The following is a 72,089-nucleotide window of genomic DNA, read 5'->3' as shown; positions in this document are numbered from 1 at the left end:
TTTCGGAGACGATGTCCGGATAAGATGTTAGAACTTCCTGCTCCACTCTGTGGAAACATCCTATTAAACTTTTAAAGGAGAGCAGGGTTGCTAAACCTTCTCACCCCTTTCACACTCCACTAATTACCAATGCTCTTAATTTGTTTTGTTAAATCCCATTGCTATATATTTTTAATGCCGCCATTGTAAAGCCTAGTTAGGATGCGTGATGTTTTAAGTTGTGTCTAAATACATTTTTGAAAAAACAATGTTATCAAAATGATATTAACCAATCCACAATGTATACAGCATTGAACTAGCTTATTACCACATCAGGACCAGTGTGCTATTATTATTATTATTTGTTTTTTTTAGCAGACGCCTTTATCCAAGCCGACCTACAGAGACTAGGATGTGTGAACTATGCATCAGCTGCAGAGTCACTTACAGTTACATCTCACCCGAAAGACGGAGCACAAGGAGGTTAAGTGGCTTGCTCAGGGTCACACAATGAATCAGTGGCTGAGGTGGGATTTGAACCATGGACCTCTTGGTTACAAGCCCGTTTCTTTAACCACAGGACCACACATCCTCAGGACCACTATACCATGTTGGTTTACAATCCGTTGTGTTACCATTGGTATAAAGTTTTTATAAGGCTGTAGGAAGCATCGTCATTTCATTCTGCTTTACTACACTTTGCGATACAGGGAAAGTGGAATCCTTGTTCCTAGTGAAGTTAGGTTTTCATTTCTGAGTGGTTTTAGTGAGAGTCATGCTTGGCAGAGGTAGGTGGATTGTGACTAGTCAGTATCACCCTTGGAGCAGAATGCTCTGTCAGCACCTTGTAAATCACACCTGGAAGTAAAAATAAAACATTTGTCCCCCGAGAGCCTGTAAAAGAACTAAACTGTCATCAAAGGCTGTTCATAGCAGGAGAGGTGAAACATGCAATCAGCATGGATTTAAACTACTTACAGTACAAGCATTTCATATCATATGTAACATGCAGGTCTTATCAACAAAGGTGTTGAATGATAGTATAGGAAAGATACATATTGGAATCAGGCTACATTATTATGTTTTTGGGCTAAGAGTTGTAGGCCAGTCACGGACCTGCAGGTCAATTACAAAAATGTACAGGTTATAAGTGTAGTGTTTTGGAACACAAATAGTAACAATTTAGCACAAGGGCAGCTCCCATGGTGTGAGACATTGATGGAATCTATCATAGTACCATGAAACCAATAGTATGAGCATAGCAATACCATGATACCATAATACACAGTGTAATGTTTGTTTCAAACCCTTTAGATTTCCATTGCTGGTAATGCTGTTGTTTGCTTGGATCACTTTAGTGGAGTTGTATTCAACTACATTCTCTGTCTGGCCAGATAAGGCAATGTCCAAACCTTGGGGGCCATAGGATGCTCATGAAATGTGTTTAAGCAGTCATGAAAATCTGACTATCCAATCACACTTTACATAACAGAATGTTGCAACACTACACTTGCACCAATCACCTAATGCCTCTCAGAAATAACCACTTACAATGATACAATGTCTGGTCGCCATTTAATAATAAAAATAGAAAGCAAATATATTTTTCATGATATTTTCCTGAAAATATTCAAACAACCTCTTGCAAACAAATAATTAACAAAGCCCACTGTAATGCTATTAAAACAGCAAGCTTTTAATCCGAGTTTTATTTAAACTATGGGATTCAAATGATGAGTTAAATTCATGGGAAATGCATGGAAATCTAATTAACCTTTGTATTGCCTGAAATTGACACTCTCTCACACAGTCTTTGTTTTTGGAAAATGACTGTGCATCAAGAATTCAAGCTAATAAAAGCATGTCTATTATGAATCACTTTATTTATCTTGCATAAGCATCTTAAGCGCCAGATTTTAAAATGTAGCACTGTGTCTAAATATGTATCAACACGTTCTAACTCCAGTGTGTTTAAATGTAAATGAAAAGTTTCTAACTTAAATGCAGTAAGTCATGTGAATATAAACTATTGATTTATTGATATGAGCGTAGCTTATATACTTGAGTTGTAAACAAGGAAGGAAAAGGATTATTACCAGATACAGTGCAGTGATCACTTGTTCTTGTATTATGGTGTAAGAAAAACACACACTACTAACGTGTAAAGGTATTAAAAATAAGGTCTAGTTTATTGTAATAATAGAATACAAACAGAGCAGCGAGCTCTGGTCTCAGTAGGATGTACCTGAACCCCAGGTGCTGGGTTATACATAAAAGAGTTTCATCCCTCAAACACAAGACATACACAAGACATGCGTAGCATTTGAAGTACAAACAATGTCCGTATATGGTTGTTAATAAGTAGTTTAATTCATTTCTACATGTGTAGCTCTCAGAAATATGTTATTATTAAGCAGATAATATGCAGATAAGAAGCAGATAATATGCCGTGAGAATGGAAGACAGGATGACATGACTCCAGTTGATTTCGTCCTTGCACGATACGTTTTCGCTGATGTTCTGGGTTTCTGTGAGATTCTCTGGAATTCTGTCAAAACTGCACTTACCCACAAGAATAAGAAAAGACAGACATTGATGCAAAAAATCCCCCACTCTAATGTGTTTTATGTAAACCCTTTATTACAGTATAAAATAATCTTACAGTCCCTCCTGAAAACTTCAAAAACTTAACAAAGAAGTTTTCCACATAAATTCACCCACGGACAGTGTTATATTCCTGCTTTAGGTTGTCTGTAAATACCATTTCTTACCCATGTTGCCAAAAAAAAAAAAAAAAACCTTTGTTAGGGTTACACAAATGCCCTGTAGATAGCGGCGGCCTTTCAATGTTACATATCTGCTATTTCAGCTTTTGTAATGAAGGACAGCTGACGCTTGATGGGTCAATGGAAGGCTCTCACAACCGGATTAGGTCCGAGGGCTGCTTTAGTGCAATATATAAATATTATAATGCTATAATTTATTTTCTAAAAGTTTTTTTTTTCTCTCACTCTCTCCGTGTCATTTAAAATTCTGTTGAAAGAAAATAATAATATTTATTATTATTATTATTATTATTATTATTATTATTATTATTTTTATTATTATTATTATTTATTTCTTAGCAGACGCCCTTATCCAGAGCGACTTACAATCGTAAGCAAATACATTTCAAGTGTTGCAATACAAGTAATACAATAAGAGCAAGAAATACAATAACTTTTGTTCAAGTGTGACAAACCACAATTCAATAATACAGCAGATAATAGTGATAGTTACATCAGGATATGATTAAATAGTGATAGTTACATCAGGATATGATTAAATACAAAATACTACAGGTTAAACACTTGGCAGATTACAGTAATCTGAAGTACAGGATTAAATGCAGTAAAATAGGGGGCAGATAAGAGCAAAATAAAGCACATTTAAATGAAGGGTGATAGTGTCCCAGGATACAAACAGAGGAGTTCTACAGGTGCTGTTTGAAGAGGTGAGTCTTAAGGAGGCGCCGGAATGTGGTCAGGGATTGGGCAGTCCTGACATCTGTAGGAAGGTCATTCCACCACTGCGGAGCCAGGGTGGAGAAGGAGCGGGCTCTGGAGGCAGGGGAGCGTAGCGGAGGTAGAGCCAGTCTTCTAGTGCAGGCAGAGCGGAGAGGTCGAGTGGGGGTGTAGGGAGAGATGAGGGTCTGGAGGTAGCTGGGTGCAGTCTGGTCAAGGCATCTGTAGGCTAGTACAAGAGTCTTGAACTGGATGCGAGCGGTGATCGGGAGCCAGTGGAGCGAGCGGAGTAGTGGAGTAGCGTGGGCGAAGCGAGGCAGAGAGAACACCAGGCGGGCAGCAGAGTTCTGGATGAGCTGGAGCGGACGGGTGGCGGACGCAGGGAGGCCAGCCAGAAGGGAGTTGCAGTAGTCTAGGTGGGAGAGTACCAGGGCCTGGACCAGGAGCTGGGTAGCATAGTTGGTGAGGAAGGGTCGGATTCTTCGGATGTTGCTCAGGAAGAATCGGCAAGTGCGTGCCAGAGTGGAGATGTGCTGGGAATAAGAGAGGCAGGGGTCCAGGGTAACTCCGAGGTTCTTAGCTGAGGAAGAGGGAGAGAGTGTGGTAGACTCCAGAGGAACAGAGATAGAGAGATCAGAGGAGGGGGAGGAGGAGGGAAAGAAAAGGAGGTCAGATTTAGAGAGGTTGAGTTTGAGGTGATGCGGTGCATCCAGGAGGAAATAGCAGACAGACAGGTAGAGATACGGGAGGAGATGGTGGAGTCAGAGGTGGGGAAGGAGAGGAAAATCTGAGCATCATCAGCATAGAAATGGTATGAGAAACCATAGGATGCGATGAGGGGGCCCAGGGAGCGGGTGTAGAGAGAGAACAGGAGAGGACCCAAGACTGACCCTTGGGGGACTCCAGTTAAGAGAGGGTGAGGTGTGGAGGTTGCTCCACGCCAGGTTACCTGGTAAGTGCGGTTGGAGAGGTAGGAGGAGAACCAGGCCAGAGCAGTGCCAGAGATCCCCAGGTCAGCAAGAGATGATAGTAGAATAGAGTGATCAACAGTGTCAAAGGCAGCAGAGAGGTCGAGGAGAATTAGGACAGAGGAGAGAGAGGCAGCTCCGGCACACTTAAGTGAGTTGGTGACAGACAGGAGGGCGGTTTCAGTGGAGTGAGCAGAGCGGAATCCAGATTGGAGAGGGTCAAGCAGAGAGTGGTTGGACAGGAAAGCAGAGAGCTGGCGGTGTACAGTCCGCTCGAGGGTTTTGGAGAGGAAGGGTAGGAGGGAGACAGGACGGTAGCTCTGGAGGGAGGTGGGGTCGAGGGTAGGTTTTTTGAGGAGGGGAGTGATAGAGGCTTTTTTGAAGGCAGAGGGAAAGATACCAGAAAGTAGAGAGGTGTTGAGGAGGGAGGAGATGAAGGGGAGTAGAGCAGGAGCAGCAGCTTGAAAGAGGTGAGTGGGGAGGGGGTCCAAGGCACACGTGGTGGGTTTGTGACCCTGGGCAGGGAGGAGAGGTCAGAGTCTGAGAGGGGCAAGAAGGTGGAGAAGGAGGGCGGGTTAGTAGGGGATGTAGTGGGTGTATATGTTTAGATATGTTGGTTTTCATAACCTTGTTAAAGTAAGCATCTCCAAAATACTGGTATTACTGTAACGCAAACCTAAAAAAAAACTAACCAACATTTAACGAGCTACAGTACAAGCTTGTTGTTTCTTATTACGATTGAGGTGTAACTGTGATAAGTTATAAAATATAAAATATTACTATGCCAGAGTAAAACAATAGAGAATAAGCACCATTTATTTACATTTTTAAAAAGTCACCTAGATGTGATGACTGAAACAGAAAATGATACAAAGTGAATCTAAACAAGAAAAAGAAAAGCCTACAATAATATATATATATATACATTGTCTGATATTTCCTAATAATAACAGGCTGAGTTTATGCAATCTATAGTCATTCATGTATTATGCAGCAACCCAAACCTTGCAATTGTAACAATGCAATTATACCACAGCCCTGGGTGAAACGTGCATCCCAGGTCGACCCCATGTTTGTAGCATGGTTCAGTTCAAACGTGCATCCCGGGTCAACCCCATGATTGTAGCATGGTTCAGTTCAAACGTGCATCCCAGTTTAACACCATGTTTGTAGCGTGGTTCAGTTCAAAAGTGCATCCCAGTTCAACACCATGTTTGTAGCGTGGTGCAGTTCAAACGTGCATCCCAGTTCGACACCATGTTTGTAGCATGGTTCAGTTCAAACGTGCATCCCAGTTCGACACCATGTTTGTAGCATGGTTCAGTTCAAACGTGCATCCCAGTCCAACACCATGTTTGTAGCATGGTTCAGTTCAAACGTGCATCCCAGTTCGACACCATGTTTGTAGCATGGTTCAGTTCAAACGTGCATCCCAGTTCGACACCATGTTTGTAGCATGGTTCAGTTCAAACGTGCATCCCAGTCCAACACCATGTTTGTAGCATGGTTCAGTTCAAACGTGCATCCCAGTTCAACACCATGTTTGTAGCATGGTTCAGTTCAAACGTGCATCCCAGTTCGACACCATGTTTGTAGCATGGTTCAGTTCAAACGTGCATCCCAGTTGACACCATGTTTGTAGCATGGTTCAGTTCAAACGTGCATCCCAGTCCAACACCATGTTTGTAGCATGGTTCAGTTCAAACGTGCATCCCAGTTCAACACCATGTTTGTAGCATGGTTCAGTTCAAACGTGCATCCCAGTTCGACACCATATTTGTAGCATGGTTCAGTTCAAACGTGCATCCCAGTTCGACACCATGTTTGTAGCATGGTTCAGTTCAAACGTGCATCCCAGTTCGACACCATGTTTGTAGCATGGTTCAGTTCAAACGCTGCACTTCTGTTTCGTTACAGTTGTCCCATCGCTGCAGTGGTGCCGCCTCCTTCAATCTGAACTCACAACATTTCTCCTTTCTAAATCCTCCCAGATAGAAGGAACACAAACTTCAATATGCAAAGCGTTGTATACATGAAATGATCGATCGGCATCACCTTGCAACCTCGGGAATAATTACACTCACCATCAGCTTGTGTTTACTATGCTGGCTGCGTGTAAATACTCCCTCTGTAACCTGAAGCAGCTACTTGATTATTCCATATACAACTGCACAGTCTCCTACTGCATGCCACAGCATTTTTACATTACCGGGCTATTTGATTTCACTCTGCCCACAGACTGATAGCTAACCAGACGACATCTTTGGTATTGCTTTAAAATGTCATACTAAACACCAAAAACAATAAAGGGATTATGTTTAAGCACTGACAATTTGATATTTCCCTGAAGTCTCACAAGATTTGCTTATGTAGACCATTTCAGTTTGTTCCTGTGCTTGTTTTCTGATCTCTGTTTCCTCACACAGTAGTAGCATTACGTTTGAATATGAAGTGTGAGGGCAAAAGGTTGTCATTTTGAAGTTCAAAGATTGTGATTTGGATGGTGTGATTTTTCTCAGCTATGAGGTTATGGCCACTCAAGGTACATACTCTGTAAAATGTGAGGAAACCTATATGGATGCCGTTATACAAGCAGAGCATGTTGACACTAAAGCACTGAGGTTACTGGGATGAGATAAAGCATTACTTATTCTATGCTGTGTAGATACATGGTTATAAGTACAGACCTACCCTTCTATGGAACACCGTGTTATTTCTGTGGGGTAAACGGTTTGTTGCACTGTTGACCCTTTGGGTAATTGGGACAGGGCAGAACTATGATTTTAAGAAAGACTTGTAATATAAGATGTCTTCTAAGAGCCCTAAAGCCTATTTAGCTGGGTGAACACAACACTTTTGGGGAGGGAAATTATAAGATCATGTAATAGAGAGTATAGAGAAATTGCGAAACTCGTATTTGTTTTAACTGAAATAACACACCATAAATGATGCGGAAATCAATTAAAGTGGTTAGAGCTAATGATATAATTGCATAAAATGTACTTGCTGTGCAATTCTAGTCCCTTTGTACAGTGTTTTTTCCACCTGCAGAGTGAAATTATCCCCACTATTTCACACCTTCGTTCCTTCCATTAACCAATTTGCTGTCTCCCCCTATGACTGCCATTTGCACCCAGTGGCAGTTCTTTGACCCCAAAGACACTGACCCAGAAAGTGAAACATTAACAGACTGCCTACAAGTAAGGCATGCAAACCAAGAGCTTTTATTAACAGTTAACATTAAAAAAAAATGTTGTACACGTTTGGTGAAACATGGTTTTTATTTTAAAAACTACAAAAATCTACTTAGCAAATGTAAAGCATTGTTTCCTTTGCTATATCCACTCTAAATAAATATTGATCAACATTTTTTTTCCAATATGCCCTAAAATGTAATGTTATGCACCTTTACAGTATGTGGATCCATGGGCACTGTAAACAAAAAAAAAAAAGCATAAATAACCAACTTTTTTATATCTTTTATTTTTTCTGGTTAGCTATCGTTGTCCTTGACTCATTATTACAATTTTGTATGTCCGATAGTCTAAAGTGTTGAATTTAGAAATACTAAAAGAAACTTAAATTCAATGTTGGAAAAGACTTCTTGTCGAAACGTTTGTCATAAAAGTTTCTTCTAGTATTTCTAAACTGTGGTATAGTAGACATATACATGATCTGCACACTGAACACGATTAAATGTGACAGCAAAGTTTATGCAAAAATACAGTCATTTATTTTATACAAAAGTACAGACCAAAAGAGTGAAAAAAGAGCAAATGTTTCGGTCAATTCAAGACGTATACACATGATTCTTGTACTGAGGTGCTACAGTACTTTATATGGATAAGACTCCTAAAATGAGTTTCTTCCTTATTTAGAGCGCAGAAGTACAAATGTCTGTGCTCTTCATTTCTGTCTTGTGCGTGTGAGTGGGCCTGCCAATTGCATCCCCCTATTAAACAGATGGTTTGCTAAAAATGAACTGCTTTTCTTCTTCTCTGCTTAGACTGTTCAAACCAACACCATAACCTCTTCATAAAAATGCAACGTATACAATGCAGACGTTATACAAAACTCTTTAATTATACTTTTTTCCTAATAATTCCTGTAAAATGTTGATGACTGCATCATGAAAAACAAGCAAAGCAATCTCCATATTTACATTTGAGTTCTGTGTTCATTTGGCAGGAAGTTTGTGGAGCCCGGTCAACAGGCATTTGTTTGTATTGATGAACTGGTCCTGGCACGATAAGTATGCAAGAAAAATACATTCACAGACAATCTTTGCGCGAAACAATGGTGTTCAACAATAGACCACAATACTTTGCCAGCATGTGATTACAACGCAGTACAAAAAGCTGAAGGTAAATGATGCAGGTGCACATTTTCTGTAAATAGTTTTATTAGTAAACCAAACAGAAAAGTTTACACATTTAAAGGTGGCAGCCTAACTGGAAGTCCAGAAATATCTCAGGTGTGAATAAACTCTGTATCCCAACAAATTACAAAGCCAAGGAAAAAAACACTGTTTTACAAATCAGTTAATACATGACATGTAAAGCCTGTTTGAAGGAAGAGTGGGAGATGTTTCATCCTTTTGGTTTACTCATGTCTGAAAATGACAGCATCACTTCACCACTACGTCCTTCTATGTAGTTATTAAATTAAGTATTGAGTGTCTTTGTCAATATTACAACCCAGTATACGGTTGCCAAACCAGTTCAAGACATGCTTGCTGTAGCTGATCTGTGGAAAGTTCCAGGAACAAAATCTGTAAAGGACTGTTTCATTCCATTTCACCTGCCCCAGCCTCCCACTAAACAGAAGATGCCAAATCACATCATGAGCACAGCTGACACATTATCCCGTCTGCACTTCACAAACACTTGTTAGATGTTAAAAAAAAACACCTCTTTCTGGTGTTTATAACACCTCCAGAGGTGTTTACTCTGTAAATATTATTGTACCATTAAATCCTAAAACAAGGCAACCGTCAACAAGTGGAATTTGTAGAGGCCCCTCAGAGAGAGACGGCTCAGCGCACAGGCCAAAAACCCTGTGAAGCAAGGCCAGAGAACGGCAGCCAAGAACGCGGTTCGAAGTGATAAAGCACTTTATTTTGATGCTTTAAATCTCTTAGCACTCAGGCCTGCTTAATGTAACAGACCCACTGAGACGTTTAGCTTGGGCCTTGAGTCAAAAAAGCCACAGGGAACCACTTACTGAAAGAAGCTTCCCAGGCAGCAGGCATTGGCACTTTAGCCCCCATAGTCTAGTGCTGTGTGGATTAGCAGCTTTGTGGAACTGAGTGTGAGAGAGAGAGATGGGTCAGGAGAATGATGGCCTGCTTTGATACTGTTTCTGAGCCTTGTAAACACATGTTGGCTGTATTACTCCCGAGATGTCTTTTTAAATAAATGTATTTTAACCACAATGGGTCATATTTACAGTAGCAAGGTATTTACACCAAATGAAATGTTATTTTTGGGAAAGTTAAATAAAACCGTTGATACTACAATATGGTGACCAGGAAAATCAGTTTGACCCAAAAGATTGCAAGTTGTTTATGGTGCTTTGTATGTACGAACAGTGATAAAGCTTGCCTGATAGGGTCTCCTTGTACATTGTAGTGCTTAAATTGTTACATTAAACCTCCCATCGTCCTGACAAAATGCAATTGGACTAATTTCTTTCATGTAATTGCTACAGTAAGTACAATCTCCCTAGATATGCTTAAGACAGCTAACGTTTACATCAGTCAACCCAGAATTAGATTTAAATATAATGATATGCATTTAATTGGACTGTACATCTACACATATAAACATTTACAGTGGTATATTTCCATGTTCATTTTGCAATAATTTCCCATGTATAGTCAGGACTTTATTATGCAGTAATGTGTTTTACGAAAGCAATACCACACTCCAGGATGTTTAACCAGGGCTCAATATCTGCACACCTAGGGGTGTTGCTTGGCACGAGGCAAAGCCAGGGCCTGTGGATTTCAGACTATATTTGAACAACCTAGAATGTGTTATTACATTTACAAAATGCCTGCCCCCCCACCTCTACCAATGTGAATTAGTGTTTGAACAGGTTGCAATACTTGTTAGCTAATGGCCCCTTTATTCTTGCCATTTTATATTATACTATTTCACCATGCTTTACCATACTTCTCAGTTCTTTACCATATATGCATATGCTTCATCACCCTTTACCGGTTGTACACTTTGTATTGGTTTTAGCAAATTTACCACATTAAATCATTTATTAGTGCCCTGCTAAAAATTGCTTTAGTACTACTACAGTATACCATAGTACTACTACAGTATACTATAGTACTACTATAGTATAATATAGTACTGCTATAGTATACTATAATACTTTTTTATGGCAGGGTGGCAATATAGTATTGATAGAAACCAGTATATATTTTGGGGAAATATGCCTTTCAACGAACAGAGCTAAAGTTTGTAATTATTTATTTATTTACAGAATTAATTCAATTCAAAACAATCAGAGTACATTGGAATAGGAATACATTATTTAAATATGTAATCAAATAAATACATATAGATTTGTGTTGCCTATCTATTTATTATGCGCCTCTCACAAGTGGGGGAAAAAAGGCCTAGGGCCAGTTTGAAAAATCATTTTCAAATTTGACAGATTTGCAGTCACATCATTGCTTTCCTGATTGGTCAAGCGTTTTACATGTGTCTTCCACTGGCATTTATTACATTTAAATCAACTCCATAAACGAGTTATTAAAATGTTTTGACATAAGGCTATCAGTAAATAAAAAGTCAACTTTAAAAAAAAACATCCAAATGTCATATGTCTGGTTTGCATTATATTATTGGCAAAGGATTTGACACAATTGGTTGTGCGATTGTACAAAGTGGCATGCAATATGACCAAAAAAAAAAATTAAATAATTATATGTGCCCTCCTGATGTAGTAGCAGAGGACCTAAAGTCATTCTACTACTCTGAGCTCTCAGTCTCTGCTTTTGCACAATTGCTACATCTCCATTGTGATGTCATTTTATTATACATTTTTGAATAACAGTTAAATGTTCAGGAGAGAAAAATGATCATCGACGTTATGAGAAATACACACGTGTGCCTGTGACCAGAAAACTTTGAGGACCTTGTAATGAATTAAGCCCATTGAAGTGAATGGAAAGGCAAGCTCTGGACGTGAACCGCTGACCATACGGTTCAAAGACAAACATCTTACCAATCAACTAAAGAACAAGCTCTGTAGTCAAGAGGTAAGTACGTGTCTTATGCTGATGTCAATATTATTAACTCAGCAGCCACTAGGAGGAGATTGTATTATTATTATTTAACAGACAATAAGGCAAATGTTTGCTGTATTTATTTTTATTTCTATTCACAGGGGAACTACATATTCCATGGAAATTGTGAAATCCGTGATAGCCTTGAAAACAAATAAAGCCTTAGTCATCGCACATCAGCTGGGACAAAGTCACTGACCAGGTTAAGGGTACTTTATTAGGCATCTATGAAATAATTTGATTCTGGTTCCAAATGTGAATTCCCTACGAAATACTTTATACACTGAACTGTTTCATTATTGCATAAGTAAAGTATAGTTTACCTAACCTGTCTCCTGACAAGCTACAGTGAATACTGAATGAAATATACAAAGCCTGTACTACAAAGCACAAAGGATAAGCAAGGTCCATTTTTTATTAAGTTACACTGCTTTCAATAATGTAACTCTGTTAAAAATGACCTTCAAAAAACAATTCATTTTAACCCTCGTTTTGACTATGTACCGATGTCTGAAGATCTGACAATCTTCTGTACAATTCCATGCGTTTTCCTCTAAGGGGGTACATTGTATGCATGTAAAGAACACAGTCTGTAGAGAGTCACTCTAAGAAGAATTAAAGCTCTGTAATACAGATTTACATTGAGAGCTGGTATAAGAACCATTTTCTTGTGTTTGCTTCCGTTGCAACCCACTGCAAAACATGACAACTATGATTCACAATGTGATTAGGCTTCCTCCAGGTTGCACTGAACCCTAACTAAAGCATCCGTTGGATTAACACTGGATGTGGGCAATGTACTGTATGTGGTTAACCCAGGAAGTGGAAATGGACTAAACCTTGGTTATCCAGTTGAGCTAATCTCCATCTGTATCCCTGTGTGCTGCGGTCTGTCTATCCCCTCAGCTGTATCGAGCTGCTACTGTCTTCCTTCCATCAGACCTTCTCTTTGGGTGGTAGTACCTCATTCCTGAACTGTGCCTGGGGGATCTTTTTAAGAAGCTAACCTGCAAACCTCATTTCGTCTGTGTGGTATTTGGTGCTGATATTTTTTCCGAGTGTTGCAGTGGGATAGGTTAGTGGTGACACTCTGGTGTATCACCTGTAATTAGAGAACATATTTGAGAGCTACAGGGGGTGCTTTAAACATTTTAAAGTCATCAGGACATGATGACTGAGACATGAAAATAGTTTATAAAGTGAATATAAACAAGGAGAAGAATACTGTGAGCGTGGTGTCGATGACCCATACCAAGTTGATTAAATGGATGATGTAAACTAGGGGTTCTCAACTGGGTGTCCGTGGCCACCGGAGGGAGAAGGTTTCAAGGGGTCCTCCAAAAATAAACCAGAGAATGTGTTATTTTCCCTGCATGCTTATTAGACTCTGAAACATATTACCTTCAGCATATCATAAGCATGCACAGAAATGAACGCGTTCTCAGGTTATGTAACACATTCTCGGGTTACCTATGGTGTAATAGAGCTATTTCAGCGGGAGCATGATAGATTACAAAGCAGAGGAAAAATTGTTGGAAACACACACAATAAATACCAGACATGGATACATTTTTAATTCGACCATCAGCAAAACCCACAGAATGATGATACAGAACTTCATCCATAAGGGCTGAAGAACAGCGAGGAGGTGGTGTTGTGAGTAAAAAACATAAAGCCATTATTAACCCTGCAAAATTAAGGAAATACCAAGACAGCTACTTGAATTTCGGTTTTATTTGTACTGGAAGTAGAGATATACATCAACCCGCAGTGTGTAATTTGTGCACAATTACTGTCCAATGAATGTTTGAAACCCTCCAAATTACAGAGACATTTAATTACCAAGCATGAAATATATATAAAACAAGCAACATTAATTTTTTCAGCGAAAGGCTTAAGAATTGCTTGGTACTAAAGCCGTAATGAAATCCACAACTACCGCAGATAAAAAGCTTGTAGTGTCATTGTACAAATACTGTTGATTTGTCCATCATATCAACATTATGAAGGTCACTCTTGAAATCAGGAATACCTCTGTTAAGAAAAGGGAACAAGACTAAAAGGCAAAAATGCAAAAGAACACAGAAATTGGACTATGGAACAATCATCAAAGGTGCTTTGGACTGTTGATGGATGGACAACGACACCTGTGCCTTCTGCCAGTTTTGTTGTCAATTCAACGCTTGTCTTCTTTCTATTCCTGAAGGATATTATCTTCAAGTATCGCTCATCCTTGTTAGACAGCTTTTTGGGTCTTCCAGTCCTGGGCTTGTCAATTACAGATGATGTTTCTCTGTGCTTGTTGATTATGCTTCGGATACCACACCTTGAAAATCGAGTGATGCGAGCTATTTCACTCAATGTTTTTCCTTCTTTATGCAAGTCAAGGTTGTTATAATAGTAGAAAACACTAGTGGAGGCGTTGAGTAAATTGTTGATGCTCATAATGCATCAGAGTAGAAAATGGGTGAAACACAATAGGAGTCTTATATAGAGAGAGATATGGTGGGCCGTGGAATCTTTATGCCGGGGGGGTGGGAGGGCTCAGAAGCAAAAAGGTTGAGAACCCCTGCTGTAAACTAAGCTATTATTCATGGGTTTACAGTAAAAAGCTACAGCAATATTGTATATAACTAATATTCTGGATCATGTTGTTTCTAATTTTATAACCTAAACATAAATATTGTATTACTCTTTCAGAACATTGCACTGGTGTGTACAGAATGTAAATTTGTCAGTACAAATAGATAGACTCCCTATAAAAGTATTTTTTGTTATATACTGCCTATCTGACTCGTTTTAAGAACTATTCCAGAAATGCTATAGAAATCAATAGAAATATAACTTGCTGGGCCTTCTGTGTTCATATGCTAAGCTGAATGAATCAAAGCAAGTTTATGTTTGATGAACCAAGATGTGTCATTTTCTTACTGACAGTTGTCACCACCAATAAACAGTGTCAGGTTACGTCACAGCTTGCAGTTTGATGACAGCCAGCATTATTTCGGTTGAACCCACCCCTTGTCATGAACGACTGGTATCAACATGTAATCCTGTTATAGAAATTGACAGGGGGGGGGGGGGGGGGGCGATGCAGATTGGCACCATGGAATGAACATGGTTAGCTGTGAGCTGAGCAAGGATGCCACGTTTAAATCCTGACGATATCACATGCATCAAAGCTGTAGGAGTCAGTTCCAACTAAATGCAGCTTTAACTAATAGCATAAGGAATATTGTGCACCCAACTGTACAAAATAGGGCTGTAATTCCTGCTGTGAACATAAGGAAAGGTGGGGAACGAGGAGAGGTCATTCATAGCACACCATTTGCCCCTACTAACCGGATCTACTTTAGTAGCACAGAATCAATTGTTTTATTATTATTATTATTTTTTTTTTTTATATTCTCATTTACAAAAGGGCACTAAATCTAGCTGTAACATGCATATTAAGTAGTGAGCCTAACCCATTTATCCCATTTACAAACAGAGAATGCATTAATTTGCGTGCACACTATTTGGCTAATTGACATACCATAGCGTGCGCACTACATGTATTGTGAGCGATATGTGCACGATAATGTCCAAGACTTACCCATGACCACCGTGATATAAAAAGCCCCAGCAGTCCAGGTGTATCTTTTGGTCAGTGGCTTATTGTGAAAGGTGCAGGTGGCTTACATTGACTGAAAAGGAGCAATCAACAGACTCAGCCCTCCGCAGGGGACAGGTAGAGGCAACGCAAACTAAAAACTGCATACAGAGGAGTTAGAAATTCTAGTAGAGGAGGTTGTTTTAAATTATAATACCTTGTTTGGTCCAGTGTTTTATTTAAGCACTCCATTATTTGTACCAATGTAATGAACTGTAAAATAAAATCTAAGAAATTATAACATTCATTCAAGTTTATTCATGCTTAATATAACCTGTTATTTACAGGTCATTTTCACTGCTCTATATGAAAACTTTAATAATGCTTCTATGATGCCATAATTATCGCTCACTTCAAGGTGCACATTACAATTATCACCATTTAGTAAATATGGTGTGAATGAAGCTCATCTCATTATTCAGAGTGCCTCATTTAAATACATTATCATGCATTCCCATACAAATCACATATTCATTCTGATTACCATAGTGTGGCACAATAAAATCAGTGTGCACCATAATATGCCCATTGTTTTGCACGATAATGAATACAATTGCAATAGGAAATACGGAAATCATGAACGTGCACACTAATTACAATGATGGTGCACCATAATGTTTAGTACTCTTTAATACATGTGTGTTTTAAATGCTACTACTTCACCTGGTAGGCTGTTTCATGCAATTTATAACTTTCTGTGTAAATAAAAGTGCTTCTTACCTGTTCTAAACTTACTATTGCTTATCTTATGTTTTTGTCTTAACTTGGATTAACGTTAACTATACCATTTCGGATTTTATAAACTTCAATTAATAACCCTCTTTGCTTAGATCCTGGCTAGCTTAAATACATGTGCAGTCATGTGAAGCTATCAGTGTCATTTTATTATGGTATTGGTGTGAAGCAGGGGTCTTAATCTTTATTGATTATTAACCCGATCTGCGATTGATTAAATCCACCTGATTGTTATTGATATGAAATTGTATTGAAAGACAATTGCCAGTAATCATTTTTATTGACGTAATGTGACATTTTCTTTTGAGTTGTACTGGTCGTTTGCGGGGTTTTTTTCAGCCAAATGCCATGTCTAAAAGAAAAAGATTAAAACTACATCAAAAACATATATGTTACCGGAAATGACCAGTTGCACTACAACCTAGAATACTGTATTTAAGCTTTCAGGTTTGAGACTAACAAAGGTAACTTACTGAGTGCAATTTTAGTTAGCGGAAGAATATAGCTGTTAATTTTCTCATACCGTTTGAAAGAAATATGTTGAATAAATGTTGCAAGTTGCAGTAATTTTCTCTTCATTCTGAGATATTGTGGAATATTGGGGCTACCTTCCAGCTGCTCTTTTGCCAAGGTCTTTAAAAGTACCCTCTGCCATTTTTCAAGATTTGTGTTTATTGAAACTGCTCTCAGGTAGACAAAATTAATCAAACCATTTTTTTTTTAATCGATCAAAGCCCACAGTTGTTGTGTGATTAATCAATTAATCATTAATCGATTAAAACCCCTAGTATGACTATTCAGCACATGAAAGATGAGGGACAATGTCAGGCACGGTGCTGGTAGATGCTTCCTTCTCAATCCTGACCCTGTACTCAATCCTCACCTGAACACCCACTGCCATTCTGTCCTGTGTCCCTCTCAAGCAGAGACTGACAATTGTGTGGGTGTTTTAAAGATGGGGCAAAGTTTAGACCAACAAACATACTTTGTGACCTGATCCGGATTTCAATCTAAACATACCGTATTACACTTCCCACAGAATCTCACCTGAGTTGTACATACAATTATAAGCAGGTAACAATGTATTTAGCAGATGTCTGATTGCTCCTGTTATTTATTTGAGAGTTCTGTGAAAGCCAGGACTAGTATTTCTAACCATGACTATTTTCTAACATCAAATCTTAAAATTATAGAATCTAAATTTGCTATGTAAACTACTTGTACTACAAATACAGCTAGATCATCATAATAATAATAATAATAATAATAATAATAATAATAATAATAATAATATCTCATTCCAGTGGAGGTAATCACAGTCACAGCATCTGTTTTGTCGTACGGTATTTAAGTGAGCCAAATCTTTTAAAAATGTCAGGTGTTAATTGCACGTGGAATCAGCTACCCACACAGTGCCACATTATTCTGATTGGGCAGCGTTAGGTAAGGTTGCAGGCAGATTAAGCAGTGGGGGTCACATCTAGCACCTTGCCCACCATCGCTCCCCTGGCCTTGCACCGTCATCAGTGTTTGTAACCACTTCAGTCACTACGAAAACAACCAGTAACACAAACAAATACAAGTTGAAAGTGGGATAATAAGAGGCGAGGAGGATGCATAAAGCAGCAGGAGAATGTACTGTCAAAGCAAAGCAATGACTTGGTTTGCTTGTTTTAGTGCAGCAAGCTGTGATCCAAACAAGATGATACCGGACAGCCTGCGGCCACCGGCAACGGTGCTCTGCTAGCGATGAAGAGACGTTGAATCACTTGTGTGGAGAAAGCATATGTTAGCAACTGAACCAGATTATTGGGTTCTTTTTTTCCTGTTTTATCGTCTGAATCGTGAATAAGAGTGTATTTGTTTGTGACATGCATTTTAAATATGGGGTCACCACATGAGTTCAGGTCTCAATATATGAAATGCACTATCACCAAAGAAAGGTTACATGTTAAAACAACGTGGTCACACTTGTTAAAGACCTTCAGAGGTTATATAAAATATCAGGTTGTCTGTACAACTGTCTTTTCTTTTGCAGTTTTACATCATAACACACACATGGTCCAATTGTGATAGCACAAATTATTGAATGTATGATCATTTGGGGGAAATGGAGGCTGGCTGGCGTCTGTCTCTCTGTTTAATTTTTTATAAATATCTAAAGAGCTGCTTATCCGATTGTGATGAAACTTTCTAAGAATCTTCTCAATTTATTGAGTGCAACACAATCGGAGTGTACTTTAAAACTGTATTGAGGTCGTCTCTCTGACCATCTGTCTGTATGCCCCACGTTTTTACATCAAGCTGCTTATCCAGTTGTAATGAATCTTGAACATTACATGGTGTAGTTTGAGTATCAGAATCGGGAGGTATACTGTATGGAGGCACCCTGTTTGTTTTTACATATTTCTAGATTTACCTACAAGGGTGATATAATGGAGGTGGTCATAGGTACTTTACATATTTCTCCATAACTCTAAAGAACCGCTTATCCATTTGTTATATTATTATTATTATTATTTATTTCTTAGCAGACGCCCTTATCCAGGGTGACTTACAATCGTAAGCAAATACATTTCAAGTGTTACAATACAAGTAATACAATAAGAGCAAGAATACAATAACTTTTGTTCAAGCAAGGTACAAGTGTGACAAACCACAATTCAATAATACAGCAGATAATAGTGATAGTTACATTAGGATATGATTAAATAGTGATAGTTACATCAGGATGTGATTAAATACAAAGTACTACAGGTTAGACACTTGGCAGATTACAGTATTCTGAAGTACAGGATTAAATGCAGTAAAATAGGGGGCAGATAAGAGCAAAATAAAGCACATTTACATGAAGGGTGATAGTGTCCCAGGATACAAACAGAGGAGTTCTATAGGTGCTCTTTGAAGAGGTGAGTCTTAAGGAGGCGCCGGAACATGGTATTAATATTATTAAGCATGTTACTGACAGTATCAGATTCTTTTTCCATTATGATTACGCTTGGTCCCGGCATACTTTAGCATGTTAGCACAAACAACTGTTAAAAGAACATCATTCCTGGTTGTTATTGCCAAGAATGCTGCTGCTAGGCAGACTTGCCTTTCAGATTGGTTTGATTTCCGGTGGGAATAGTTATCTGAACACATCTTCCCTTGGGGAGCACAAGTTTCCTCACTATATTAGACCAAACAGCTTCCCCTGACAAACTTGTCTCAGCAAACAGCATCAGTTTGTCTTTCAGTCAAAGAGATACAGGTTGCTATTTTATTCTTCTAGCAAAGTCGTTTTTATCATAACTTAATTGTCAACAAATTGACACCTGCAATCCTAAATGAGTACTTCATACCAGATGAACATTTTGATGTCTTTAGATTTGTTCAGATTTTATGATTGAGTGCTTAAAGTTACTGACAGATCCTGTATGCACACTTGTTGCAAAATGCCATTAGACATGATTTGAATATGATCTTTTCACATCTAAATCATTATACAAGTCACTCAGCAAATTTTCCCCAGACGTTACTTATCATTCAAGCTTTAAAGACAACAGAAAACAGCTCTGCTCTGCATTGCTTTTAATGCCTTATATTTTATGATCACCAGTACTTGACTGTGGAGCATTGCTCAAAAGTGTTTACAATATTTTTGCTTGTTCAGTAATTGCGTTGGCTAAAATGAATCAGATGTGTCCCGTGTTAAATATATTTGGCCATAAAATCTAGTTAATAAGTTTTCTGCCATGCAACAGCAATGTTTAACCGAAAAACAAAAATAATAATAACTTAATTAAATATAACATCACAAGTAAGTGGTGAATGAGTTTGCCCCTGTGTTTATATTTTCCCACTAAGAACCACTGTGCTTCCTCTTTGTGTGTAGGGTGTAGCTGTGTACAATTGTTAAACAGATGGCATCTTGTGAAGTTTGGGCAAGAACTGTGAATCTCCGTGATGCAAAACTCACATAACGTAATGACCGATCAAATGAAGGTCATACGCAGGAATTATTGTGCTTTTTTTAATTTTTTTTTAATTTCTTTATGTGATTTTTAATGTTTGAAAATCAAGACACATTTTAAGCTAAAATGTGGGTAATATACATGACCCTATCATGTATATCACCAGAAATCAGACATTGTTTACCTTCTCTACCATCAAAACTGGCTTTCCATTGCGTCATTCTATGTGCTCAACATTTATACTCCTGCAGCTAAACTAAACATTTATACTCCCGAGGATCTGTATTATTTAAAATAGTCATGTAACAAAATCTAACTGTATACTGCCCTGGACTAAGTATCTCTCTGTCCTCACGGTAGAACTGTGAAGGAGTTGTAAAGAAAGAGTAAATCTGATTTAAACAGAGTTCTAAAATAGAAATAACTAATATTGAATTAGCAAATTCAATTTGGGATAAAAGGCAGTCTGGTTTGCAGCTCATGTTAGTAGCTTTAGAACAAGCATGTATTTTTTCTGTGTAAAATGACACTGTATTACAGCTGTTAAATAAATCTGTGAGCCTAAAATAGACGCAGAGAGCAGTGTTTTATCTGTGCTTTCTAGAACATTTATTTTAAACAAGGCCTGCTTCCAATAGGAAACTGCATCGACTGAAAAATAACACGCGGCTTTAGGGAATCGGGTTCCAGACTTCTTGAGGAATTGGCAAGCGCTGGCTTCCTGGGTCTATTTATCTGGATATTATTTGATAAGTGCAGCTTGTATGAACGCAATTAGGATGAACTCTCTTCATCAAAATCTATTTTAAAATTTAACAAGGAACAAAACTGATGTTAATTTTCCCCATGAGTGCGGATCTTACTCTCTGTCTAGCTAGTGGTGAAAGCTGAACAGTGTGTTTAAAAGCGGTTGTGCATAGGGCTAATGAGAATCGAGGAGCTGATAGTCAGAACTATAGAATACTACTGATGCACGTAGGTTACTTGTTAGAAGACAAAGTAATGGATAATCTTAGCACCTGACTTATGTATAGCTGTAATAATAATAATCATAATAATAATACTAATAATAATAATAGCACAAGTGCACACGGTTATGTTGCGGGGTGCATGTGCTTGTATGTGGCAGAAACCCTTTTAGAAAAGTGTTTTACTGAAAGAAATCTAATTACAAAGCTTTAATGTGATCTTCATTAATATTACTAGCAGAACATGCCATACTGGTGTACAGTAATACAGCTTTTAAACATCTTAGTCCTCAAGCCTTACATCTGCAGCTTCAGGGGCTGTAAACTCAAAGGCAGGATCTATATATGAAGCCAAAGGAGTCACATACTCAAGCATAGCCCATGAGCCTATTTGCAAGATTATACTGTATTATTATTAGTAGTAGTAGTAGTCGTAGTAGTAGTATTAGTAATAATAATAATAATAATAATAATAATAATAATAATAATAATAATAATAATGTAGCAGCAGTAGTAATAGCAATAGCAATAATTTAGATACAATAATACTGTTAAGGTATATATGTTCTACTGGAGTGAATTAGCCAATCCAAACTGATGTTTATAAAATCAAACACATTTATGACAATTGATTAAAGAGTGTTATGAAATAAGCTATCTTATGGGATTACAGGTCACAAAAACCGGGGCTGGAGGGAGGTCCCCTTGTAGACCCTGGTGTTGGGTGCCACAATGTAAAATGTGTGCTACGGATCGAGTTCCCCACTTCTCTCAAGTATCGAGAGGGCTGTTCTCTGCGTGCTGTCACAGTTGTTGGCTGTTATGCTAATAAAGGCAGCAGCCAAATGAATGACCTGTATTCTGCTTGTAGTGTGAGATGACTTGCTATTTTCTCCAGCTACTGAGTAGTAGTAATAATAATAATAATAATAATTATAATAATAATAATAATAATAATAGGTCATCTGACAGTCATGAAAAACGCTGATACATCTGAACTTGTAAGTGGGACGCTGATGAAGCTGATATTAATAGATCCATACCACCCATTAGCCCCTCTGGATAAGTTGTACTGCAAATTAAGATGGAAGGGTGGTGAACATTACTGACAACCTCACTCCCCCTTTGCTGGATCTGTGGAAGTCTAGAGGGGGAGACCTTGTCCCACTTTGAGGATCTTTAGGTGGCTCATTTATAGCCGTGCCCACCACTGTGCGCGATGTAGTTCGGCTGTATCTTCAAACAGTGATCCAGCTGATACATGTGTGGTTTTTTTGCCTTGGAAATAATACAAATGGATCTTTTCATCATATTTTTTTTTTTTGGTTTAATTTCCATCATGAAGGCTGCTTCATCTGAAGCATGTTCGCATTTTTCCCTCTAGCAGACATCTGCTGCAGTTCCGCTGATTAAAAAACCTCAGTGTTTCATTGCAGCTGATTTGCATAGTAATAGCGTGCATATTAAGCAACTACTTCAGAGGGTGGGCGGGCTAATGAATGCAGCAATCTCCTCCGTTTTAACTCAATTTTGCCTCATCCATATTCAGATGACCTCGGGGATCGCAATTCCGTTTCCATTGAAATTATCCAAGTCAGACCCAATTTGCCGTGCCCTTCCATTAATCCAATTAATTAGCACCATTGATATGTACTGTCTTCTAATGCAGCTGTGGCTGTGCAACTGTGGGCAGCCTGGCACAGTCTGGAGGAAACAAAGGCTGAAATGGTGGATCACAACCCACCCCCCCGGCGCGTTGACAGGATGCTGCTCTTTCTCTTGGCCCCCTGAGTCACATGACATAACTGTTACCTTCTATTTGGTTTGCAGCCAAATAAAGGAGCTTGGACCTTATTTTTAACCTCAATAATATATGCTTGACCCAAATTATACATTGGATGCTTGATGCCATTGTTTATGACTATAGACATTCTCTTGAAGTGTCTCTAATTACTGTGTATTTACATAGTAGTTACTTTGTAAATACATATGTATTTACACATAATTACAATGTTAGTATGCCTAGTTACAATGTACTTAACAGCTACATCTTTTTGCCTGAATTCCAACCTTGAGCCTTACCCTTTTCTTATACAATTGTTTGTACATATTGTGCAAAAATATGTACACATTGAGAAAACTGGGAATCCAATTGTGATGAAACTTGGTATTAGCATTATCTGGCACATGTTATTAAGAGTGTTATATGCTGTGGATATATATATTAAGAGTGTTATATGCTGTGTATGTCCCACGTTTTACGTTTATCTCTATCCAATTGTGATTAAACTTGGTAATGACATTATTTACAATAAGTTATTGAGAGCATGAGAATGAAACAAGTTCCAGGATGAAAACACACATCACTGAATGGTGAAGCTATTTATACAGCACTAGATGCTTTTATTCTGAAGACGGAGTGACTGATTGAGAGGTATTTAAAAAGATTACCATGTTCCTCTTATCTCATTATAACACCTTTCAAGTGAGATGCACAGGTTTCTTGTATAAACGAGACACAGAATAATATGCAGGTGAGTCTAATAAGATTTGATGTATTGGGGCTGATAATAAAGCAAACACATCTTTTGGCTGGGATATATAACAAAAGACTTACAAGCAAGTCATATTCTGCCTTCTCAATACACTTTATAGTTTTAAGGGTTTAGAGTGTTAGAATTCATTATACTGCTGTCCCTTTTTGCTCTGTATGACCATTTTTTGGTTGAAGTCACTAAAGCCTTGTGTACACACACACTGTGGTTAGCGTGACAACCGTATTAACAAACTGCACTCACTGCAGTAGTTTGTTGTACACACATGCCTTTCATTACTGAAGTGAGGCACTCCCTGTTTAAACACCTGAACTCTGTCCACCATTACACGACATTCGTTAGGTTTGTGTGGCGGCAGCATGGAGGCTGTGTTTTTGTTTATGCTTTTGGAAGAAAGTACTGTACGTAATCGAGAGGAGAGCTCGTCAAGCGAAGCGATGCGCTTTTCTGCAAAACCAGCGAAGACGCCATTTTGCTTTTTCTGCACTGCTAAGGACAGTGGTGACGATCTGCAGTACCATATTGCGATAGATTGAAAAATGTGGGCGATCTTCCGACCAGAAGGCTGGAGGGAACGCCTTGAGTGGTCTCCAAATGACTGGATGAAAAATGTAAGGAGTCGTATATGCGTCTTTGTCATTTACTGAGACCTTTCCTGGAGTGCCAAACACACAGATGAGATGATCGTTATCGGTGGAAAAACGAGTTGCGGTCGCACTGTGGCATTTGGGGACGCGAATTTTTCTATATTGTTTTATTTAAGTTGCAAAACCAAAAATACAAAGTTTTTTTTTAACTTACAACCGAATATTATACAACTGTACTTCGATTAAATAATAAAAAAAGTATATGTATTTACTAGTTATGAATTTATATATAGGTGCCTGATGGGCAGCAGTGTGGCGCAGATATATAGGGGTGGCAGTGTGGAGTAGTGGTTATGGCTCTGGACTCTTGATCGGAGGGTTGTGTGTTCAATCCCAGGTGGGGGACACTGCTGCTGTACCCTTGAGCAAGGTACTTTACCTAGATTGCTCCAGTAAAAACCCAACTGTATAAATGGGTAACTGTATGTAAAAATAATGTGATTTCTTGTAACAATTCTAAGTCGCTCTGGATAAGGGTGTCTGCTAAGAAATATATATATAATTTATATAAACAATGACATCATTATTTGTGCAGAAATCCACAGAGCACTTACCGCAGTTGATTTAGTGCAGTTTTAATACACAGGCACAGTAGCTGCGCATTGAGTGACCAAACTGAATTAATAACAGAACTCGCTACTTGTTCTGAACAGGGTTAACTAGTGCGGTTGTCGCAATAGAACTGTGTGTGTACGTAAAGCATACAGTGCAGTGGTGCCACACCGCACATGTATGATTTTATATGCTTGAACCAGTAAGTTAGCTACCTGAATGCACTGTAGTGTTACTAGTTAACCACTTGACTGCCACTGAATGCACAAGGTACAGTATATCCTGCTGGAGTAATGCAAAAAGCTTGTCTACTACTTTAAAGTGTAATTATTCCATTTGAATTAACCTTGACTGATTTAATTAACGTGTAAAGGGACTGGTGATGGTGCAACGGATTCACCTCTGCTGCTTCTTTCCTGTCAGTTCAACTCTAACATTGCACAGCTCGTTTGCGTGTGGGCGGAGATGCTGAAAGTAACCAGCTTTTCCGATCATCAGCTAATTTTTAGGGATTGAATTGGATTAAAACCATATACTGTATAACAGAATGCCACCACCTAGCGTAGTAAATGAAAAATGTGTTTTATCTATAATGTTTTTTTTTTTGCAAGAAAGCGAATTCCTGTTCAGCCATTGGTTCCGCCTCTCGCTTTATTTACAGTTTTCATTGGTTGAACTAGCTGCAAATTCACGATGCCCCGTCTATCAAAGTTGATTGACAGATGACTTCACCAGTCAAAACCGTAAACAATAAGAAATGTGAAGCCAAAGTATGAATAATCAGGAATTATTCATACAGTAAACTGCTGTTATTTAATATGCTTGATGGTGGCATTCTGATCATGTACAAGCTTTTTACACAAGAATGGGGTATTCTTCTTGAGAGTTCATTTTCAATTTCTCTTTAACTAGCCAGCAAGACAGGAGATACTCTGGGCTATCAACCTAAACCTTTCCAGCCCCGGTTTAAAACATGTAATCAAAATCAACATGCATTACACACTGTCCAGGGTGACAATACTCGACAGTGAATGCTAAGTTTTGTCAAGCAATAACCATTTTCCTAAAAATTTGATGTGGATCTCAGTTCAATAGCTACCAACAATCCCCTTTTAATAAAACAAAGCTATAAAATATATTGTATTAATATATCTGTAGCTCAATACATTTCTCCCATTATGCTGCATGTTTTCTGTGGTTCTCAATTTTCTGCCTTCGCAATAGACACCTGAAACCCCTCCAGAATGCATTTACCATGAAGCACACTTACAAATTACCATAGAAAAATGAATTGCCTTGACAATATCTAATGTTTTGTGACACAGCACAAATACGCACTTAGATCTTGGATTGAGGGAAAGTAGCTCATTGGAAATATTAAATTAAGCAGTGTAACAGCTGAGAATAATTCAGTTTTCTGCTCTGCTGCCTACCATTTGGTATACTGTAGGAAGCGGCGAGGGTAGTGTTTCTCGATGGACCGACAGGTCTAAGGCAGAGGAGAGCTGTTATATGTGACAGAGAGGGTGCTCACTGTGGTGCTAACAACGATGTACAGGGCCTTTGGCTACAGCTTGGACAGAGGACTAGATTACCTGGCTGCCAACATGTTAATCACTGAGGTAAGCTATGGCATTCATTCAGCCTTCAGCAGTAATGGAGGGTTCCCAGAGTATACCAGGACAACATGCACCACACCAAGGCAAGCTATTAACAGACTGTGTTCATACTGTGATAATTCACCAACTGACTGTTTCCCAGCTGCCCGCTTACTTAATGGTGAACTTCACATTTAAAAATGGGCAATTGTTCAGTGAAATTTTATTACCAGCATGACCATTTAAAAAAACAGAGCAAACTGAAATTTCCAAAAGGGTCAACTTTTTCAATTATCACATGTGTACCAACTTTATCCCCTGAGGGGAGAGATTTTCTTCTTTAATCCTGTCTTAAGTTGTTGGTGTGGTTGTCGCAGCATGTAGAGACTTGATCAAAATCACAATTCCCCTATTTCACTTTTAGTCCTCATTATTTTATTTTTTTTATCAATCTGTTGTCTGAGCTGCTATCTATGTCTGGTTCATACCTGAACAAGCTGGAAACTGGAGATGACTTTGTCCCGAGGGGAATCTCTGAGCAGAGTGTTCTCCTTTGCTGGGAAGCAGGAGAGCAGAGGAAGAATGAAACTCAGCAAGGTTACAATGCTGTGAAATCCAAGAGAAATACAGAGGGGTTGATTTCATCCATTTTTAACCTACCGAAATATAGCTCCCTCTAGATTTTTTTTTTTTTTTTAGCATTTTACAGCACTCGGGAATTGTATTGTATTTCATCAATCATTAGCGATAATCCCAGTCTAACCACAGGTGGATGTTTTTACCTGTATTCCAGGGTGATTGACCAGTGCTGTGAAATGGTCCAATAAAGTTCAGATCCCAGCTTGGTTTTGGTTTGACCCGTTAGCGTAATTAACCAGGGCTCTCTTTTAAAATCTTTGTAAAGTGATTGTACCTAACAAAATAATGCCATGAAATCTTACCTGCTGTACACTTTTTTTAAAAATTAGTATTTTATTTTATTTTATAAAGTGATATATGGTACTGCACTTGGTTAAAGAAATATCAGCTTGCAAGCCCTGTTTTCTGTTAGTGTTGCACTTGCTTGGTCATTTCACCCTTCAATGTCTTTTCTGGGTCAAACAGATTCAAGTGGTGCGGAGTCCTCATCGCCACAGAATGCAAACAGTACAGTAGAGTGCACAGAAGGGTACCCAAGAATGTAGCAAACGGACATCAGTGAATTACATTTAAATTAAACCTGATGGTTTTAAAAAGATCATGGTTGTGGCCACACGTATCTTAATGTCTGCAACCTTTAACTATATTAAATCCTACTTTTCTCCCAGGGTGTGGCCACAACCATTAACTGTCACCATAGTCACTAAATCTGAAATCGGGAAAAAAAAGTAAATTTGAACAATGAAAACTAAAATAATCTCAAGAAAAAAAGGTTAAACTATTCAAAAGGTCTTAACACTTAGTTCCAATAATGATATGTAGAGGACGCTGAGCAGTAAAGCCACCCCCCTATTTAGGACACATGTTGTTGGTCCTTTGACTGGGTTAATCCTGATGTTTCACTATCAAATGCAAAGGGATCTATATGGTATAGCAGAACTACACATCGTAGGGCGTCGTCATTAAGATCTGTCACTGTTTAGATCATTAAAATAGACCCCATTGAACTAAGCACTCCGCATATGTCCCAAAAGTTAAATAATATTTACTTGCCTTAGAACACAAACTTGAAACAAAATGCCCAAACAGGCTGCATGCATGTCCCTTTAAGAGACATGTCAAGATAGTGAAAACAAATGGCAGTGTATTCCCCGAAGGGATAAAAAGGACTTCATTTGTGAAGCATCCTCACCAGAAATCTGGATTGCTACGGCAAGTCCTTAGTAAAATGTGAGCACTCACTGTAATAATTGTTTAGGGTCAATTATTCCCAAGTCGGGAGCTATCAGACTGATGCGCTCTAACATGCTGCTATTGAGTTACTGAACAGTGCATTAGCATAAAAACAGCTAGCCAGCGATTTCCTCCTCTCAATTGATGCAATTTTCTCTTAAAGGTACTATTTTCCAAAATGCCATTAAAGGGTTTTTAGTTTACTAAGTAACAAAGAACCTTTTGCTTGTGTATTTTTTCTTCTTTTTCCTGCCTTGAAAGACCTTTCCAGATAATGACGTCTATTAAAACGTTACCTCTCCTGTCACTTACACCGTGTCAACATATGGAAATGAATCAGGATTTAATGGCCGCAATTACCAATGATTTGTGTAGGGCATGGATAGTGTCTTAAAAAGCTAGTTTCTTTATCTGTCTGTAGTTTTATGGTGTCTTGAAGCTGGTAGTAGTTCATAGATATTACATCACCAGATCCCTTTGTTAAATAGTTGTTCAATTTTGATTTTGGACACCATTAGAGGAATAAAAACCTCTTAAACCAAAGTGAATGAATTTTATTGGTTTGCTTAATTCAACAGTAAATTACTGTATAAGAATTATGTTTCTTTGCATACTATTTTAGCTCATTTCTTATGTCTATTCAAACACTTACTTAAATGGGTGCTAGTGGCTGCTCAGTGTGCACTACAATACAAATGGTTGTCTTTTTTTACAAAAAAATATGGTGTCTATTTTGTATTCTTTACTTTTTTTGTGTGGGGGTTGTAAGGGGTCCAATGATCCCGCAGTTCATTTTCATCCCCCTACAGTAAATTTGATCAAATGTGACATTATATTTCTATTTGTAAATAGAGTTTAGATGATAACTTCATAATACTGTGTTAATAAAGTATACCTTTACTGGCCTAGGGTATTGTGTATGATAATTCTAGCCATTTGCATTGACATTTTCTCTGCTAAATTCAGAACTGTCACACAGTTTAGACAAAAAACAAGTTCTGCAGCAGATTTTTTCTTTTGTAACTTCCACTTTATCTTTGAGGCTGAGAATAGCTCTTCCTATCCTGTGCTTTTGTGTTTAGTGTAAAGCAATAAATCTGTTATCCTGAGCATCAACAAAGAGACTAACCTTCTCGTGTTTTTTTTCTTTCTTTCTTTCTTTTCTTTCTTTCTTTAAATTCCAGTAGCTAACAGCTTCCTCCTCTTATCAGGCTTCTCTTCCGAAGCTGACTTCATCTTTAGAGCGCAGTAGTTTCCTTTTTGCCACCCTCAAGAATAGCGCCTAGCCTCTATATTCCTGTCACGTGCTCCCCAAAGGTTACATGGCCCATTTCTTATCAGCAGCAGGCACTCCGAGCATTCTGGGATATCACCAACTCAGTCCTGTCTTTTCAAGAGCTATCTCACAGAGTCTGGTGCTGGGCAGCTGACCCCAGTGACCTTGTTTTCTTCTTAGAATCTTTACAGAATAAAAATGAAAGAAAAAACCAACTCCGGTTAACTCTCCTGGGAAACGTCTGATGAGATTGTTCCAAAAGACGACTTAAAAGAAATGCTCCAGGACAAAAGTACAGTGGACTAAAAATCAATAAATACTGGCAAAGCATTTTTGTGAATAAAGCGTGCGCATTTAACAAAGGAACAAAGTTCAATATTAATTGTGCATTAGGGTATCTCTATGTATTGAACCTTAAAGGTGAGGTTGTTGGTTAACCTCCATCCACAAAAAGAGGAATTATACAAACAACCTCAGAAGTGTCGGTCACTGTCACTTGACTTGCACTTACTGGAATCTATTTAGAAAAAAATGTCTAAAGCCACACAGGTTGCAATATTTCAGTGCAAAGCAAAGGGTATATGTCCTTTCTACTGTACGGTCTCTAGCCATACCAACATATTTAACTGAAGAATGAGATTTGGTCGTGCCTCTACATTCTTTCATTTAATTAACTGGTGTTACCTGACAAACAACTCTGTTCTAGCTCTCAACTCACCTTTTGTATTCCTCTTCTCGACTGTAGTTGGTGTTAAATCATGGACACATAAAAAAAAGGGTTAAGTTTGGGATACACTTCAAAATGCAGTTAATAATATGTACTTCATGCACTTCTCACACAACTGTGTCATTGTGAGGATGATTTTCCCATGGTTATACTGTGCCTTTATTACAGTTTACCATGTTTTCTTTTTTAAAATATGCAATACCATACCTCTCTGGGCTTCACTATGCTTACCTTTGCTTTACCATGCTATCGCTATGCTTTATTACACCTTACTATGCTTTTACTATGGGACACTTTTATAAAGGACCATGCTGGACAGTTCAAATCTTTAGCATTTATTTGAAGAGGGGATGAGTTTATTCAGGGATACCAACATATTTATTGAGCATGGGTCTGCATGCAGTTAATGCACAATGTTATTATGCACAGTTACAATGTACTTAACATGTACATCTTTTTGCACAATATATGTAAGTACACAATTGAAAAGGGTTAGGTGTAGAGTTAGGTTTAGGGTTAGGGATAGTGTTAAGATTATGTCATCCAAAAAAAAACATTACACATCAAGTACATTGTAATTATGCATAATAACATTGTAATTATGTGTAAGTACACATGTCTTTACTAAGTAAGTACTACGTAAATACACAGTAATTAGAGAAACTTAATGTAAAGTGTTACCTTACTACAGATTATTACATGTTAAAGGGGTGCCAGTTAGCTTTATTTACACTGTTACTGATTCTCTTTTTATTATACTTGGAATATTCTGGTTGTTAATTCAGGATATGCAGATAATTAACCCCTGCATCCTGTTACCTTTTCTATACGTCACATGGTATGATTGCATACATCACATGAAGTGATGCCTAGAGCATCAGCTTCACCAAGAGCATTGCCTTTTGAACTATTGGCTTACTCTAAATGTATGTGTTAAAAAGAAAATAACCAAAAGAGTTTTAATAGAAGAGAAGGGGTTATATTGCTAGTGCTAATAACAGGTAAGATAATAATGTTAAAGCCTTGTTTAGCCGTTCTTTAAGCACAGGAGAGATATAATTAGTTCTGTACGTTAGTAACATACATGTTTAGTCAAGATTTCCCATCTTTTTTCCCATCTTTTTTATTTTATTAACTGATAAGAGATGGTGACCATATAAACACAGGTTTTTACTGTATATGCATTGACAGAAAATCTATTATTTTATTTTATTTATATTGCAATGAAAACTCAAAAATGGCCTTGTTAATACCATCTGAGAATACACAAGAGGCACTTGTTAAAATTTCTATTTGTTAAAATGCACCATTTGTTAAAAACTTGGCAAAGATAATAATGAGGGTGGAGTGCTGTATTAATAAAGTTAAAAGCCATCTCTATTATGCACGCTGTTAGGCCTGCATATTGTAAATCATAGCGTTGTTGGACCTTTAGACTGTAAGGATATTTTGAAATGTATGCTGAAGATATTAACATCTCCCTTTGTTTGCAATGTAGACATGCATTTTTGGATTCAGCTGCACTGCTTTAAGGTGTGTGGGAGCTGCTTGTTACTATACTGCCCCCACCAGGGCCACTGTGTGAACTACAATCAATTCACACCTCTGTAAGTTAGAGTTCTGGATTCAAGACAGACACTATTTAATAAAATAACACAATGGCTCTGTATTTCAATGTTATATTCTCCAGAGAGCAATTTGCACTATTTTTTTTTTCTTTGTGAAAACAGGAGGTGGACCGTCTCGATTCATTCTCATTAGTTTTGTAAATGGCAGTCAATTTTCTTTTCACAAAAAGTTGTAGGTGGCAGTAATTCTACTAAATGTTCTGCAATTCACATGTATTTGGCTTTTAAACCTTTTTATATTTTTGTGTAGAGAAATCAAATGAATCATACCAAAGTGAGTACCATTGATAACAGAAGGTGATGTGTTCAAATTAATACATATCAAAAGAAAAATAAATGTATATTATTATCAGTGTTAATCAATGTAAATATATATATATATATATATATATATATATATATATATATATATATATATATATATATATATATATATATATATATATATTACTATATTGGAAATCAATATTGTTGGAATTCAATGCTAAAACATTCTACAAGATGGTGAATGTGTTATTTCCCACACACTGACCTTTACAGTTGTTTGTAATTCTCATTGAAAAAGACTTCTCGTCAAAATGACTACTATGTTTCTTTTAGTATTTCTCAAGGTCAAAGTTTATGCTAATTCTCCATTTACAGTAAATTCCTACTTATTCCAAAGCTAAGGTCATGTAAAATAAAATGACATTACAATGCAGATTGGCAGAGCTTGAGAGCACATGGTAGGATTGTAATTGCTTTAGTTCCTCAATACTACAGTACATCAGTATTGTATCCTGGTCTCACAAGCTCAGCTCCAATCACAGATTTAGCATGAACGATGCTGTTCTTTAAAGAAATTAAAGTAAAAGCTATTCATGTATGACAGCCTCATCACGGTAATTCACTAACTGGATTCATACGTAGCATTATATGTGTTTTAATATTTAGAGCTGCCAACCTAAAAACCATGTATTATTTATTTTGCAGTATTTAAAAAGATGTCCTTCAAATCTGTTGCATCATATTGTGAATGATCACTCAACAACAACAACCCCAATGTTAGGAAGCTCTCATGTTGCGTCGCTATTTAATGGTAGAATTAAAAAGGCTGTAAATGCTATTACTAAATGCAACCATATACAAAATAAATATCTGGATGGTGAATGGTGCAAATATAAATGCGGAAGTTCTGCTTGGTAAGGTTAGGAGGTGAAATGTGCAACCAATTTCCTAATCAAGTATCGGGCAGGTAATAACAGACAATAATCAATGCATTGATTATTAAAAAACAAGCAACAACTAAACCTGGTATACTATTTACAACAGCCTTCAAATCCAACAGAAAACAGGAATGCGCTTCTAACATAATATATAAGTAAGGCTCCAAATAGGGCACCAGGGTGATAAATCGAGCAATGAATGTTTAATTGAGGCTTGCAAATAAAAGCCATGGCAATCAATAATTGATTAGCTGTTATATCTCTAGTAAACGTATTGCAAAACCCCTTCTTAATAACACGTTACTCCAATGCACAGTATTATGATAAAAGTGTAGACAATGTATGAAGAAGAACAGGACTATGGTAAAGCATGCTTAAGTGGTCACTTAACTACGGTAAATGTATAGTATACACATGCTAAATGACCTGTGCACATTTTTATATTGGCTCTGCCATATTGTTCTCTATATATTTAATTTTAGCCAGTACCAGTAATTCAATTTCACCTCTCCCAGTAATGACGAAGTGTGGAAGACAGAGAGGTGTAATTAGTTTGTCAATGCAGTGAGCACTGTATTGGTACTGTGAGTGGAATCTGGGAAACAAGATGCAGTCAAGCAAGACAAAGCCTGTGTCAGCCCCTTGTGTACTGAGGCCACAGAAACAGCAATCTCAACATGTGGCAACGCTTCTTGTTTTTTCTGCTCTTGAATTGTGATTTCATTTTAATAAGGTATGCAGAAGCTGTGTGTCACTACTCAAGAAAATGCGTGAACGGTTCTGTATTCTGTTTTAAAGATATATATATATATATATATATATATATATATATATATATATATATATATATATATATATATATATATATATATACTGTCATTTAGAAAGATGTAACCTAATGAGTTCAAACCGATAATATGAAGACATTTCCTTTCAAAAAATTTGTCGTCTTGTGCACTGTATACAACCAACTGACAACACAAGGTAATTTTCTTTTAATTAAAATCTGATTTATAAGAAGTTATTATCAACAGTTGATCCTGTCTCTTATGATATGAGCGTCTTCTCGTTTTGTATTTTGCTGTGTTTGTATGTTGCAACCTCCATTCCTGCTGCCCAGCTAATCTCATTTTACCACCTAAACACTGAAAGCAGTGGTTCAAAAACATGCGCTCTAAGGGTTTTACTAGGTGAGCCACTTGGAAGCACAACACTGGCACAAGTGTTGCATTATATTTAAGATAAAGATTGTCAACAGGGTGTCCAGGATGGCACTAATTCAATGTGACATATCTGTACATTGTGTTCATTGTTCTGGACGGATACGTGACCATTCCTCAATGATTATCGACTCTGTTCCTTCAGGAAAGTTGGGAATGGAAATCTGCCGCGAAATCTGTTATTTTATTTTTTTAAACATCAGTAAGTTGAACAATCTTGGCTACTGAAGCACCTGCCAACTGAACACCCACTACTCAAGATTGGCTACTGCAATGCTCTTTTGACTGGGGTTACTGTTAAAGTACTCAATAGGCTTCAGTATGTGCAGAATTTAACTCGTACCTCTTCCTGTGAGCACATAACACCTGTACTGTATAAACTGCACTTTTCCCTGTGAGGGATTGGCTTGACTAGACAATTCTGCTCCTTACCTATAAGGCCTGAAATGGTACTGCCCCCGTTTATTTGAGGGACCTATTACAAAAGTACATTCTAGCACGCAATTTAAGATCCATGGATGCCGGATGTCTTATTCAACCTAGGACTAGACTCCGTACTATGGGAGACCCAAGCTTTTTGTAGTGCTGCCCCACGACTATGGAACATGCTGCCCAGATCTATTCGAGATTCTGAGTCTGTGGATATTTTTATATCTCTCTTAAAGACACACCTTTTTAAGATAGCTTTTGCTGATTTATTTTAACTTTTGATTTGTTTAATTGAACTGATATTTTATCTGTACCTTTGTATATTTTATGCTTGTATTGTTGTTCTTGTACAGCTCTTTGGGTCTGAGAAAAGCACTCTATACATAAAATGTATTATTATTATTATTATTATTATTATTATTATTATTATTATTATTATTATGCTATCAGATCTGCTGTTTTCCCCATTGTAACTAGTTTAAAAAAGGGAGGTGCAGCTTTGATATGGTACACTTACATAACAAATGTATCAGCCACATCAGGCATAGGCTATTTGTCATGTATATTACATATCATAGCCTCTGATGTTTGATCAAACCCTTGTTCACCTCAGGAAGGTGTTTTTTGGGCAAATGATGGTGCACACAATAGATCCCCAAATCCAGCAAAAAGAAACTCGCAAGTCAAACCACAGCACGTAAGTCCTTTAAAAAAAAAGAGTGGCTTGGCACACACCAATTTGTAAGTATCAGCAGGAGAAAAGAATATGAGCCAATTCACAGTTCAAGGTAAATACCCAGAACATATTGCTTTCACACAGCTCCCTCTCCTCTCTCCATTTTATACACTCCATTGCAGCCTGAAATGAAATAGGGTTAAACTGCGATCCACACGTTTTTAGTGGGATGAAAACTACCACTGGGAGACCCAGGACAATTTTTATATAGAATTAGAAAACAAAAATCAATATTTAATTATCTGTGAGCTTTTTGTGTCACTGCATCTTTAGATCACTAAGTGTGCAAGCGGGCTGCCACTGCGTAAGTAAGTCATTAAAGGAGCAGTATCTTTTTACAAGCCATTTATCGGCCTGTGTTAAACCCTAATGCACAAACCTGTGCTTTTTTTGTCTTGCTATAGAAACTCTGGACTCGCATCTCATTTCATTTTACAATGGGTTCATAAACAGAACCCGTTCTAACGACTTACTTACAGCAAATAAAACATGTAACATATTTCTTATTCTGTGACATTCGAATTTAGTGATATAAATTTTGCTTTTAACTCATATAAAGGTATCATGCCTCACACAGTACTAGAAGATAGTTACATTAAAAGTTCAAACAGTATAACAAAAACACTAACTTACTCTAGTATTAGGTGTGTATGGTTATTTGTAAATTTTAAAAAATGCATATATTAGTCCCTTAGGGTCATTCCAGCTCAAGTGGACCAACAGAGGTCACTAGACCTCTTGTGCCAGTTTATTATTTTTTGTTGATAGGGTATTATTTCCCATTTAAGACATGTTCTGCGTGGTCCTCCGACGCTGTAGTTCTGTAGTGGCTTCATGGCGGGCTTGAACTGCGAAAAAAAGTGGATGGCTAACGGCACTCGTTCCGGAGGATACAAGTGCTCGTCCTCGTCTCTCCCGAGTTAGTGCGGGGGTTGCAGCGGTGAGCCGGGTTGAATAATTGGGCATTCCAAAATTGGGAGAAAATCAGGGAAAAAGAATTGTCAATTCCAAATAAAAAAAAAAAAAGTGACAGTCTACCTTAGAAATTGGTAGTCGACTAATCACACATAACGTGATGGTGAAGTAATTGTGAAGCGTGTGGTATTACATGGACAGAAGAGCATTCACAATCCATTAATATATAAATTACATTTTAGAACATTAATAAATAGTTATAAAATCAGAGCACCTAGCATTATCAAATACCTGACATTAATATTAGTAGTGTCAAATTAGCAGTCGTTCTACACCTACAATGGTAGTTTACAGGTTTGCTAGACAAAGTCCAGTGTTTCTATAATAATACATTATATTTTGACTTTGTATCGAGCACTGCAGTCATAAAATAAAAGCAATCAGACTAAACTAAAAATATATATTAGACAGCAAATTATATGTGATTGGATATTAAGGTTCATGCTTTTCTATTTTTCTATTTCTTTCAAATTTAATTAAAGATAAAAGCATTAAAGTTTATCGCGGCATACTTGTCTTCCTCCAACAAGAAACATTCATTTCATTTTCGGGGAGATGTAATTGCTTTATGGTAATCACTTTAAAATCCGAATGCTGTTCAATTTCACCTCCTGTTCACATTTTTGTACACTTTTATGTGCTGAGATTACAGCTTGTTTTAAATGTAAGGTAGTATGTTAGGATAACTCGGGGAATTGAAAGTGGAATCATATTTACATTTCAGATTAAGTTAAGGCAGATACAGTATCCAAATGTCACTGATTGCCAACACACGCAATAAAGTGAATAAAACCATTAACAGCAGGAAGAAAAAACCCCAATGAGGAGCAGTTTATTGCTCTGAGTCGCTAGTTATTAGTTAAAAAAATATACAGGGGTATAGTGGAGGCGGTCGTACATGTATGTATATCACGCTTTACATTTCTCCATATATCAGGAAAACTACTTGTTCAATTTGATTAAACTTGATATAGGGGGTGTCTGTCTGTTTGTATAGTTCTGCATGTCGCACTTACATCTTTAGATATATCTTAAGAACCACTTATCTGATTTTGATGAAACTTGGTGTCCACATTCTTTAGCATACGTTATAAAGAGTAACACCATCGGGGGACATACACAGGTGCATGTACATCCGTTCATAGCTGTACCACACTATCCTGGGAATCACTTTTCAGGAAAACGAGCATTGCAGTTTCACATTATATACTAATTTGTACATGATGTTGGCATCTGACATGGTCATCAACGTTTTCGTCATACTGATGGCTCTAATTTTGAATTCACAGCCGTGGCAGGGGGTGTGTGTTACATTCCTTTCAGAATCCTTTGACCTTCAGTGGCAATGGCGCAAGCATGATATGTGTAGGTTTTTTTTAAACAGCATCCTTGTGATGTGCACAAGCCCATCTCATCTGTATTTTATTGATTTGGTGTTCTTTTAATTGTAACCTTCACTCTTGTGTAAGTCTGACCATCTTTGCATTTTTGCATTATACTTCATACTTTCTGGACTGGACACACCCAGACACGATTCAAAAGCCGTCAATTTTAAAGATCTAAACAGCGGCGAATCTTAAAAATTCCATATACTGTTTATGCTTCTAGTTTCCCCAGGGGATCATTTAACGATCCACTTATTAACACTAGGTAACACTTTACATTAAATGTCTAATTATTGTGTATTTACATAGTAGTACACAATGTCATTATGCATAGTTAGAATGTACTAAGAGTAAGTAGCGAGCTTCAGAAAAAATATAGCGTTATACGTCCCCACGTGTTGCTACAACTGTTTATATAATGTCCTGTAATTTATCTTTTCATTCTTAACATCCTGACAACTTTTTACACTTATAACTTTGAAGTCTGTTTCAAAGCTCTTTTCAAAATGTCTGCTCTAGTGCACTGATAGTGTAAGGATTATTGCCCACATTGTCAAACAGATAACACAGCAATAATGATCCATGATGTGGTACGGAACAGAAAAGCCAGAGCACTTGTTGTGTTTTTTCTGTTGTTTTTATCGCTCTTCCCACAGTGATTTAGAGAACAGATCTCAAACCCCAGTGCACCAGAGCAGACATTTTGAAAAGAGCTTTGAAACAGACTTCAAAGCTATAAGTGTAAAAAGTTGTCAGGATGTTAACAATGAAAAGATAAATTACAGGTATGTTATTTAAACAGTTTTAGCAACATCTGCTATATTTTTCGGAACCCCACTATTAGTATATTTAACGTGTAAATATTTTTTCCACGAAACATGTAAGTACACAGTTGTATCAGAAAACTGTATCAGAGTTAGGGTTAGGGTAGGTTTAGAGTTAGGGTTAGGGATACAGTTAGGATTGGGGCTAGGATTAGGGTTATATCATGCAAAACACATTGTACATTGTAACTATGCATAATAACATTGTAATTATGTGTAGGTACACATGTATTTACTAAGTAACAGTACTTATAGACACTTAATATAAAGTGTTACCTAACCTATGTACAGTAAAAAAAAAAAATCAAAAATCATGTGTGGTGTAGCTGATTAAACAGGCTTGTTTGCTATGTTTGTGTTTCAATGGCTCTTTAAGAACCCCCTCCTCATTGATAAACGCTGCCGTACTGTATATGTATGTAATTCTCCTCATAATCAAACCCATATACCATATCTGATTACTTCAAACCCACCAGTTTTATGAGGGATGAGGCAAAAAAAAGACTCTTTTCAAGGCAAGATAAAAAACCAAAACAGTTTAGCAGGAATCGGTTACTGCAGCCCTGCACTTCACTGAGCATCTGATTCATGGCTAAATTAAACCATGGGCTTGCAGTCAGGAAGAGCTAGCAGAGCTGGACCTATACTTTTAGAAGGATTGAGCAAAGTTTTTTTTTCTTTTTTGTTTTAATGCTCTAAATCACGAGGCAAGCTCATCTGAACTGAATCACTGATTCACATTTAAGGAGATCACTCCTATAATGTGAGGGTCTTGCTCATGCAATATAGACTTCTACAGAGCAGGCCAGATTCGGACTTAACAGTGACTCATTGGAATTGAATGTGCTACAGAAGAATGAAACTGGGAAGGGTAGGAGACCCAGCGTTAATATTCTTACATAAACTAGGCAACAACCCAGACCTTTAAAAGCTTTCACACCAAGTTTCAGATTTTACACCTTCCCCTTTCTCTTAATTCCATATCTTGTTTTTTACTTTGTTTAGCTACACAGATGCCAAATGTGTTCTGAAAGAAGCATTTCATTTTAAAACCTGATATCAGGTACTGCATTAGGTTAAAGGAAATACCTTACTGTCAGGAAATTAGTTTGCACTTGCACTTCCTGGGTCACTTCAGCAGTGTCTTCTGGGTAAAAGTATGTTATTGGCTGAAAGCATGTATGTCAATAAGGGAAGCAGCAGCTGGTTGGTTAATGACAGGAAAGAAGCCAGTAAAGGGGTGGGGACAATGTCACCTTTCTCTGCATGATTTTCCATGTGTGTGTGTCTGCTAAACGGGGGTAATTTGCAGGTAAAGTGCTGGGCATGAACCCCAGTACTGATACTTGCAGACCACCTTTGGAGTGGGGACATTATGGCCCTGGGCTGAATGGCTGGTGTTGTCCAGACCTGCTGGCACACTGCCAGGCTCTATCAAGTGCCTTTGTCCCTGAAAGAGTATGTACTGTTCAACTTCATTGACTCTTATGGTATACAATATAGCACTTAGGGCAATGCATCTGGTCCTTTGAAGGATTTACATAACATACAGTACACATTATGTGTCTGTCTTTTGTTAAATGAACAGCTCCTGCTTCTTTCTTTATAGAATGTCAGTACAGGATTCATGGCTCTCTTGTAGTTGTTTATCAACAATGTGTCATGTGTTTGTCTTTAATTTACATGTTAATGTTACAAAATGAGAGTCTTATGAGCGCACCGGCTTTGAAATCCATCTAAAGCTAATGTGACTCCCAGGTAGCGTCAAAGCCTGAAGATACACTATGGTTCTTTTGAGAAATGCCCTCCCCTAACAGCCTCTCAAACCTAATTAGTGCTAATTACCTAATTGTCTTATGGGCAGGTGTTTGAAGTTAGGAGGCACAGGTGAATGTGTGATTAGATTCAAATAAACACAAGGTGCTTATATTAAGTGGAACTGAATTAATACCCATCACAGTTACAGTGTCTGAATTTAACCTGGGTGAATTATCCTGCACATCTCTCAGGGATTTGTTGTGGCAGCCACCGCAGTGAAACTGTGGAGTTTAACAACATGGCAACTAGGTAAAACTCTTTACTTTGCTTTCATGCTTGTTTGAGATACTGCTTCAGTGCTTTCTAGAAACCTGGTTGTGTGACTGACTGTTATTAGTCTGATGTGCTCCTGTGTTGACATTTTGAAAAAGCTGTCCATTGCTTTTTATATATATATATATAGTTAATAGTGTTTTGGTTAATAAAAACTGCTGGGTGGATTTAATATCTCATTGGTAGCCAAATCTAATGTCATCTTTCACTTTGACCACTGACTTAAGATGGGTGCCATATTGAGGTCATATATATATTTTTTTAATTTCTGGATGATAAAGACCTAACACTTAATAATATTGGTTCATACTGAGTAACAACTGATTTCCACAGGTATTGTACAAGGAAAATTAACCCTTTCCTGCTTGTACAAAACTGTCTCCTCCACAGTGTCAGAGCTTCAGATCTCAGAAACCATTTAAAGTAGTGACTTCATATTTACAGTGTTAATGTATATAAACCCTGCATGCTGCTGTTGGTGTTAGTGATCAAGACATCAACCTGGCTTGCATATTGAGGTAACATTTGCTATGAGGAAAATGCTGAAGAACAGTCTAGTCTGGGATGTAGCTGCTTTACTTTAATGGAACGTCCTGAATGTTGCCTATAAGTGATTTATCATAATGGCCACAAATGTGCTTGTCAATTGTCATACTATTCATGTCTATCGAATCCTATGAAGGCCCACTTTCCTACTTTGCATCCATTTTGTAATGTGAGTGTCATCTTCAAACAAATATCACATCATATGTTTAATATTTACCACGTCTCACATTGCTTAACATTGAAGTTGCTTAGCGATGGCGCCCACTTTAAAAAAAGGGATGCAAGGAAAGAAAGATGACCTTAAAATGGGCAAAATTGCACAAGGGGGCCTTCATAAGATTTGATATACAGTAGATTAGATTGTTTCAGAAAATCTACCCTATAGAAGGTAGATTTCACAGGCAGCCCATCTTCTACATTTGCATCCTTTAAATAAATTTAATATAAAAGGTTTTTGTTGGATCAGTACCACCTGTTAGAAGTCATGCAGAACTGTTTTTGAGTATAATATTTACTTTATTATGTATCAATAGTTTTGAGCCTCTTTGAACAGCCAGCTTGTAAAAGGCATTTTTTATCTATTTGAACTTTGAGTTGAACCCAACCCCATGATGTACACTGACAAATGCCAGTCCTTTTATTTGTCCAGTAAATTAAACATCAACCTTTTTATCAATGAGTTCTAAAGCTATATAACCCTACCTTACTTAATAAGTAAAAAAGCAAATCCTGCACTTCGGCTGGCTCCTGATTCATAATAAACAATATGGCAGAGGTTTCAAGTCATAAACTGCTACAATGTTCATAGATGCACTGGGTCGTTTAAGCCAGGAAACTGAGCAGCATATGGCTGAATGGATAATTGACATAATTGTTGTTAGTTGGGCTATTAGCGCACTTGAGCCACACCAGCGACCACTATACCGTCTTCAATAGAGTTCATTTTACTGGGATGCCAAGCTCCGGTTACTATTACAGGGACATTTCCAATTGCTGATTACCTCATAAATAGGTAATTGTAATCATAACCTAACTGAAGTCAAGGGGCATGAATAATGAATGGAAACGAGTTGAGATCTTTAAGAGTGTGATGGAAAGTTTCTTTCATATGGAATGGCATTCTGATAAAGGGAGAAGGAAAAGTGTTTGGGCAAGAATCAAGCCTTCACTCTCTCAGGTATATTGCATGTTTATGCATAACTATCTGGTACTAATATTCCAAAAGCCTTGATAGCTGAGAAAGGCACCTATAATTCATTCTATAGCAATGTGGGCGGATTAATCTTTAATGCCTGCATATGTACCACTGGTTGGCTGTGCATACTTTACTGGTACAACTGATAGGGTGTGCTGTCGTCTACAAAATAGAGTTGCTTGGTAACGTGTAACATCTCTAGAATTCAGAAAGGTGAGGATTAACTAGCTTCTTGCATAGCCAGCTACAGTATTTCTAAAATCTTGATGGGATACACAGGAGCAGTTGGCAGAGCGATTTACAAGTACTGTTCCAATATTGAGAGACAGTGGCTTTTTGAAAAGTTATAATGTTTGTGAGTTATACAAAGGGATATAGTACTGTACATGTCACACCATGCATTTTTGCATATGTCTGGAGAACCTCATATCCAGTTGTCATGAAACTTGGTGGCAACATTATTTTGCTTAAGTTACTGAGGATATCAGATTCTGGGGATATAGGATCTGTCCGTCCATCCATTCACCTGTATGTCACACTTATATTTGTGCATATATCAGGAGAACCACTTATCCAGTTGTCATGAACCTTGGTTGGTTGACAATAGCTTCTCTATTCTCCAAGCACAATCTCTAATTGTATATCATGATTCTGTGCATCACTTTGCAGTTTACCACATTGGTGTTGACCACATTGGTCGACCTGTGGTATACTATTCACGCAAATGGAATGAACCCGAGTTTCAGCGTCTCTGATGAGACGTGACATTGTGGACATGGAAAGAAACTATTAAAAATACATTCCATAGATAATTCTAGCAGGAATTACATTCTGGTGCATTGTAAGCACGAAATGCACTAATTTGAGGTCAAACTAAAAAGCTAAAAAGTTAGCACTGGCCATTGATACTGTTTTACTGTGTGCTGCCATTGAGAACTGTGTTAGTTGAGTCTACAATAGTTGATGCCACTTGCAGTTAGACACCAACATGTACTTAATTAAAAACAAACAAACATGTGCTCAAAAGTTTGAATTCTATGTGGAGCCAGCATTACACTTCAGCCATCAACACCAGACAGAAGGATATCTACATCATCGTATGGAAGGAAGCACAAATGGATGGAGACACATATGGATCACATTAGTTTACTGTAAAGCTACGTCTTAGTTGGTGCTTATCTTGGCGAGAGCTGAATTCAAATCAGCATGAAGTTTTAACATCTACTCTCGTGTAATGGAAATCATGACACTGATGTGCCAGGAGTCTAAGGACTTTGACCTTCCAGACCCAGCAATGACCCAGCTTCCCCAGTTTACTGCAGTGCAGTGATGATGAACACACTCTAGAACAATCACTGTTGCTACACACTGTTTAATGTTCATAGCATGTTATTTTAAATGAACTGTATGAATATCCTGAATTAACATAAGAATGCATAACCATTTTCAGCACAACACAATGGGAACCAGCAATGTTCATAGTAAACATGAGGGATCACAATGTATTTTAAAGAATGGATGAGCATCTTTTTTTACAGACACTCTCTGTAACTCTCTTTTACTGTGGAATGACCCTGGTGCACAGCTAACGTGCAGGAGGTGTAGGCGGACCACACTGATAAAAGTGTTGGGCACGCTGTGGAAGCTGGTAAACATTCTAGTTGTTTACTGCCTTGTGACTGCACTCCAGGTGTGAGTAATGCAGTCATACACCCAGAGCAGCAGATCTCCTGGACTCTATGGTTTGGAACTGAAAACATTTATCTTCTTGGGTTTGCCTAGCCAGCTATTTCTATTGCAAAGTATGAAAAGGTTAGGCCAGTTTGTATTTTCCGTGAGAGAAGTCAAATGAATAGAAGTGTATACTGTAACATAGCCTCTGGACTTTATCTGGAGAAGTCCCCTATGAATGTAATCATCCAGTACTGGAGGGAAAGAAAGTTGTCATTACTGGAATCTGTCAGTCGATTGTACCAATGATAAATTAATACATCCCATGGTCAAGACCCAGACATCTGCCAGCAGCCCTGGGTGAATTAGCAGTTGAAGGAAAGTTCGGCTGACACACTCACCCATGTTGTCAGATGAGCTGTGTTGCCTCTATGCAGTCCTATGGCAGTCCTGAATGCCAAGATCCAGGGGACCAGAAACTATGTGGGGACGCCTATAAACATCTGTTGAAATGTCTTGTAGATCGATGAAACTAAAAGGGAAAAAAAATGGTTCCGTGTACAATGTGTTATGTGAGCCCTTAATCAAAATCTGTGTGGCTGGAACATTCATTTTTGTTGTGGTTTGTGTGTTTCAGAGACTGACTTCACCACATTTTAGGGATGCTCGTGTTTAGGTTTTCATTGAAAAAATATATGAGCAAACAGAAAAACTGAGCAAAAGTATAGTTGGATCCCATTCAGGATTTCTGCATAATCCAAACTGAAGTATAAAATACAACTGCATAACCAAATGAACGTCCAACAGAATTAATGCTGGTAATATTGCAAGTGTGATATGTATTTAAAGACCCTGTATATAACTTCAATAACAGAAGCCAGATTGTAAAGACATGCTAGGTAGAAAGTACAAGATAATGTCAACCCTAGCTGTCACTTGCTTTGATTTCTATTATAGTCTCCTTAAATTCTAAATGTATTCTGTTCCCCCAATGCTTTTTCATTTGTATATAATTATATTGTACAACATTGGCATTTGTTAAAGTAACAACACATTACAACACAGAAGACCCTGCAAATACTGTAATTTTTAGAATATAGCATGCACTTTGGCACTTTTTTTTAGGATTTCTATGTATTATACACAGGTTATGCATTGCAAAAGCACCATATAGAATACTAAAATTCAAGGTGTTCTGTACGCGAATATAAGACTCATATTGTACTCTTTATAAATAGAGTGCACATTATATTATAAAATTGACTGTACTGGAAGCTACATTTACAACCATGACCAGTTATTCACCCGTAGCAGATTCCTGATTGACCTTCTACACAAAAGTGATGCAATGTTGCAATTGTGTTTTTCTGATCAGCTTTGAATGAGAGGCACTTCATCAGTCCTGCCACCAGGCAGACAGAAATGGAAAATGCATTAAAAAAACAACAACAGTGTGTGCTGTGGCCTTCCATTAAATACTTATTGAAGGCAAAGCTTTAGGGACAGAAGCGTTCAAAATCCTAAACTAGGGGGCAGCTTCAATATGTAGACAGGAAGTCCGGTTTGTTTTTAACACTGCTGGTGTTGAATTGCAGTTGTTTTTCGCTTCTGCCCCTCAGGTAGTGAAGTGTTTTACCATCACTCTACAGGTCGTTTTCAATGTACAGAATACATCATTGCAGGCCATGCCAGAGTGTATTTGCAGCATCACACACTTAAACTGGAGAGAAAGTGAACCCTGTTAATTGAATTAAATTATGGCCACTTAGGTTGCCTATGTGATTCAGACATTACTTGTTTGTACAACGTGTTTGTATGTTTCACTTGTTTTTTTCTGTTTTATGTAGAGAGCCTGTTTAATTTTACACAATTACATTTCCTTTTCATTCCCTTGTCCGGTGCTGTCACTACTGTAACACGATGCAGTTATCATTATGCATCTTGAGACACAGCACAAAACCTGCCTGACAGTTGCTTCACAATCCATGGACAGTGACAAGTATGAACTAATTACCTCGCTCTGATTACAAGGGGCTGTGGGCAGAAAAGGATTTTAGTTCTTGGTTCAGGTTTATTTGAAAATGAAACCTCATCTTTTATATTTTTTGTCTGAGCAGTTGTGTGTATTTCAATTACATTTATTAAATTAACTGTGCATGTTACGGAAACTTTCCCTACTGCCATTGGATCTAGGACAGTATGGCATCTCCACAGGTCCTCTCCATCATAAGGTCTGTTCACACTCGGCTTCCCAAAACCATTTCCACAGACTTTCTAATTCATGAAACAATTAAAAATAACACACCGAAATGATGCTTTGCCTCGTAATTACAGTGCTGTAACCTGTGTGAATCGACACATTGTTTTGCATGCCTTGAAAAATGAAGAGAATCTGTTTAGGGCACCATGTTGAGAATGTTTATAACCGTCACCCTTGTCAATGGGTCTGTGAAAAAGGAAATTACATCAACACTTCCCTAGTGTTTTGAGAACACCCTCATTTTTTTGTTTGTAATTAGCTGCCAGGTTACAGTGGGCAAAACACGAATGCAAGCAAATGTTTTGAAAATACAACTTTAAAAATACAAAATCTGGAGGGTTTTTTTTTATTGGGGGGGGGGCTTAATGATACCTAGGCTTGTAAACACAGATCATGCTACAGCATCTGACAATAGGCATTATACTGTATAAAAATTATTCCACATACAGTAATTCATTAATGTATATTCTAACCTTTGTTTACTGTGTCCCCTCAAGAGCTTGGTGTGTTGCAGACTTGGCATCACTGTTACATTTTACAGATTTTTTGTCCAAAAATCCATTCAAAAAAAGTGAAATCATCTCTATCCAAGAAAGGTTTACTGATTACCTGTCTTTGGTCATTGATGCTTTTCTAGAAATCTTCACTGCGGAACGTCTAATGACGGACTAGTGCATAGGTTCAGGTAGCTGATTCGATTGAACCACTGTGATTTAAAATCCTTTTTAAATATAAAAGAGCTATCTTCATGTAGATTTCCACTCCAAAGGTTTCAAAAGCTGTATTTAAAATTAAATACATATGTAAATAAGAATAAAGGGTAGCTAGTTTTTGCTTAAGAGGTTTTTACAGGACAAGTCCGCTTCTCATTCCCACTGTAAAGAGGCTGCAACGCAACATAGGTTTTTGTTGGCATGTACACAACTCTAGCATCATGCGTGGGAGTGGAAAAAAAATATATGATGCTTGTTTTAGACGATTTACTTGAGGTAATAATGTATTACAATTGGCAATATTAATTACCTGGAGTTTCTTAAGTCTCATCGGCAGACAGGAGATCTAGCTCTTACACAAGGTTGTCAACTTCAGTGTTATGATTGTTAATCGTATGTGGAAAACATCTACCCTTATTTATTTGCCCTTATGTATTTTTTTTTCTGCATGCTGTTAGGAGGTTAAATGACTTGCTCATGGTCACACACAGTGAATTAGTGGCTGAGATTTGAACTGGGAACCTCCTAGTAGCAAGCCCCTTTCTTTAACCATGGACCACCAAGCCTCCTCAGACACTATGAGCAATACTGTGTAAAAAGCCCTGAATCGAAGGAAACAGACCACAAAACTCTAGTGGTCATTATATCGTATCAATACCTGTAAATTATTAAACTGTCTTGGTCATATAAAAAGAGACATTGTTTAAAGCACAGTCAAGTTAGTGGTTTCTAAACAAATGTGACGTTAGCCTTAAAGAAAAGGATATTAAAGGATCACATTGATTCAGCAACACCGATGTGGCTAGGTAACCTATTCCATCCCCCCACCACTCTGTGTAAAGAAGTAAAGAAGTGTCTCCTGCCCAGGTCCTGGTCCGGGTTCATATGCTGTGCTTATTGGGGTTAACTTTGTCACCTCTTTTTATAAACTTTGATGAATCCCCCCCCCAATCATTCTTTAGTCTAAGCACTTCAGTATTTTTTGGTGGATGGTGCCTGGCTGGTTATTTATTTATTTTGTATTAGATTCGCCAATGCAACGCTTTGCAGTTTGGCTCTGGGTCAGAAAAACGTTGCATTTTCTTCTAATACATTTTGCCAGTTTTTGTATTTTGGCTGTAAAACCACAGCTTGCTTGCAAATTGTAAACTTGGTTGCTTTTCTGGAAGGAGAATCCGCCCCTAACCAACACGTCATCAGCAAGCGCATACATGCTTTGTGTGTTATTCTCCCATGTCGCTTCTTTTGTTTCGGCCTCTTCCTCACCAGCCACTACCTTGCAGCGTGCCTCGCCCCAGGGGGAGGTGGCCCATAGCCACTTCCTATCTGCGGCACTTGGATGCATGATATCGTTCATGTTTTCCTAGCCGGCCTCGCGCAGGTAGCTGTCGAGCACCCACAGACGAGGCCTCCGGCCAAATTTATCATTCACTCGGGCCCTGAGCGCCCATCACAGTTCATTAAATCATCGTCAATTGCAAATCAATAAATCATCACATTGCAGATTCTCCGTGCTGAATTATTGTATCAGCAATCTTACTGATTTGGCAAATCTCGTACTTACTATATGACATTTTCTAAACAGCATTTAGGGTATGCAGGCTCTATGTTTGTGCATGCCTAGCGGTGGGCATGGTCCCATGCTGGTATTGGTCCAAAGGAGAATCTCTAAAACAGGTCACTTCGGGGAGGTAAGGTGAGCCATCAGCCATCCGATTGGGTTCGGCAAATGGAATCTAGTCAACTTCACAGCAATGGGCCAGTAATTCTTTGTGGATTATGAGCTGATATCGATTAACTGTCTCTGTAGAGTTCACAGCTGACCGATTCCTGGTCTTTCCAGTGATGTGTGACAATAGGGGAATGGAGACCAGTGGACCTCCTTATGGGGATAAAGTAATAGAACAGCAGACGAAAGATTGTGAATCTATACTTCTGTGTTTTGGCTGACCCCATTGTGAAGTAATGTTGACTGAAAGCATGTCGCCAGGGCTGATACAAACCAAACTTGTGGAAGTGATTTAGGTACGCAGTATGACCTCTAAAAGGTCTTTCAGAAAAGTGCATCTGCTATACATCTTGGGTTTTGACATCCGTTCTTTAAATTTGTTTTTACTGTAGGTTTTCTGATCCATTAAATATGTGAGTCGTGTAAGATTTCTTGACATCCTTATGAAATTGCATTAGTAGATCAATAACAGCCATTGAGTACTGCATTGTATTAATATCAATGCATCCCCCTTGTACCACAGTCGCATAAATTGTGGTCAAGGTACAGGAAGAAATGTACATGTTTGTTCAGTTAATATTGATATTAGTTTGCACATTAAGACAAACAACGATAAGTGTTGAATCTGTGAAAATAATTCAGTGTTTCGAGAGACATTAGGCCACGTAAAACATTTCTTCCTAATTGATACTGTTTGATAACGAGGTTCAATTGATTGTTAATTTGGTAATTGGATTTGTTTTTTGCTCTTTTGTTCCACTTGGTTCAAACAGTTAAAAGTTTTGTCTCTCACATTGTGGGAATGTTGTCATGAGTTCCTCAGAGCTTGAGTTTAAAATCCCACTTACACAAACAAAAGTGTCTGTTGTAAGTGAAGATAGTAGCTATGACTGTGTTTTAGATGTAGAACATGAAAGTGTTTTATTAAAAAAATAAAAATGAAAAGAAGGAATGTGGAAACGAAGAGTAAAGTTATTGATCGTTTTGCCAAACCTAAAACAGATGAAGACCTAAATATCATTGCCAGCGATCATTTTCAAGACGTACTCAGGCAAAATGAAAGTGTGCTGCAAGCTTGTTTGAAAAATGGTTAAAGCCAGGAAAGAAACGCAAGAGCTGTGTTTAAATCTAACGTCTGTGTAATTGCTGGAGAGACACTAAGTGACGATGAAATTGCTGTTGTTCCTGAACCTCTCCAGAAGATATGTGAAATAAAAATTAGAAGGGGGGTGTTTATGTGGAAATTAATTTTGTGGTAAAATGATAGATGGGAGATACCTAGGACCCCGAATAGTATGCAGTCTTTACCCTGGGATGTAAGGTAGGCATTATAAAATGTGGGTGGAAAAAAAGAAATCTAGTTCTGTTAAATCTTGCTGTTTAAATGAGGAATGAAAAAACTCTCCCAGAATGCCATAGCTTTCCAAGAACACTGATTGACTGGCAGGTTTCAAAGACAAACTCTGTCTGTATGAAGGTAAGGACATGTGTATAGACCTGAATGCAGGGTACATTAAAAAAAAAAAAAAAAAGTTGTTTGTGAATAATATACTGTCAGTAAGCCGTATTAGTGAAAGTTAGGGATCCTGTTAAGTTTAGTTAGCGCTCCAAAGAAGGAGCTAGGATTTACCGGATTGTGCCAAGTCAACGCCCTGGTTTGAACGATCGCCCACAAACACACCATTAATTTCTTTTTTTTAAAAAAACCAAGAGCAAGTAATGCCTGAGGGGAAATATCATGGCTCACGTGAATAGAAAAAAACTGCCTAGAAGTAGTTGCTCTGTGCATTGAATGATATAAATGACAGCTATGCAGTCAAAAGGGCTGCGACACGACGTACAGCAAATAGTGAAGCTGCACAGCTTCTACAGCTGTCTGCACCTGACGTATTGCATTCATGTCTGACAGAAGTATGAACTAGCCCGTGGAGTTGGGCGGTTTCAGATCGGATGATACAGACTCTGCAGTGTGATTGATTAAGCTTTTCTGTTATGCTACAATCCATATTTTGGATAAAAAGAAAAGAATATTGACACTGCAAGAGCTTGTAACTCAGGCACCATTTTTTTTGTATTGAACATTTTAATTCTATAGTGCTACTTTGGGTGTTAATTTATTATTTCATGTTGTGTTTTCACACTGGACACTGCAGTTTCTTACTTGCATAGATTATGTAAAGCCCTTTATTTTAGTGGACCGAAAATATCACATGTTTATATATTTTTGAAATGTAGCTATTTTTTTTGTTGTTGCATTTTTCACCTACAAATGTGGTTTTTCTTGATGTGGTTTTGCACTGGACACTGCAGCTTTAAAGTTGGATGTTTGTTTTGTGAAAAGATTGGAAATGACATAAAAGTGCACATACTGCAGCAGCTTTGAATTGTATTTCACCAGTCATTAAATATGTTAACTGCATTTCTGGATTCTTTATCGTGATGTGTGCTGTGCTCTACCTTTGAATTTTAAGATTGCCTAATTGTAAAGGTAACCTATCTACCTAAAGTTAAAGATACTCCCTCTGCAATCATGCTGTAATTTCACCCCTGTCCCGAGTCAACGCCCCTTCCACACTTCTTCCTTAATGACAACTTTACACCCCTGGGCATTGATGCTGCAGAATCCAGGATTTTTGATTTGTATTGTTTGTTAAAATAAACTGTTCCCAGATGGAGTTTCAATCCCAACCAAACTGTGGTGGATTCCAGTCATCACCCCCGCTGGGGAAGACCCCATATCCAACGGCCTATCCAGAAGCCCACCTGGCCATCACTAGTAACACAATCTTAACTTTCCAGCACTGTAGACTGGATGACGAAAGCGGACGGGGTCACTGCCTTGTTTGCAAAGCCTCCCCAGACGAGCAGCCATCTACATATATCACTTCCCATTTATTTCACTCAGTTAGATACTTGCACTTTACCACCCACTCCGCACATTCCATAAATGAAGCTGGAGACCTGTTTTATTGCTGCTATTAGAGATTGTGTCCCTCTTTCCTCAGGCTCTTTTAATTATGTTATTAATCAATGTTCTATTTTAGCATGCCGGAATGGCTTGCTAAATTCACACAGTTCTCCTGGATTGCACTGGAGGTAGCCTGTACTGTAAACCAATGCCATGCAGATGGCACCACCTCAGAGTTTCCAGTAATTAATAGCATTGTTATGTTTAAAAAATATCTGCATGTTACATCATACAGTATGCAAATGTTACAAGGCCCCAACTTGGAGCGTAAAGAAAGCCTTATTGTCTTCATGCCAAGACAAACTGTTCCAAGCAGTGACCAAGGTAGGGCCCACCGTGACTCACTGCAGCATTCAGTGGCCTCTACTGGTCACATTCTCTGGCCTCTAGGGTTCAGTAGCTTTGTAACATCCATTGCTTAGGTTCAGCGGATGACAAGAAACGATGGGCTTGAACGCTGGAATATAGATCATCAGTTCTTCTGTTTTCATTACAGTCACATTTGATTAATAAATTTTGGAGCGAACAAAATAATTAGTAAATCTCACCTAATATGTATTGTAATATTTAGGCCTCACAATTCAAATGAAAGTTGCACAGATTATGGTAAACGTGTATTTGATTCTTAATGGTATTTTTTTCATAGCAATTGCTGAGCAAGAGGGCCCAGCTGATTACATTTTTAAGTCCACCTCATCCGAGAGGGGTCACTTGAAAGTAATGCCGAGACATTTGAAATATGTGAGTCACAGGAAAAGCTGCAATCGGTCACTGAGAATGAGAGACAGTGTGGAGGAGTTGGTTATTTAAAAATAATAATTATAATCTTCTTGCAATACTCCTACTTACTTCCTACTGAAAAAAGTTTTGAGTTAAAAAACCATCACAAGACAAAGATGTATTTTAGTCTGTAACCTCTTTCCTTACAATAACATTTCCCTTGCCTAACAAAATAACCTAATTTGCCCAATAACATGGAATAGCGCTGGGCAATTATGAAGTACAATACATTGTGAAGCCTCATCATATGACTTACATCTAGCTCTGCTATAAGGCCACAGTTGGATGACTCCTCTGGTATCACGGTTTTCATTATTTTATTAGTATTTGGTGGCTCGGTACCTATAACATGCATTTCTTATAAGGTATTGGTTTGCCAGGGGTCTCCAATCCTGGTCCTGGAGGGCCGGTGTCCTGGTTTTTGTTCCAACTGTACCCTAAATTACTTAATTGCACCAATTAAGCTTCTAATATGCACTTAATTGGTCCAATTAAGTAATTTAGGCTACAACTGGAAGAAAAACCAGGAGGGACACCAGCCCGCCAGGACCAGGATTCGAGACCACTGCTCTCTGCAGTTCCCAATAATAAATCAATCTTGGCTGTTTTTAAAAGAACGATAACCAAGACCTTAAAATCAATGTGAACCTATTAGCACTAGGACCAGTATTGCTGCTTCTCATCTTCATGTGCTTAATTTGTTTTTTACATTCATACATGCCTCTACAAAGGTATGGACCAGGATGCAACAGTTTAGCTGCTGTATTTTTAAGAACTGCATGTCATGAAATGTGTAGAATATGTATATGGCAGGGGTGACCAATCCTGCTCCTTGAGTTCTCAATTACTTAATTGAACCAATTATTTTCTTAATTGAACCAATTGTTTTCTTAATTGGTCAACATTAACATATTTCCAGGTCTTTGGCCATTGACGATTTAACACTAGAACCGCCACAGCAGTCATTTTGAAGGTTACATTTTAAACACCATCAATATTAAAATGAAAGACAAACTTTCCCCTGGTATATTGTGCAATATAATCCAGGGTTCACATAACTTTTAACATTAGGTTATCACGAGAGTACCATCAGAAAGGGTTTGGTATGCACCAAAATTAGGGGTCATTATCCAAGTCGCTGTCTAGCTCAACCTCCTCCTCCGACAGTTCAAACGTTTGGGATGGCAGTGTCAGAGACCACAACAATAGTTTCTGAATGTTTAAGTAGATTTGCTTGTTATTACAATTTTAAAAAAATCATCACACCATCACTTTATTAGTGTTGTTGAACACGTTAGCTTGAAAAATATATTATTTTAAATAAAAGGGTTAAGTAAATGTATTTTTTTAAACTCACATTTAAATGTAAGCTTTCAAACATCGACACCTCCTCTCACACCCGCTCAGTTTGGGAAGTGACATGCGGGAACGACACTCCCCATAACTGCATCACTCTTCTCTGAATGGACGGCTTAATAGAGATCCCTGCTATCACTGGTTGTTTCAAGTGCCCATTAAAAGATAATTATTGATCTTATGAACTGGAGTGGTTCCACCTATCACTCTCCATTTTTTTTTTATATAAAAATGAAGCAGCCAATGATAGCGCTAGCGGAGTGGGACTAGTTAAATTGGATCCCTCCCAGAGATTGTTGACAGAGCCCGGGGATCCTGAGTCTCCGGGAAAAATCCAGAGGTGGCAGGTATGGCTCACCTTGCAAGCGTGAGCACCTGCCTTTATGAAAAATGCTTTCCTGTTAAAGGTACTGACGATACGCCTTTGCGTCTTCAAGAACAATATGCATTTTTTTTTTTATTGGTTCGCATGTGTACCTGCATACTAGTTACGAACCCTTGAATATAATGGTATAGTACTTTTAAAAGTACTGTATATAGTATTGTATTTAAAAAGAAATTCAGACCATCAATGTTGAATTTTAGTAGATGACTCAAATCCTTGTATTATACTGGTGTACACCTGTGCTAAGAATGGAGACCTCCCCAGAATGCCCACATAGAAAGACAGCATTGAATAAAACTCATAATAACTGTCAGTTTATACAGATCTGCAATAAAGTCTTAATCAAACTAAATGTTATGAATGTGTTCCAACACCATGTTGGTGTTTCATTTACAATCCAGGCCTCGGGGAGATATTTTGCTTATAATGTTGCAGGGACCTTTCTTGCTGTTTCCATGACAACAAAAATTCCCTCAGACACTATTACATCTTACATTTAAATGACAAACACATCCCTTAAACCCAGTAAGACGTGCGTTATCAAAGGGTGACTAATTGATATAAAGAAAAATGTTGGTGCTGCCTGGATTAGCCAGCGTTTGGCTTGATGTGAAAAAAATAAATCAAATCTATTGTACCGAGGAAGTACAAAAATGCATAAATATTTAATCTCCAAAAGCCAATCTAACTACGATTGTATTTCAGCAAAGTTTGGCAGTTGTAGCCCAGCTAATTCCTACTTGACTTGGTAGTTTTATGATTATATAGTAGAAATACTACCATGGTTCGCTTACGGGTAATTTTAAACTCAATATCCTGTGTTAAATTAGTCACATTAAAATACATTTACCATCCTGCCCAGAGGTATGCTATAGGTTTTCCTGCATTGGCACTCAGGCACTTGATCCCCACCCCTTACGACATTGGGCATGGCGATATTTAATTTAGTAATGTCAAACATTAGAGTATAACCACAATTTCTGTAATTACAGGTATTTATTTTCATATAGCATATGTCCATAAAACTAGGGTATTTAACTGAAATGAAGGGCCATTTTCAACACAGCTTAATACAGGGAAGTGGAAAATACAGGCCCCATTACCCACAGGGCAAGAGTTATCAAGTTTTTTACTCCAAACTGTAATTTGCACCATCTTTTCGTGAATTTAAATTGGTAATATTACAAACTACGTACTCAACTAAATCTGAAATTCAAATAATAAGACAGCATAGGAACTTGTTAAATGCTGTCATATGGACCTTTTTATTACAAATTATAAATGATGTATGCATTTTGTTAAATGAAAATCCTATGCTTAACTAAATTCAACCTCAGACAAGCAACACTCTGGATTTCATAAAAAGACCTCATTATGGAAGCATTTCGAATATGATTAGCATCTCAGTGCTCTGTCCTTTTTTGCCTTTGCCTGTAACTAAGCATATGTCTTTACATGGGCCGTATACAAGTTCTTAATTGCTAGTAATTCTACATTTTAAGCTTGTGTACGAATCATGTGCACACTATCAAATTGTTACTTATTTATTTATTTATGTCCAATTATTTTTCCCTCGTTTTCTCCCATGCAGAGCCCTGGTAAACCCTAAACCAGATCAGCCATAAGGCATAGTGTTGCCAACTGCTTTACACAGTCTTCATTTCATATGGATCTTGGTAAGTATAGTTCCCTGTTTATCTGTGTTTCTGTTATGTTGTCCAAGAAAGATAATCCTGAACACTAATTGCTGAAATAAATGGCAATATCTGTAATCAAATTACAGGTTTTAAGTAATTTAACTGATTACAGTAACTAATGTGTGGTAATCAGATCACTGTACCTTGACTCCCCAACATTGTGTATTTTAAATAAATACAGAACGCATACAATCGCTACCAGTTGTTCAACAGTTAATAAATATATGCAGTGTAGTGTGCCCATTTCCTAGCTAGTGTCAATCCATAGAGATTTCACTGTTAATATAAGCATCCCTCTTCTCCTCACAAAGGACGTGACAAACACAATCAGCACAAGGAGATTCATAACCAGCCAGCTCGTTCCTTTTGTTATATTTGATCAAAAAGAATAACCAGACAGAGCTGGTTTTCAAGGAGTGGGTTTGTGTTGTTGAAATGTCTTTTAACTTCACCCTGAAAGACCTGAGAAGCGCTGCCCAGCTGTAATATATTAACAGATTTTACACTTGTAAAAATTGCTTTCATGCATTCTGTGAAATGCCTGCTTTTGATACACGGCTAGCTACACCTCGTCTCCCAAGTGTATTCGGTTCTATTCCTATCACCTTTATTATAACCCGTACGCTCCTGAGAAAACGGGAGCTGCTTGGCTGCAAAGCAGAAAGTCATTGTGTTCTAATCTTTGAGTTTGGACGTGTACAGGCTGCAGTAGGCTGGATTCAGGAAGCAGCTACTTTTGTGCAATTATTTTATACAAAAATTAATGCACCGAAGCCCCGCCCCTTTCTATTATTTATCTTTTAGCAGATGTCCTTATCCAGGGCGACTTACAATTGTTACAAGATATCACATTATTTTTACATACAATTACCCATTTATACTGGAGCAATCTAGGTAAAGTACCTTGCTCAAGGGTACAGCAGCAGTGTCCCCCACCTGGGATTAAACCCATGACCCTCCGGTCAAGAGTCCAGAGCCCTAACCACTACTCCACACTGCTGCCTTTCTAGATGACTGACTTCCTTTTAACCCTGGGAATGAATCATCAGGCCAACCAGTCCAAGGTATTCTGTTCCCGTTACTTAGCGCCCTCAAGGGTCGGGAGGGAGATTTACCACCAAGAATCACTGTATTTCTGTCACATACTGTTAATATAAATGCACCTCATGTGGTCACTATTCTGTTTTTTTAATCTGGAATTCTGCAGTTCAACAGTGGTGATCTTTTCTCTTCACGACTCGCCCCAATTGCACTCGCAGTTTTGTTCAGCTCTGCACTCAGTCATATTGGAATGAATTACCTGACAAATTAAAAACATCAGCACTATTCATACACTTAAAAGCAGACTGAGCTCATCCTCTAATGACATTTGCAAATGCATCCATCAAGCCTCTTGTCAGCACAACATTGCTCACTGACTTGCTGTCCCCCTGCTGTTTCAATATGTGTTTTAGCGCTCATTATTTCCATATCAAATATGTGGCTCTGTTTCCAAGCTTCTTTTTTCTATTTTAAAATAAAATAGATACTGGAATATTTTCAGTATTAAAGTGATTCTTGGTTTGTACTGTATAGATAAAGTATACTGGATGAGCTCTTTATTCTTTAGAAGCTGGTGATAAATAATTGGTTTTGATTCATGTGTGCGTTTTACTGACTACAGTCTTTAGTTTTAATAGTACAAAGCTAGTGACTGCACCATCATCACCAAGCATTGCACAGTAAAAGCTGTCAAAGCAGTGTCATTCCGGATTTTAACAGAAAAACAGATCTGTGCCTATCTATAAATTTCAATTTGCTATTTCTCTATATATTCCAAAGTCATTGCAATATTTCTTTTTCAGGATAACTATATATCATTTTGTATATCATCACTCAAACATTCAAAGCACACCTGTGCCCTCAGTAGAACTCTCAGCCTCTAATCTCTAAGCCTCTAGACCAGTGATACTCAGTTCTGACCCTTGAGATCCAGTCCTGGTTTTTACTCCAAGCAGGTTCTAAAGTAGTTAATTGAACATGAAGAGTCAATCAACTAATTTAGGAACTGCTTCTAATAAAGACCAGGAGTGGAATGAGTCTCGAGGGCCAGAATTGAATACCACAGCTCTAGTGGTAGCAATAAATGCAAAGAAATGAAAAGCAGAGATGTTTGTAAAAGCTATGGAGCTATGGATTTCCCTAGTTCAGGAGCAGCTATTGATTTGCAGTTGCCAGATTTTCTTTCACCATAGACATATGTAGCACATGTTAGTTCAACAGAGTATGTTCAAGTGTAAGAGTCATTTAGTGAATCACGTTTCCTATGTATTGCTGTCAGTATGCAGTGCCTGTTCACTGGGTGGCTCTGGCTGTTAGAACTACTGTAAAAACCTTTGTATAAGTCTATTTTCTAGGTATTTTAGGGGGTCCTAAAAAGGGGGAGTGACTTATAAATCGGTGTGACCTATAGGCTTTTTCCTGAAATTGTTGACTCAAAAGGGTTGGCAACTTATACATCGGTGCGACTTATACACGTGTTTTTTACGGTATACATACACTTTGCTGATCTAGCCTGTGCTACATATGGGGTCTAAACAGTCTTCTGCTCCAGAATGTAGGTCAAAGTACCAAAATCAAACCGATCATATACAACATTGAAATATACACTGTATTTTTGAGTAATCGCACCATTAAGTGGTAATTATGGAATTATATACAAATAGATTTTATTTGTATATAATAAAAATAATGATTTATCAAATAGTGATTTATCCCACCACCACAATATATACTGCTTGCAGTGTATTCCCTTTTAAAGTGTTACTGCAGTGTACTGTCAGCACTCACATATCCGACCCTATAAAATTTTGACTTCAGAGACGGTTCCAAACCTTGTCCGTTTTTTCAGGGAACAGAAAAAAAGATACAATGTCAAAAATACATAGCTGAAAGGACTGAGTTTAAAATAAGTAGGTTTCCATTTTGATGTACTGTAGTTGGTTTTGTTGGTACAGTACTATATTTTCAACAGAAGTATTTTAATTCAGAATGATATATTTCTGAAAATATCACTTGGACATGTGGACTGAAATACAGGACATACTTTTAAATACTGTACGTATTGTAGCAGTATGTAAAATTCCCCATTAACGACCCAACAGCAAAATTAAATGTTACCCATGCAAAGAACTGTGTAAAACATAAAAGGCAATGCAATTTGGCAAAAGAATAAAAAACAACACCAGTTTCCAGAATTAAAACAGGATCCAAAGTCAGTATTCAAAATTACAGAATATAGTGCTCGATAAGGCCCTAATGTTACAGTTCACATGCAAATGAAAATGCACAAAAGCAATTAAACATCTCAGATTTAAAAACCAAAATGCATCACAGCATCCAAAACTGTTTAATGATTAACTTTCACATTTAGCATAAATTGTCTCGTTCGCTTTGTTTTTGCTGGATTTTCATCATGTGAAATTCGAGAAAGCGCTGTGTAACTGCACAATAAAGATTTGGAATGCGAGCAAAAATAAAACGTGGGCTGTGACGTTTAAACAAGTACATTGTAACATTGAAGAGATGGACTTTGCATCAGAAAACTGGTGTCAGAGTCGGAAATCGCGTATGACGGGTAAGTGCATTAATTTATTATATATATATATATATATATATATATATATATATATATATATATATATATATAATGGGGATTGATTTTATTCTTAATTCAAGGGCGGTAAAACGCGACTGACGTGTATCTGGGTAACGGATTTCCGTGTGCTGACTGTACTACTGTATATAAAAGCCACTTTTACTCCATGTGGTCCCTGATTATATTAGGGACTGTAGGGAGGTTGTATGGAGTGCTCTTTAAGCTCTATTTTGAGTATTATTTATGAAAATGGTTTTGTTTGTTCAAAGAAACTTTTACAGTTGCATCTGGGACAAACGCAACGTGAGTCATGGTGGAATTGTAGGGTTGTGAATGGAACAAATACACAGCCAACCTGGCCACTTGTGTTTTTACTGGTTAAAAGCAGCAGACTGATGACGGAAAGCATCACTCAAGCTCGTCGGTTAAGGCTTTTGGTCTCAGACTCGGACCTGCTTGGTGCTCCTTGAGGGAGAAGCCTGTAAGCCAGGGGCCCTGCAGAGACACACTTGAATGGAAAACAGAACAGCCTGAGCACCACATGACTGACTGTGTTGCCAGGGGAAATTCTAGCCAGAGAGGTCAGGGGTGACGGCTTCAGTTCAGTCATATACCTGGCAGAGATTTCTGTTTGTGTGGAACAGCCTATGAGAGAACAGAGAGTTCTGTTTCTCTCTCTCTCTCTCTCTCTCTCTCTCTCTCTCTCTCGCTCTCTCTCTCTCTCTCTTCGTCTGGAATTAAATACAATGCTTTTTGTGATACAGCCAATTTGGGGGGGGGGGGGGGGTAACTAAATATATATATTTGCCAGTTCTTTCCACTTTAAGTTGCAAAGTCCCTCTTTCTTGGCAGCACTCGTTATCCATGTTCTTTAGAAGCAGATGTTCCATTTTTTATTGTACAAACAAACAGAAAAATTTAAACACTTAACCATGTTACTGTGTGGAAAATCAAGTCTGTGTAAATTATGTCTTGTTTATACGCTTATATTTCTGACTCTGGTCTGTATCTACAAAATGTATCTGTTAGTGTTTTATTTTCTACGTACGATTTGGCTAAACATAATTATAAATACACTGAGACATACTGACGCATTACTTTTGCTGGGAAGGGTAAATAAGACAATCATAATAAAGTATTGTAGTGTTACATTTTCTTTGTCTTGCAAGACAAGACATGTACATTATACATGTTTTTTTTCTATAAGCTGATACTGCCAGTACGTTGTAACATTGGCATTTATGCCATGTTTCCTTTTAAACAGAATGTTCATTGTATTGAAGTTCAGATAATGCAGTAGGGCAGGAGTGAAACGACGATACTTGCTCAGAAACTGTTTAATGCTGTAAATTATTATTGTGAAAAGCAGCACATTACACCTGCATTTCAGGTAACATTAACTTTTGACTGTTAATCTGCAGTTACAACAGTATCTCGCAGACGCATGCAGTGTGTGTGGTTGCCGGTTCGCTCCCAACTTCCGCCCTGTTACACAGTGAATGATTAAGCTAAGTAAGTAGTTTTCCAGATTCTGCGTTACCTTGACCCACAACTTAAATCACTGCCTACCACTGAAGTATCGCAAAGCCTCCACAGAAACAGCCAAGATACATGTGTGGGTTGTGGGACATGGTTTAGGGATTCACAGAGAAATCTTAATTGTAACAATAGGAGTTGAATGATTAGATTATGCCGAGACAATATCACAATATGTGTGTATCAATTAACACATCTTACAGTGGGCTGACAGGATGTGGAAGTAGTATAAATCTACTTTCTTTTCCTCCTCCAGGGTTAATTTGCCCCAACAAAGACAACAGGGCTCCTCATATGCTAAGTTACTTATCTAATGACCATGATTGTGAATGGCAGTGACATGGTTTCAACACGTGCTGATCATGCATTATTTAATATAGAGGATACGCCATGAGTGCTCATAGAGTACTGTAGTTATTCCACCAATGAGAGGGCCAATAACCCATGATCCCCGAAAGGGTTCAAGTGGGTGGTCTAAAGCCATCCTCATGAGTGAAATAACAGCACTCCAGGAATGTCCACAGCGTATTCTGCTTACGGTACATAACAATGCAGCTCAATTTGGAAAATTACTTTACGTACATCAAGCTCTGCATCTGCTTAGCAACGCGGCATCATTTGGGACGTTTATTGGATTCTGAAAAGAGATCCAACAAAAACAAATTCAGCAATGAAATAAGACATTTGATGCTAGATCTCTCAACATTTGTTGCATAAAAATGTGTGTCCCAGTTGGTTGTGCTTAAATTCCAGACGTTGCTGCATACAAACTTTACAAACTGAGTGGAGAAGACATTTTGAAGACAGATTCTCTTTAATCGTTTCAGTCCTGGCAGGAAAGTTCCTGTTTTATCTTAGCTCTGTCGGAAATCACGTTGGAATATGTAAAAACTAAAAAAAGAAATAAATAAAGTGTACTGTTCTCCTGTGTACTCAATAAAGGAGTTACTTTTTCAGCTTGACAAAATTAATTCAGGACTGAAAGGATTAAGCTGTATTCTTTAAAGGACATATTCCTATTAAAAAAAAAAAGTTAATAATGTGTACTATTCTATGGTGTTGCAGTCATTCTGAGAGGTTCTGGGGTTTGTTGTTTTAATACTGAGTTGCCATGTTTCTCTAAATCTGCCTTCATCTGGCTTTGAGCTTGTCTGGAGCACCAGGATGGAACAGCTCTCCTCATTCCATTTAAGTCAGGTAACCAGTAGGTGGGCTGGCAGAGTTGAAAGGTCTTCTTGTCACATGATATGAATGGAATGAGGAAGGTTTTTCAGTCCTGACACTTATGATTCTCCAGACAAGTTCTAAGGCAGGTAAAGGCATATTTCAAGAAAGTGACTAAAACTTTGGAGCAGCATGAAATAGCGAAGGAAATTGTAAAACAGCAATTAAAATGACATTTAAGTCTACTTACTCATTAAGAAATTATTGTGTAGTCTTTGTTTCATGCAAAAGTAATTTTAAACTTGTATGTTGCTCTAATTAGTGACCGATCAAATGATTTCACGGTATAATTACATTTTTTTGTATATTAAATACATCATAAAAAAAATTATTTAAAAAAAAGGAATGCATCCAATTTACTTGTATTTATTTTAATCATATAAATAGAGGTTTCAAATGACATATTTAGCTGTAATGAATCAGCTTTTATATTTTATTGTTAATAATGTTATATTACTGTACATAATGTGTTAGAGTAAATTGTTTTACATGTCTTATAAATTACAGCCTCCGTTTCAGTTGAGTTTAGCGTTCTCTATTCCAGTGTTGTGATCAGTACCACTGCTAGAGACATGCGACGGAGCTCTTGTCATCAGCTTACAAATCTCATCTCGGATAAAGATTGGCCAGCAATGGCCTTGAACTGATGAATATCAGGCTGTACTGCTCAGGCAAGCAAATTACTCCCACCAGCCTAGACATACAGTGTGATGCCAGTAACAATTCATTTTAAGGGAGAACATTTTTTTTTTTTTACATTCATTAATACATATAAGCCACTTGAATTCAAATTTTCATTGTGAAAAGATAATTTTGAGCTCATCTTCTAAACCTGGTGTGCGGGTCCTGCTTGGTTTGTGTTCAGAAATGGGTTGAGTTTTCCACTTAAGATGTGTTAAAGTTCCCTTCCTTTAAATTAAATATCCCAGGTTTTTGGACATACAATATAAAGCAGTTATCATTACAGAAAGTATGATCTAATTATTATATATCATTATAGAACAGTGTTCCCTTAGTAAAATTCAAAACTTTGCAAAACTACACTAAAGAGCTGTTATGTTAGGTTTTCTTTTGCTTTTGGTTGTAGACCTTTATCACTAATGCATTTCGAAAACAACTTGGTGTAAGTAAGAATGATCAGTTATTTTTTTTTTACTCCTGTATTCTTGTTGTTGTGTAGAGTCACTTCTGTTTCAGTCATCACATCCTGGGGACTTTTAAAAAGATGTGCCCTCAGTAGAGCTTGCAGGAATCCGGTACACCAGAGTGTAAGCATCAGTCTGTCACCCTGCAACACCTTGTCGATGTAAGAAACAAATCTGTAAGAAATCCCATGTGCTATTTCTTACATCCAATTGGGGCAGAGAGTCGCAGGGGTACAGGATGAAGGTTATACTGGAGTAACTTTAGATAAGATCCCACTGGTATTGCATGCCCATACCATGCTGTTCTTTAAATGATGCTATACGAAAGAAAAACAACATTGATAGACAATGTAATGATACTAGTAAGCAGGAGAAGCCTGCTATTGTAAACAACCAGTCATCATGCAAGTAGACTCATCATGTATGTGGGTTGTTTACTGCACAGTTTTAAAACCAGGTTACTTATTCAATGAACACACTGAAAATAAAGCAGGTGCTTCCATTGTGCTTCCATTTTGAAGTACTGCAGTCTCAAAGCTGCATGGGCTCACTCTGTACATCTGTACCAACTGATTACAAAAAGACTGAATTTCAACATTTTCGTTCAGTTTACAAATGCACCTGATGCTCATATTTTATTATTATTTATTTCTTAGCAGATGCCCTTATCCAGGGCGACTTACAATTGTTACAACATATCACATTATTTTTACATATTTATTTTTTACATACAATTACCCATTTATGTGCAATTATTTTATACAAAACTTAGTTCACAGAAGCCCCGCCACCTTTCTATTATTTATTTTTTAGCAGATGCCCTTATCCAGGGCGACATACAATTGTTACAAGATATCACATTATTTTTACATACAATTACCCATTTATACAGTTGGGTTTTTACTGGAGCAATCTAGGTAAAGTACCTTGCTCAAGGGTACAGCAGCGATGTCCCCCCACCTGGGATTGAACCCACAACCCTCCGGTCAATAATCAAGAGCTCTAACCACTACTCCACACTGCTGCCACTACAATAAAAAAGACACTACTCCTGTGGCTAGGTTATTGATTAAAGAGAGATCCAATAAAGACCTACGAAATCTGCCTCATTCATGTGGGGATGAATAGAGGGAGCTAAGCCTTGAATATCTTGCTGCATATAGCAAGTCTGATCAACTAATATCTTGGAATTTTGCTACACTAGTTTTATCAGAGCGACTGTAGCAGTTTCAAGCACTCAAGGCATATAGTATAACAAAAGCAACCAACTTCTTGATTATTAAGAAGCCGCGTGAGGGGAGCTTGTAAAACCACCACCGCCACACCTACTACTGATAATATCTCATACACTGGCAGCTTCACATTTTCAGTGTTGTGGAAACTTCTTGGGGGTCATGTAACTTCTTGTTTTCCAGATGTTAAAACCTAATGCTTTCAGATATTGGCTGCATACTTAGTACACATTTGGGGTGTGCCGGAATTAGCTTTAATACATATGAATTCATTAGGTATTCATTAAATAGAATAAAACATGTTAATCGCTCCCTCGGTTTTCCTCATTTACACAGTTATTGAGTATCAATCAATACCAATCTCTCAATTGTGGGATTGTAGTCCTATGCAAGTTGCTATCTCCGCAGTGAATTGTGGGATTGTATTCCTGGGCAAGGTGGTATCTCCGCAGTGAATTGTGGGATTGTAGTCCGGGGCAACGTGTTATCTCTGCAGTTAATTGTGGGATTGTAGTCCTGGGCAAAGTGTTATCTCTGCAGTGAATTGTGGGATTGTAGTCATGTGCAACGTGTTATCTCTGCAGTGAATTGTGGGATTGTAGTCCTGGGCAAGGTGTTATCTCTGCAGTGTATACCGATGTATACTGGACAAAGAAATGCAAATACCAGAGGTTTAACAAAAGGTCATGTTTGTGTGTCAAAACAATTGCATTTGGTAGTTTTGCACCATTTTAATTCAGTACTGCAATAAAAATGTCAGTCACCCGGATGAGAGAAAAATCTGCTTCCAACAGGCTTTTAAAACACTCAATGCAGAAGTGAATTGCCCTTGCTTGGTACTCAACAGTCAATGTGAGGGAAGGCCAGCTTTCCTTTGATGTATTTAATACCTGCCAACAAATACTTCTTAAAGGTAATTACTCGGAAAATACAAGTACAGTGCCTTGCGAAAGTATTCGGCCCCCTTGAACTTTGTGACCTTTTGCCACATTTCAGGCTTCAAACATAAAGATATGAAACTGTAATTTTTTGTGAAGAATCAACAACAAGTGGGACACAATCATGAAGTGGAACGAAATTTATTGGACATTTCAAACTTTTTTAACAAATAAAAAACTGAAAAATTGGGCGTGCAAAATTATTCAGCCCCCTTAAGTTAATACTTTGTAGCGCCACCTTTTGCTGCGATTACAGCTGTAAGTCGCTTGGGGTATGTCTCTATCAGTTTTGCACATCGAGAGACTGAAATTTTTGCCCATTCCTCCTTGCAAAACAGCTCGAGCTCAGTGAGGTTGGATGGAGAGCATTTGTGAACATCAGTTTTCAGTTCTTTCCACAGATTCTCGATTGGATTCAGGTCTGGACTTTGACTTGGCCATTCTAACACCTGGATATGTTTATTTGTGAACCATTCCATTGTAGATTTTGCTTTATGTTTTGGATCATTGTCTTGTTGGAAGACAAATCTCCGTCCCAGTCTCAGGTCTTTTGCAGACTCCATCAGGTTTTCTTCCAGAATGGTCCTGTATTTGGCTCCATCCATCTTCCCATCAATTTTAACCATCTTCCCTGTCCCTGCTGAAGAAAAGCAGGCCCAAACCATGATGCTGCCACCACCATGTTTGACAGTGGGGATGGTGTGTTCAGGGTGATGAGCTGTGTTGCTTTTACGCCAAACATAACGTTTTGCATTGTTGCCAAAAAGTTCGATTTTGGTTTCATCTGACCAGAGCACCTTCTTCCACATGTTTGGTGTGTCTCCCAGGTGGCTTGTGGCAAACTGTAAACGACACTTTTTATGGATATCTTTAAGAAATGGCTTTCTTCTTGCCACTCTTCCATAAAGGCCAGATTTGTGCAGTATACGACTGATTGTTGTCCTATGGACAGAGTCTCCCACCTCAGCTGTAGATCTCTGCAGTTCATCCAGAGTGATCATGGGCCTCTTGGCTGCATCTCTGATCAGTCTTCTCCTTGTATGAGCTGAAAGTTTAGAGGGACGGCCAGGTCTTGGTAGATTTGCAGTGGTCTGATACTCCTTCCATTTCAATATTATCGCTTGCACAGTGCTCCTTGGGATGTTTAAAGCTTGGGAAATCTTTTTGTATCCAAATCCGGCTTTAAACTTCTCCACAACAGTATCTCGGACCTGCCTGGTGTGTTCCTTGTTCTTCATGATGCTCTCTGCGCTTTAAACGGACCTCTGAGACTATCACAGTGCAGGTGCATTTATACGGAGACTTGATTACACACAGGTGGATTCTATTTATCATCATTAGTCATTTAGGTCAACATTGGATCATTCAGAGATCCTCACTGAACTTCTGGAGAGAGTTTGCTGCACTGAAAGTAAAGGGGCTGAATAATTTTGCACGCCCAATTTTTCAGTTTTTTATTTGTTAAAAAAGTTTGAAATATCCAATAAATTTCGTTCCACTTCATGATTGTGTCCCACTTGTTGTTGATTCTTCACAAAAAATTACAGTTTCATATCTTTATGTTTGAAGCCTGAAATGTGGCAAAAGGTCGCAAAGTTCAAGGGGGACGAATACTTTCGCAAGGCACTGTATCTACAAAGGGACTTCATATCTGCAGGGTTATATGAACATTGCATGCTACGTGTGTTGGTTGCCATGACAGTGAGCTCTGACCTAATATGGCTGCCACATATTAGGTCAGAGGTCCATTTTGAGTTTTGAGTTAATCTCTTAATATTCGGTACACAGCTGTATTCTTAATCTTGATTTTCTTATATCAGTCCCCTCCAGTAAAAATTAACCCTTTCAATGCTGGAGTGCTTTAACCTCTGACCATATCAATGACACTGCCATTTTTAACATAGTCACAGTACTATTATATGATTCTCTCAGTAAAGTTCCATTACACATTAACTGCTTCAGTGCCAAATTCCTTTAACCTCATATTAATGATACAGGTCACTCACTTTCAGGCAGTGTCTTTACATCTGGTAAGACATAGCCCTAAGATTACCGGGCATGTTTTTGTTCACCCTTCATAGCAAATGTAATAATTTCATAAAGTGTACTTGGTATGCAGTTAAAAATAAAATGTATGAAACCTAATTTATTACAGTGAAAGGCATATTAATTCCTGGATTCCTCAATTGTTATGATATTTCCTTGAAATGTGTTAAACGCAACTTTGTAAAATAAATACCTTTGCCAAAATGAACAGGTGCCCAGATACTGTGGTCAGAACATTTTCTTGGACAAAAGATCAAACAAATCATAACAATGATGTTGAAATCAAAACAAAGCATAAATGACTTTGTTTTTTGGATTGATTTAACTGTCTACATTTGTCACTTTCACATATTTTTTTCATTTAGCTTTTTGGAGACTTTTTTAAATAAAGAACCCATTAAAGTGATTATATCAGAAGAAATAAATTCATACACTTCCAATCGCCATATAGGTCTCACATACACTATGCAAGTATGAAAGAAGCACATGTTATAACAGATATGTATTTTAAATCCAAATATTAAAACATTCATTTTTTAAAGCAGCACACACAAAACAACTGTCACAGCTGTATATTCAAAATGAGAGATGCCAGCATGAAGAAACGTTGGTGACCGTGACACGTATCAGCAGTATGCATAGAGTAGTATGGAATAAGAAATGACAATGCAATGTTGCATCACAATTTTTGGATTACCAGATGTCTGCAAAAGTTTGACATACATACAGATGGATGTACGAACAGACAGACACCATATATTCACTGTTGCTTTAATTTTGAACTGTAAAACTATACCGTGCTGCATTGTCAAGATCTGACCAGCTCAAATCCCCTCACTTGATCGTGCATGAATATATAGCAGGATCTTGAAGGAGAAGAGACTCTTGCATAGAGAACTACTAATATATCTCCCAAGAAGCAGGGGAGACGGTGCCTTGTAAACTTGTTTAGGTGTCAAGAGGGGAGAACCTGGAGCAACAACATCCCATAGGGAAGCAAGCCCCACAGACCCTGAGCATTTGTGTAATGAATCATATTTCCATCCTTTGCCCTTGCAGTGTTTTACAGCTGAGGGAAGACAGTAGCGATGTCACTGCTGATCTCTCTCCACTTACACTTGTAGTTTATTGTTTCAGACAAGCGGCCTCCACATCACGACAGGCCCAAGCTTCAATGCTTACTTTACCGGAGGGAAAACTCCAGTTGCCTCTTCAAGCACAAGACCTGGTTTTGTTTATGGCAGGAGGAGGATGCATTTCGCTTTCTATTTTAAGCTTAAGTATCCCCTTGTGTTATCAAGCCTTTTGAGTCCTTCATTGGTTCGAGTTGATTTAAGAAGTGACCTCTGCCTTTAAATGAGCCTTTAAAAGGCGATGTGAGTCTGAGGGGAATTACTATAATGTGACGTATCTGCTTTCTGGGACTGTTTTTACACACTTTAGATTTTTATAGCAATTTAGAGAAGGAATGAATCAGTTGTGGCATTTTGTACTGCAGACTGGAGTGTGTGTTTGTGTATTAAAAAGTAAGTAGCTTTGAATTAAATTGTTTTCTACAGTTTCCTTTTTATGATTTCTGCAGGTTTTTTTATCGCAGTTATTCAGATGTTGTGTTTTAACTTTTGTATATATTTTTTGTGTTAATGTGCTTTGAACTGAGTTCAGAAACTGCTCTGCTGTTCTAGTTGCTAGATCAGCCAGAAGTGTCTTTATAGAAGTAAGAGCCAGCGCCATCTGGTGCACAGCAGCATATTGCCAGTGGAACAAAAAGATACTTGAACCTTTATACCGTATATTTTAAATAGATGGCGCTGGCTCTTACTTTCATGAAGCCTTGGTTATAAGGCAGGCATCTAGAACAGAAGAGCAGCCCCTGAGCACAGATGTAAGCATGTGACGGGCTACACCCCGCCCCTGTGTGTTTGTATTTTTACAGTTTTTGGGGGGAGGTATGGAAGCCCTTATGCGAACATTAATAACAACATAAAAGATTCAAACAAACAAAACACTTATGCAAAACAAAATGGCACAGTTGCCAAAACAAACAGACAAACAGACACAGAACCAAAGAAGTATCGTGCTAGTCTAAAACTAGCACGGGCAAATGTCTCTTAGTTATAGTTTTACTTCTCTCATGACTCACAGACTCTCGTTCCACCTCTGAACACACTAACCCCTTTCAGCATTCAGCACGTGTTTTCTCATACACATGGTCAACAGCCAGTTTGTCAATAATAACTCGCTGTTGACCACACATTTTTATGATTTTATCTGGATGGGGCATTTTAACTCCATCCAGGCTGTAAAACAATAATAACAATAAACAGTGTTTTCAACACACCAAACCATACATTTAAATAATAATAACACAACACAAATACAGTGCCTGTAAGCTGCCCAGAGCTGCGTTGTCCTCAGACGCTGTAGCTCTGGTGGCTGCATGGTGAGTCTGTAGTGTGAAAAGAAGCGGTCGGCTGACGGCACACACTTCAGAGGACAGCGTGTGTTCATCTTCGCTGCTCCCGAGTCAGCGCTGGGGGTGGTAGCGGTGAGCTGAGCCTAAAAAATAATTGCCGACTACTAAATTAAAAACAAAAAAACAAAAAGAAGCAGCAGTGGTGTTTCTGGGATATCGAGTGCAACTTAAACATAATTTACAGATGTGATTATGTAATATCATATAACACGTTACCAATGGTAGGAGCAACATTAACTTTAGACATTTTTTTGGTCACATTTGAGTGGATGTATTGTACCGTTTTACCTCAAATAAGCGCATTGCATTTCAAAGCAACCCTTTCGGTGTTTTTGTAGCTGTTGAAGATATTCATTTAAAGTCTCATGTTGCTATTTACCGGAATAAGCATATAATACAAGCCAACTATTTTGCTGCACATATAATGGGACTGTATTACATAGAACACCACACTGACTGGTACTGGCACTGTGGTAATGAATAGAAAAATACACTAAATAAATGAGCTAAATATCACCCAATACCAGTAGATGCAAAATGGATTAACATGAATGATCTATTTTTATTATGCCATTGTTATCATGTGGAGGACTGTGCTGCAAGGTCTGCAATTCGACTTCAAAGAAGCAGGATACATGTGTTCTACTGTACATATAAAGTGACCACATTTCTGGTGCCGACAACCCTGATATTATATTATTCCCAGTCTCCTCTTGTAGCTGGCTCTGTGAATTTGATTCACTTCATTTCTCTGTTTAAAACAATGTAACTCTTGATTGACGGCTTCACCGCCCCCCATGGAACAGCTTTAGCCATTCATTTTAATAGAGGAGCAGTCAAACAGGGTTTCTCCCCGAGAAGAAACGCACTGCCGCCTCTAATGCTCTCTACTTCCAAGGCTATCTGGGGCAATATTCCTTAATGTGGTTCTGTATTTATGAGAGACGGAGACAGCAATGATGTACTAAAATCAGGGCTGCCCTCACCCTTTGATTCCCTGAAAAACAGAATTTAAATCAACTCATGCAGTTTTGTTCACATTGCAAAACCAAAAACAGGATGCCGGTTCTTCACCAGGACTGGAAGAATCAGAAATGAGTGTGATGTAGAGTGTTAGGAACTGAGTGGACACAAAGGAGCGGATTTTCAAACATCAGCGTTATTGTATCGATCTCGCGGTATAGTAACGAGAGCTTTAGCAGCAAGTGATTTTCAAATGAAATTTGTTAATAAAATCAGTCCGTTAATGCTTTGAAATTGAGTTGATGAGGTCGTTAATGAACGCATTTCTTGTTAAAAAGCGGAATTGTCACATACATCACTTCCTGTCTCAACAACTAGATAAGAGGAATTCGTTAATCAAAATGCATGTTAGCGAGATTCAGAAAAATTAATAATAAATAAACTAGCGTACAGTGAGACGGCTCTCCCACCAGTGAGCAGCAGCCAAATGGAAACAAAAAATAACAGGAATATCTATTTTGTGTATGAACTTAATTTCAAATTTGTGCATTTTATCATGCAAAATGTACATTTATTTAGAACACTTCACATATAAAATGCTGATTTACAGTAATCTGGCATGTGGGTAAAAATTGGACTGATGGGATTTAAAAAAATAAACAAACATAAACCGTTTTGCTACAGCCTATTATATACAATTCTTTTAACATGAATTTTGCAATCTTTTTTTGGTTAAAAAGAAAAAAAAAATACCTTTTTTGTGGATGGGGCGGGTGGGATAAGTCATCTATGTAGGCTTGGTCCG

At 37.9% G+C, this 72,089-nt stretch overlaps 1 long non-coding RNA gene across 1 annotated transcript; it reads right to left on the bottom strand.

Annotated features, from left to right (window-relative positions):
• Positions 1-16,321: 16,321 nt before the first annotated feature.
• Positions 16,322-29,543, bottom strand: LOC117426621 (uncharacterized). Its single transcript, XR_004548148.3, has 3 exons — positions 29,421-29,543; positions 26,908-27,025; positions 16,322-16,495 (listed from the first exon to the last, which is right to left on the bottom strand). It is a non-coding gene; the product is annotated as an uncharacterized LOC117426621 (long non-coding RNA).
• Positions 29,544-72,089: the final 42,546 nt, after the last annotated feature.

This window comes from Acipenser ruthenus, chromosome 11 (genome assembly GCF_902713425.1).
Source record: "Acipenser ruthenus chromosome 11, fAciRut3.2 maternal haplotype, whole genome shotgun sequence".
Lineage (NCBI taxonomy): Eukaryota > Metazoa > Chordata > Actinopteri > Acipenseriformes > Acipenseridae > Acipenser > Acipenser ruthenus.
The sequence above is the reverse complement of the archived record's forward strand: the minus strand, read 5'-3'. Positions and strand labels throughout refer to the sequence as shown.